General features: G+C 43.8%; 3 protein-coding genes and 1 long non-coding RNA gene across 4 annotated transcripts in view; 3 read left to right on the forward strand and 1 right to left on the reverse strand.

The window, feature by feature from the left end:
* The window catches only part of VASH1 (vasohibin 1), a 14,952-nt gene extending 13,357 nt beyond the window's left edge, over nt 1–1,595 (forward strand). The window contains exon 8 of the mRNA XM_029964134.1: nt 1–1,595. This exon is cut by the window's left edge and continues 3,512 nt beyond it. The gene's annotated coding sequence lies outside the window, so the exon portion shown is untranslated.
* Nucleotides 1,596–7,404: 5,809 nt separating this feature from the next.
* Nucleotides 7,405–15,622, reverse strand: ANGEL1 (angel homolog 1). Its single transcript, XM_029964225.1, has 9 exons — nt 15,019–15,622; nt 14,273–14,499; nt 13,634–13,703; nt 12,783–13,216; nt 11,982–12,108; nt 11,040–11,150; nt 9,822–9,891; nt 9,231–9,388; nt 7,405–8,430 (listed from the first exon to the last, which is right to left on the reverse strand). The coding sequence occupies exons 1-9, from the start codon at nt 15,620–15,622 to the stop codon at nt 8,261–8,263; spliced, it is 1,971 nt and encodes a 656-aa protein (XP_029820085.1). The 3' UTR covers nt 7,405–8,260.
* A 6,376-nt stretch (nt 15,623–21,998) lies between these two features.
* On the forward strand, nt 21,999–35,403 carry LRRC74A (leucine rich repeat containing 74A). The gene is given in 7 exon segments (XM_018082134.1): nt 21,999–22,041; nt 23,463–23,611; nt 31,976–32,084; nt 32,087–32,118; nt 33,271–33,378; nt 33,968–34,053; nt 35,328–35,403. Coding segments are annotated over 7 exon segments (603 nt in total).
* Nucleotides 35,404–63,463: 28,060 nt separating this feature from the next.
* On the forward strand, nt 63,464–64,922 carry LOC108641351. Its single transcript, XR_001921922.1, has 3 exons — nt 63,464–63,540; nt 64,168–64,266; nt 64,803–64,922. It is a non-coding gene; the product is annotated as an uncharacterized LOC108641351 (long non-coding RNA).
* The last annotated feature ends 6,997 nt before the right edge of the window (nt 64,923–71,919 follow it).

Genomic DNA, 71,919 nt, shown 5'->3' on the forward strand with positions numbered 1-71,919 from the left:
TACAAGTCCTTTGAATTCTGTGGAAGGGAACTGTGTCCGTACACTATGGAATGGATAGACACTGCCTACATTGTATGTAAAGTCTAGGTGAGCTTTGAAAGACTTCAACAAATGCTGAATTACTTACTAATTACCTATTATTTGCAAAACTATTTTAAATGTAATGCACACTTTGAAATAGGAATTCCTCTTTTTACTTTCATGGACACAAGTCCCTGGTACCTTGGTACCTTGGCCAACTGCAATTTTTTTAATGGATGGATGGATTAGTGAGCAAAACTTTCTGCTACAGTGTCACTGATATAAACTTTGTATATTAAAGAGCGGGGTTGGGTGTCTATCAATCTGTGACACACTAGCCTTTTTTTTAATTCTGATATAAGCTAAAGGAGTCTTTAGGAACTTAAGGTATGTTAGCACGTGTTTTAGCTGGGAGTGGAGTGGTTTTTTTCAGTTGACTATTTTACCTGTGTGCCACCCTATGGCTCAGTACATAGAATAAATTACTCCAGAACTGTGGTTGAAACATAATTTCTGTTCATATAGTATTGCTGTTATCAGATCTGTTTAACATGATGAATTCTTTTTAAGTATTTCAGGTGAAAGCCTTAATCAGGTGCCTGCCCCTTAAGGTAGGCTCATATGTGGTGTTGTATAGACTGAAATATGACTGTCCTTAAAATTTCAGAGTTTAGAAACCATAATGAACAGAAGAATGCTCCTGTTGCCAAAGGGCAAGAGTCTGGATTAGATTGATTTGACCTTACTCTAGTGGCTGTGGCTAATCACTTCAGGTGGTTGCTTTAGCCACTTGCTTCTTCTAAGTGAAGTATTTCAAATGGTCTGATGATCAGACACTGGATATAAGCCGGAGGTGTCCTGTGTCCCACGTGTACTACGTGTGCGAGACCGGCTGAAATAACACCACATATTCTGGTGGCCTTGCGCTGTTGTCCTGACAACATTAAGACCTGCATTACGGATTTATAATCTTACCTAACAAAGCAAGTGCTATTCTGGCTTGATGTTTGCTCTACCCCAGAGCAAGGTGGAGATGGCCCCTCTACAGCCAAGCTGAACTCCTTAGGGAATTTAATATTTTTGTCTGTTTTCTGAGCAAGTGTTTACTTGTATCATAACCACTCTCCTTCAGTGGTGCCTGGCCCTGCCTGCTCAAGAGCAACTCAGCCTAGGCCCAGAAAGCTACTGAATCCCCCACAATCTCTGCAAAGCAGAGTTCCCTCCAGGTCAGGGTTGAGATGGTGCTAGTGGGACCAGAGTGGTCCCCTTCCATGCACATCAGTATTCTACTCTAGCATTGATAGGGTGCTCCAAAACCATTTACATCTTTATCACTGGTACAGCTCAGAACTAAGAAATGGAAATTTTCTTTCTTTAAGAACAGTATCACGTGTGTCTTTTTGTAATTAATCAGTGTGGTTCTGTGTTCTTATGTAGCCAACGCAGAATTTTTATTTAGGTTTAGTTCTTACTGCACTCCCATGGCCCTCATGTTGATACTTCTTCCTGCTTCCTTTGACACTTAGACAATAAAATTCCTTCTGTACTGCTCTCAGTTTGTGCAGAGAAAACAAGTTGTCTGTACTGTCCTTCTTTCTGATTTAAATTTTCCCATTATAAGTCATCTAAGAAGTCAAAGGGACAGCCTTGAGTGATGGTATCAGGCAGATTATGTAGAGATGCCCTGTACTTGCTACAGTGTGGACATGGAAGAACTCACACTCTTCTTTAATCATCTGAACAGGTGAGTATGTCTGTGCACACAGAGGCAACTGCCAGACATTAAGTATATATGTGGCTGTTTGGCAAAGGCTAGAACTCATGTTTTCCCCCTGAACTGCCATCAGTCCAGCTGGATGGAAAAAAAAAATCAGTGCAGGCAGCAACAGAAATTTCAGTCTTACAATACTGTAAGGGTTAATACAAACCTCTGCTTGCACTGCTCAGCTCTTCAATACACAATTCAGTTTCCCTTCCTGGCCTGAAAAGCGATTCTGCTCAAGGTCTGTGTTTAGTGACCGTCCAGACTGATGACCTTAGCAGGACTTCCCAAGACAAATGCTGGGTTAATAAAGGGCAGTCAGCTGCAAGATTCAGTGCAAGGGGGTCCAACTTTATTCAGGCTATCATCTTTCAGGCATAACATACCCCTTCTCTCTTGGGAAATGAGTAATAGCTGGGATCAGGGCCAGGATGTAGGCAAGCCTACAGTGTGTAGAGGAAGGGAAAAAACATTTCCTAACCTGCTACTCCAAAGAGAAAGGCACATGCAATAGTCCCTTTTAGCCATGTTAATGATATGAACAGCTTCTGCCCTGAGGGAAAGTAATTGCACAGTACTAAACCTCTGCTTCAGATGCTTGCTTGAAAACACCCTCTGCCCCATGTCTTACAGATATTGCTAAAAATCAGGTAACTCCTATACCACCTATAGGGGGCAATTGTTAGACAGTGGAGTGAGAACACCAAAACAGTGATGTGGCCACAGACTTTCTGTTCCCTTTTAGATCAGGCTTTCCCCCTGCTTAGTGATTTTTCCTGCAGTTCTAGGTTTTTAAGTCAGAGCTTATGCTATTGGACCTTAGGTGGAAAATCTTTATTTTGCAAAGGATAAACAATTGGTCAAAGCAGAAATTTAAAAAATTAAGAAAAACGAACCTAGTCAGTTTTACACTGAGGCCCAAAACTGCAAAACTTAATGCTTTCACATGTAAAAAGCACATAGAAATTCATTTATGAGAGAGTGAGACTGAGCCTTAAGAGTGCCATTCATGCAGAGACTGCAGGATTATGGTAGACAAAGGTGTATAACATACTAGGGATAGTAGGCCATGACAATTCAGTTAACTCAGCTGAATTGGCTTTCCTAGATTATCTTTTTATTTTGGCAAAGAGTAAGTCTCATCCTATCTCTGACTTCATTCTAGGGGAGGGAGGAGAGGAATAGCTGTAGAATAACTACTGCATTCATTTACCCCCAGTTCAAGAGCAGCTCCTGAAACTGACCAAAAACTGAATAAATAGAAGTAGAATAAATATAAGTAGAAGGCTTTACATCCAGAAAGAAAAGAATAAAAAAATAAATAACATTGCTACAGCTTGAAGCCAAGTCTTTTTTGTGTGTACAAATGAAAGATTAGATGGAACAAATACATCTTTTGTTGTAGCACATGCCAGTGTCTAGCCTAGTCCTTTTCCCATTTGCCAAATGAGCACCTTGAAAGCCACTGTGATTGTCTAACCAAAGTTACAAAGCATTTCCCAGCTCTACTATACAGCATTCCTATTCCCTTAGAGCACAAGAATATACAGTCTAAATCTGAAAGAAAATAAATAAATTCTAAAATAAATAAAAGCAAAAAAGGAGCTTCAAGACTAGAATGAAATTTTCAGTGGAAGTTGGAGGACAACTTGCCTTGACAGGAGAAGCCAAACTTGTTCAGCTGACAAAAGGAAGGAGCTTGAGGCAAGCCAGCTGTTAAATCTGTCATCTTGGTTATCATTATAGCAGGTGTCTTCTCTACAGAAACTCAGTATCACACTTTGAAACGCAGTGCAGTACATCCAGTGCAGCTTGTGCATTGCAGCAGGACAGCGCTGTGGGAAGCCCTACAGGCCAGGCAGCTACAGTCTGGTAAGGAGCAGGTCACAGCCAGCAATTCAATTAACCTGCACAACAGGAAGCCTCCTGAAAGGACGTGGTATCTCACTGATGCTGGTGTGCCCATCCCTATAGGTAAGCAACAAACGGCTTCCTCTGCATTTGGATGAACCGTGGATATGTCTGCAAATTTCTGACCACTACATCCGATACACATTCATTACTGAGGTGGTGGTGATGGGAGGAGATTTTGCACTGTAGAAACAGCCCACTTTACAGACTGTTTGCCAATGCCACTCAAACATCATTAGGAGCAGGACACATACCTTGATCCACTCTTAAAAGAGATTCTTTCTGAGATGCTGAACTTGTTCTTAGAGCCTCTAAGAGACTCCTCAGAGAAGAGGAACTAAGGTCAAGTGTACTTCAGAGCTCTGTCTTCACAAAGCAGGTGGCATGCAGAGCACTAACAGTAAGTCTGAAACTCAATTTTTTGTTTTATATAACAAGAGTTATTCCCATCTAAGTGTTCGTTTCAGAGCTCCCTCCCCTCCCACTTAACTCGTCAGGAGTGAGGGAACCCACTATCTTATGTCTTGACCCTATGTAAATGTTGAGTTTATAGTAAGACTTAGCTCTAAAGAATTCCACCCATAGCTTTTAACTGAAGAAATACAGCTGCAGAAAAAAATAAACATCAGTAAGTCAGAAAGATAACTGGATATGGTAGTCATGGGAAAACAGCTGCTGGAGAGATATCTCATAAGGAAAAGGCATGGAGAAGACAACCTCAAACAGCAGCCAAGTTTCATTTATTAAGAAAAGGAAAGAAGCTAGAGCAATTATATTGTTTACCACTCTTCCCATTCCATGTAATTGGGAAAACGGAATATAAAGGGCAACCTCCTGAAGTGATGAACTTAAAACTCTGAGAAAACAAAGGAAGTCCAATTTCTATCTAAATAGCATAACTAAATACAGCCTAGCAGCTGCGGTGCAAACTAAGCTGTTTTTTAGCAAAGGTATTTTGTCAAATGTGTTGCCTGTACAGCTGCATGCTCCTGCAGCTTAGGAGACTGCCAACAGAGGATGTACACATACTCCAGTGGTCTCTGGCATCACTTCACCTAAGTACCAGTCTCCCTGAGCTCTACATCACTACTAACATGAGGTAGTTGGTGACTACCTCTATGATACTTCCCTTTCTGAGCATTGCAGGTATTCCTGCTGTTCCACTTCCATAATAATTTACAGATCCCTTCGTAATTCATCAGAAACCTGTGTTAATGGCAACTAGTCATGCATTTAGGTCCAGAAACAGTGTTAGGAACCACATCTGGAATCTCAGTTATACATGCCATGATGCTCATTACTGCAGGCTCTGATTAAATACTCGATGCTATTCTTAAAGCATCACAAAACATCTTATTTTCTCCCAACAACTATACATACACTAGCTGCTATTTTAGAGTTAGGGACCTTCTACCTGCCCCACGTTCAAACTTCTCCAGTCCCCCACAGTCAGAGGCATTCACAGGTCTCCAGATCCATTTGATATAAACTCCAAATTGCTCTAGAACACAGGGGTTTTGCTTCCTGAACAGGCCAATTCTATAGGGGTCTATACTAGAGCTTCAGGGGCAGTGGTCAAAATAAACACAGTGATTAAGACTTCACCTCTGCCTTTGTGTCTGTATGCAGTCACTGCAATGGTTCTGCACTTCTGCAATAGTTTCACCTATAAGTGCCCAAGGGAGCATATGTAAGCCAGGGCTTTGGGAGCTGCAAGTCCCTGTGGGAGCTTTATAACCTTCAGAGAGACAAATAAGGGGACTTGCAGGCATTGTTCTGCAATTTCTCAGCACATGACTCCAATATCCAGTGTTCAGCAACTTAATCATTCATTCCAAGTACATACCAATTACTTCATGCATGGAAAGAGGAAGCATTAGCTTGACCTGCGCAACACTGGATTTTCCAACAAAATACAGCTGGAAGCTTACAACCTCCCTGAGATGCCTTCATGCAGGTTGCCCAAAAGTCAAGTCTTTGATTTAAATAAAACGGGAAAAGCACTTGTGATGTTGGAATTACATCACAGGATTGGCAGGCTGCTTCAGCCAGTGCAGGGGCAACCAGTTCAAGTGATGGTGCATTGTGCACACCTTATGGGTCTTAATAGGTGGGGCAGGCAGCTTTCACATCCCCCCCCATCAACTGACCATCAGACCTGCCAGCAATTAAAATGGAAGCAGATAGCTAAATTTTTAAGTGCCAACACCATGTGTCACAGCATTTTTTGTTTTGCTTTTGGTTGGTTGTTTTTAAACTCTTAGTGTCTTCCAAGCTTCCTATTACAATGTTAACAGCAGGTGGGAGTCATCTGCAACCAGGCTGCCTTCTGGCAGCCTTTTTTGGAGCCTGGCAGAAAATAAAGCTCTCAGTTCACCCTTTCCCACCCTCCCTTTACAAATACAACCACTGACAAAATCAGAATAAGAGTACTTGCAGAAGTTAATGAAACTGTCAGATAAACATAGCGATAGAAATGCACAGCTTTGCATCCCTCCCCATATACCAATGCCATGCCAGAACCATTACTTGTCAAAGTAAGGGCAAACAAAGCTGCAAAATTATTCACCCTCAAGATTGCTGCCCACTTAGAGAAAGTCCCAGTTGGGTAGCAAAAGCCATTGACACATCACCAGACAAATACCACACCATCTGGCAGGGGCACGAAGGGAATATGCAGTCTTAGGTACTCGTAAGGGCACAGAACACAATCCTCACACCCTGCCCTTGTTTTTGTACAGTTTACAGAAGAGATCTGTGAACGATCAGCAGTACTTTCTTTCTCTGGGGGAGAGCGAGGGTTCCTTTTTTTTTTTTTTCCCAAGACAAGCCTCATGCCAGAAAAACCAGCTCTTCTCCAACTCTGGGATTTTGGGATATGCTGGGAGACAACAGCTAAGCTCACTTCTTCTCTCTCTTCAACCCTCATTACTACTATCTTGTGTAGCTAATTTTTCCTCTTCTCTTTCACATCTCAGCCAGCTAAACCTTGTTGAGCAAGTCTTCAGAGGGTTCAGCTGCCAGAAGTACAAGGTGCTGTCATTAGTTTGCGGTTTTTTTCTTATTTTATTTTTCAATAAAGGAAGTAACATTTAAAATATGAAAGTCTTCAATACAGACCAGGGAGAAAGAACAAAATTTCAAGTCTCCTTGTACCTTCCCACAAAAACCTGAGGTGGGACCACATTTCCTGCCTCGTTTGTGAATGACTGATTGATAATATTTCTGCCAATATTGGTCTCATCTCTTAGGGAAAAACTGAGGACCAAATGTCAGGCTGAACTGGGGAATTTACTCTAGAAACAAGTACAGTTCTACTGCTTTTGTACTGGCCAAGCCACTGCTGAGAAAAGCACACTGATAGGACACCAAAGGTACACTGGGATCCAAACGACTGAGAATCTGGCTCCAAGTTACACAGCCTTACCCTTTCTCCCAATGCCTGTCAAGAGACAGGAGTCAGTCCTACGAGTTCTACCTAACAAAACATGGCTGGGGCCAGAGGAAGGAAGGAGCAATAACTTCAGTCTGGCACAGGTGGATGCTACAGGTTGGCTATGGACCCCTGGCTGAATGGGAGTGCACAGAGAAAGAGTAGGGCAAATGACGAGTATCAGCTCTTCCATCTGAGGTCTCTGCTGCCTCTCACATACCTTCCATTTTCATCTCTCTTTTGGGACCTCCAGAGTTAGCCTTCTGGGCTTGTCATGCCTTACAGGGTGATTTTTTTCCAATGGATATTCACTGGGAGGATCCTAAATATTTTTCCTACAACTGCCAAACTAGGTACAATTCTGAGACTGCTATAGAAAGGAATGGAGTCTTCCCCAAGGCCTCTAGCCTTTTGCTGCCATTCTAGAGCTGCTGTGGGTGGCTCTGTAGAACCCCTGGCTCCCTTCCTGGCAATCCCATTCCCTGGTCCATTAGTCACAGCAAGCAGTTTCTTGTAGAAACTGTTATACCACACAAACCCTTCTGTCAGCAAGGCAGCCTTTACACATTATTAAGTAAAAGACATTTCTAAGCAGTTAGCAGATCCAACATTCTAAAAGGCAACAAAACAACTAGCCCTGAAACGACCATACTTCATAAACTACCACTGAGAAATTAAAAGAACTATTGTTTTGGTGTAAAAGAATATTGGTGTATACATCCCATGCTCCTTGGTAGCAATTAACGAACTAGAAGTGGATAGCACTGCCCTTCTCTTTTCCAGCTCCTTGAAGATCTCACACAGGGACAAATAAACATGAGAGTTATGTTGGTTCCCGCAGCACAAAAACACCTGCTAAACAAAGCAGTGGAACAAGGATCCCTTTAAGAGATGGTAATGCCTGAATACAACTGGAAGCCCACTGGGAAGACAGCTCAGGGTCGCAGAGATCCAGAAAACACCAATGCAAAAAGCACTCCAACTCTCCCATCCCTGCTTTTAGTGAGGGTGTGAGGGGAGGAAGAGACTTTTAGGGCATGATAAGGAAGAGTTTTCTTGCAAGCAGGTTCTGCAATCCAGAGTGTCAACTGCTGTATTCAGAACAGCCTTTCTTTAGGGAAAGGGAACCAACACTAACTCTCTCTCAGGCTGGAAATCTCCAAGCCAAAGCTAGCCAGCAGGCAGAGATGATCAGATGAACAAAAAGGATTTGGTAAGCCATTTGCCATCAACAGGACATCTTCAGAGAGCAGGGAAAGGCGGCCAAGCAGCTTCAGGGCTCCATCCTTGTATAGCCTGCGACCTGACAAAGAAAATGGAAGGAAACATCAGCCAGAGACTCATGCTGTAGATTAACTCTATACACTCCCAGAGGGATGCTTGTCAATTCATTCCTATTCTTTCCCCGATGAATGAAGACAGCCTGCACAAACACTGCATGCACCTTTGAGCCTAGATGTGAAAGCAGTGAGCATCCTACAATAATAGCTGTTCATGGTTTCATATATTTGCAGGCATAGGAAGCAAGAATATACTAAATTCACCAGGTAGTTGCTTACAGGAGAAGTTCCTTACTGTGTCCTAGCAATAGCTTCAGATGCCCAAGGAGGAATTCATCTCTTCATTCCTAGCCTGTTCCCCAAACTCGATTCTGACATGACCCAAACCAGCTCAGAGACAGTTCTTGGATGCATTTACATGCAGGCTTTCATCAACGTAACTCCTGTTTCAGGTAGCAGAGAAGAGGTGCCATTGTAAGGTAACCAGAGTCACCACCTTCCAAGGCCAGTGTGTGGTCTCAGACAGACCAGAAGTCCAAGTCTTGAACTTAGGAGCCAGCACTGCCTGTTATCAGGAGCACAAGTGAGATACTTACACAGAAGAAAAGAACCCATTCTGTTTGAGCTTCCTCCAAAGTCTACATGAACCTAAGCAGCTTTGTTTTTTTCACAGCAAAGATAAACATTGTCTTCTCAAGATACACAAGCAAATATTGCTTCCACCTTGTGCATCATTTCAGTCAAAGACACTCTGTAGATCTACCCCAGCTTAATGAAATGCACTGGCCTGTCACAGGGATAAGCCCTGCACTGCCACACTCACCTGCCCTGTTTTCCACAGGCTCTGCTGAGTAGAAAATGTAATCAACAGTGGCTCCAAGCCCCATGGGCATTGTTGTGACCTCTGGGCGTCCCCTCTGTGGCAGGAAGTGGCTGTAGACAGAGGTCAGGTTGAGGCCATGCTGGATAACACCTGAACACCTGCACACAAACAGACCATTTACCAAGGAAGGAAAGACAATTATGCCTTTTTGGTACTGCAGTCACAGCTGAATGTTCCCTTGCTGATGCAACTGTCCAAACTATTTCTACTTTTTGAACACATAGAAGAAAGTATTTCAGAACTATTCACTTCACTTACAGCAAAGCAAGGCAGACTATGAACTTCCTTTGTCTTCAACACCCAGTCCTGTCTATGCCCTTCATTCTCGACCTCACCAACACAATGCTGACAGAGCAGCACCCAGCTGTTGGGACATGGGACATCCTGGAAGGATCTAGCTCTTCCAGATAGCCCTCCTTACTTTCTTCCACTCTCACATTTATTTCAGTCTTTACTTCAGCCAGATTTTCAGTACTCAGGAAAACAAGACCGAGTTTGAAGAGAGGGGCCATTGAAGGTGCACCAAATTACCTTGGGATGAATGGCTGGGGATCAGGGTCTTTCACCATGGCAGCAGGCTTGGGCCAGTGTGCAGGGCGGTCTGCAAAGGAATAAAGAGATTCCAGCCAGACCTACACAGATCCCAGAAAAAGCTCCCCATCCCAAGTCTGAGAAGCTTCTCCTGAGACCAAATGAATCTTTTTGCCCAAGAAGAGCAGATAGCTACCAGTCACAACCATCTTAAAGAAAAATATCCAGAGGAAACACCAGCTCTAAGACTAAAAGAAAGGTCCTTAGAGCAGATCAGTGCAAATAACAGAGAAGTCATATTCTGTCCTAAGGACACGTTCTTAAAGCATTTAATATTATTGAAGCTCAGGGTACTTTGACCTTTGCTCTCAAAGAAAGTTTGCTTGTCTTAGCCTACAGCTTACTCAAACAGTGTCTAGAAAGGCTGAACAGAAAATGGAGAATGCAGAACCAGCCATGCCACAAGGCCCATAGGTGAGGCAGTGTTTACTGGGTACCAACATCCAGAGACATCTATGTTGTGCCCATTGTGTGACATTAATCTTCAGGTTTGTTCTCCACCACCAAAAATCTTGAAGCAGAAAAAGTGAAATATGTATACATATGTGTGTTTCACTTCATAAGAAACAGCCTCAAAAAGAGGCTGAGTCTCAGTGCATCTCAAGGAACGCAGTCAGTGTGTATAAGGGAGGTAAGATTGTACTCCTCTGAGCTCTCATTCAATCTAATCACACAGTCACAGAAGGTACCCTTCTGCCTTCCCCTTTCCTCACCAGGCATTACCTCCACCTCACGTTTTCCTTGGCATTATAGAATCATATAACTGGGTTAGAAGAGACCTTAAAGAATGTCTAGTTCCATCCCCCCATCCCACAGGCAAGGATGCCAACCACTATATCAGGTTGCCCAAGGCCCCATCTAACATGGCCTTGAACACTTTCCACAACTTCTCTGGGCAACCTGCTGTAGCGCCTTACTACCCTCTTAGAATTTTAAGAAGTTTAAAACAATTTCCCCTTGTCCTATCACTATATGGCTGTGTAAATAGTCACTCTCCCTCTTTTTTAATAAGCTCCCTTTAAGTACTGAAAGGTAACAATAAGGCCTCAGTTGAGTCTTCTCCAGCCTGAACAACCCCTACTCTCTCAGTTTCTCCTCACAGGAGAGGTGCTCCATTGAGCTAGGAGAGTCACAAGCTGAAAAGTCTCTCATTAATACCTGGTTTAACATCTGTCACACCTTCCAAGAGCACCAGGTGCGGGGGTCGTTCACAGGCAACATCACAAAAACGAAACTGTAGCAGGAAGTCACGGCTGTATTCACGTCTCCCTGCAGAGAAAAGTACAAGTTAAAAAAAATAACTGCAGCAAAGTCACATCTACCAGGAACACCTATATACATTTCAGACCTTTGGGCCTCTTAGACCTCTTTTGTTTGAGAGAGGCTTTTGTGCCCAAATATTTTAATACCATGAGAATAAAAATCACTCAATAAGTTAAATGCAGAACAGAACAGATGTGTAAATGTAGAAGAACAGAGCACAGATATTGCTATCCCTTTAGCTAATGCAACAGTCAAAGTCAGCACAAATTAAGAATGTCCCCTCTGAAACACCACAAGTTCAAGGGACTTTCAAGCAGATCAGTCAGTGTGCAAGTCAAGGAAATGTCTGTCAAAAAAGAAAAAACTATTCTGGAGATCAGATTGACTATAAGTTCTACATGCAAGATTTTAACAAAAGCTATTTTGTGGGGACTCCTCTTTTTAATCCGCTCTAAGGATGGTAGAGAACAGACATGATAGAGAACATGAAAATTAGGCTCTTAGGAATGATTTCTTAACAGTGCAGATGAAAGCCGTGGTTGCTGAACACAGTTTACAACTGCACAAAAGCATAAGTCTGGGAATAGGAAAGAGATACTGGTTACTGGTATGGGAACATCCAGCTCCTGACTAGAGAAAGAAAGTGGCAGAAATGGGGCTACAGCAATAGATTCTGGAAAAATTATATTTAATTCATATACCAAGGAAATGGATAGAAGAAGAGAATCTTTGCTGAGTGCCTCATGCAACACATGCCCAAGCTATTCAGAGAGACAGCAAGGCCCACAAACCGCCCATCCTCACAAACTCATGTTCTCAGTGCATACTGGAGCTTACCCGGTTTCTTTGGCTGGCACTGGGTGACATACTGGCAGTTGTCTGTCACACCCAGTGAGCTTGGCCACAGCGGGGCCAGCAGTTTACGTGAATACAACTGTTGGGAAAAGTCTTCCTGACCAGACACCTGCAAAGAGGCCAGAAAAGGAGAGGAACCATCAGCAACACAGGGCAGAACTTTTGCAAGCTATAGTCAATGTATGTATATACACCTGCAAAGGGTAAGACAGGAGAATGCCCTCATAGAAAGGCACAAACTAAGCTATTCAGAATATGGTGCAGCAATAATAAACCTTCAGCTGTGGGGGGAGGATACAATTAACTAAAAGTCATCTGACGATACTTCGCAAGCATCTTGTTGAACTGATGATTTAGCTTGAAAGCCAATGATGTATTTGATCCCAGACACCGTAAGAGGCAATCGCAAGAGACTTTAGCACAGGTGCCCATTTCAAACTGTTTTCAGCAAACATCCACATAAAATTTCAGTAAGTCTTGGTGGAGTTGCACTCCAGTCACTCAGGCACAAAAATTCCATAGCAAAGGAAAACAAAGACTTGAAATTAAGTGGTCTATTATCATAGGTCTGCCTCAAGAGAAACCAAAAGAGCAGTGGTGGAAACAACAGGGACACACTCATCCACTTCTTTCCCCTGCAGTGCTGGAGATATTAGGGAAGACTGCTGAGTAACTGAATTCAGAATTCAGATTATTTCCTCACAAGAGAAAGAATGTAGCCATGCATTTTTCTGGCAACATGCAATAAAGAGCTACCCAATCCCACTTCTGGTTGGCAACTACCTTCCAGGCTGGCATTCCATGGTAGGAAAGTTCACCATTCCGGATGAATTTGTAGAGTGGAGAATCAGGTACGGAGTTCAGGTCTCCACACAAGATGACAGGATAGTAGCTGCCTTCAGTAGTTCTTGCAATTTTGTCAATCTCTGCTAGGAGCAAGGCCACCTGGGCTAGTTTGATATCTCCTCGGCGTGGATTGAACAACACATGAGTGTTGGCCACACACAAAGGACTGATGGCCTTCAGATCTAGGCCCTCTGGGAGCACAGGCTGTAGCAGCAGCACCAAGCCCACATTATCCCGATTGAGGATGTCCAGGCCAGGACGGAAATATTCTACAGGGCTGAGGCTGATCAGCTGAAACCTGCTGTGCTTATAGCACACTGCACATCCATCTGTCTTCGTCCCAGTTCTCCGTTTGTAGAAGCATGCAAAGCCTGAAAAGAAACCATCACCTATTAAAAGGTTTATCCAGTCACTACCTCAGACTCCCCCTATAAGCTGGGAGTTCAGCAAGACTGTGTAGAAAAGGTTCCTACTACATTTGGGTATAGTATTATATCCAATTCTGTTCCAATAATCAGCATTTATTATTAATCACAGGGGGTATTTTCTCTCTCTTTGTCCTTCTAGGACCCTCTCAGTTTTGTTACTCTGATCTTTCAACCCTGAGAAACATCAATTACAAAAGAAAGCTTAAAGATCTAGGCGGACAGTTCAGAAGTAGGGTCAGCAGCCACCTGGCAAACAGGAAGAGGTCTCTTGAAACTGAGTGCTTTGAAGACAGTAAGCAAGAAGAACTTCTTGGCCAGTCCCACGAGCTAGATGTACAAACCAACAAAAGCAGGACATACCCATCTCCTTGAATGTTGGTTCCAGTTGCTCCCAGTAATGGTTCTCTTGTACCTCCTGGAGACAAAGAACCTGGAAGGAAGGCAGAGACCTCACTCACTCCACAAGTATTTGCTAGTTACCTTGTTCTGGGGAAGGAAGAAAATGGAAAAGTACACTCACATACCAACCCTGCAACCAGAAATGTCATCATCGCAACTCTGTCCTGTACTTTCCAGATGAAGAGCAATAACTTTCTGGGCCACATTAGCTTATCATTCAGTTTTCCAGTGATGAGGCAAAAGATCCTTCATCCCACAAAGAGGACTCAAAGAAGAGAGAAATTCATGAAGTCCTCTTCTATGCAGGCTTCCCCTCCTGTGCTGCCTTAGAAACCTGGTCCTTCTTCCTCTATTTCTGCTGTTTACAGAAGTTAAGCCCTGCCATCAAAGTATGACTAGTTTCCACAATCAAAGCAAGATAGACACCAAAAAAAAGGTCTGTGCAAGTCCTCAAACACTCTCAGAGCAATCAGTGTTCAGTTACCAAGCAGGTAGTATCTTCCTAGGACCTCCCCCCATCTCTTTCTTTAATACTGCTAGATCAAACAAGGAATTCAAATTCTGGTGACACTGACGTAGGAAGGGCTCAGTCATACTCACATCAGGATTCCAGTGCTGGATCTCTTGCAAAAGGTTTGGAAGGCGGTAGTTCCAGTTCAGGATATCTGGATGACAGTGTACATAGAGATCAAGGCCCTGTTCCACCAGGTCCTGGGCAAGGATGTTGTAAGACATGACTCGAAATTCAAAGAGAGGAGTGTTTTTTGAGACCTGTCCTAGGACACAGGGCTGGACAGAAAGATCCTCCCAGTCTCTCCATAAAATCTCTACATGCAAGAGACAAAAAGCAAAGTTACTGACACGCTGGGCACCTTTCTGATACTTTTGTTCCCCTGGGACCCAGAAAACAGCCATTCTCATTCCCTAAGCTAGGGTATTAGCCCCTGAGCAAACCCTTACCCACTCTGGTTTTCAGGTGCTCTTTCTGGATGCCTTTGAAAATAGTTGTCAATGGGGATGGCATAAGACATGACCAGAGTCAAGTACACTGAAACACTCAACCAACCTTTCAGTGCATTTTAGATTATAAAGCCAGCACTTGGGAACAGTTCTTGGGAAGGGAACATATAGTGATATTCATACCAGACAGTCTAACAGCACAGAGACCAGTAGCTGTGAGCCCCTCCTCAGCAAACACTCACTTTACAGTTTTCACGAGCAAATCCTGTCAATTCTGCTGGGAAGATCAGTGTCTTGCTGACAGCAAGTCCAGACACAATAACCTGACCACATTCACTACAAATGCCAATCCCAAACTGAACATTAGATTCAGAGCCATTACTGACCATGGTAGGGCACCTCTGTCAGGACAGGACAAAATGGTACTGCATCCTGAATGGGCTGGGCTGGGAGCTCTGCTGGCACAGTCTCTGCATCACACGCTAAACTCCAGGCCAGCACAGCTGGGTCATCATTCAGCACTTCTGCGTTGATACCAGCACAGCCAGCTATCTGCTGATCTGTCTGTGGCACCACAGCTGCCCAAGGGGCACTGTCTGCTACAGTCACTGTTTCCTCTGCTGATAATCTTGCCTGTTCAGCCACTGCATGATCTTGCAGTTCTGAAGAAGCCAAGGCTGCTTCTGAGAGCTGCTGATCAGCACACGGTGTGGCTTCTGGAGACGAATTCAGTTCTCTGAGGCTAGTCATCAATAGCTCTGAACCTTCTAACCAGCCACTAGTGATTGTAACTGATACTTTCCCCACTGCTGGAACACTCTCACTGGCTGGCAAATTCCCTGCTCCTTCCTCCAACCACTGCTGGAGAAGGGCTTCTTGCTCTTCTGAGACCAATCTTCCTCTGGACGCAGCAAAGACGCCTTCTATCTGGGTGGACGGGCTCTTCGCCAGAAGCACATTCTTTCGACAGGTAAAGAAACCATCTGTCATTTAAAAACAAAATCAATATAAGACAGCCAGAAATCCTTTCCAACTCACTCTTTTCTTTTTCCAATGCATTTGCTGTAACTCTGTGCAATACAACCATTCAGTATATCAACCCAAACAAATTACTTCTCTGAAGAAAAATAGTTTCAATCTGAAAAACTTCCCCTGCCTGCTCTGGAATGCTAAGCCACAGTCCAAATCTCGTTATGTTCGTCAGCCAGTGAAACTGCATATGATAGTAATGGCTTTACCAAATCCAGGGAATGCAATTCTAACTTATGCAGCACCACAGACAGTCATCCAAGCTAAAGGGCTTTGTAGAAACTATCAGCTCTCAGCAGCACCTATAAAGGCACAATCTGTTGAAGTTAGCTGAAGTTAGCTGATCAGGTGTGTGGGCTAAGAAGCCAAGGTCTTGTAGATCATAACTTGGAGCAAGTTTCTTTCCAGGGATTGAGTAAGAAATAGCAGTCAGCTAAGAGAATGAAATATTCTCTCCTATGAGGAGAGGCTGAGGGAGCTGGGGTTGTTTAGCCTGGAGAAGAAGAGGCTCAGGGGAGACCTCATCACTCCCAACAACTACCTGAAAGGAGATTGTAGCCAGGTGGGCGCCAGTTCTTCTCCCAGCAGTAGGACAAGAGGGCACAATCTTAAGATCTGCCAGGGGAGGTTCAGGTTGGATATTAGGAAGAAATTTTTTACAGACAGACTAATCAGACATTGGAATGGGCTGCCCAGGGAGGTGATGGATTCACTGTCCCTGAAGGTTTTTAAGATGAGACTGGATATGGCACTCAGTGCCATGGTCTAGTAACCACAGCGGTAGTGGATCAAGGGTTGGACTTGATGATCTCGGAGGTCTTTCCCAACCCTGTTGATTCTGTGATTCTATGATATCAGAAGAACAGGAGAATGTGTTGTAGAAGAAAAACTGTTCTGTTATTAAGAGATGAAAAATGAAAACACAGAGGGACCAACATGTGCCTTATTAGAGAGAATATACGCACAGAGGAAGTCCTGATAAGAATTACAGATCACCTGATGACTGACACATGAAGCAAAAAAATAAAAACATTTTAAACTGCTTTTAATGTAACAACTGAACATACTAATATTCATGGAGTAAAGCAGAAAAAGACAGACTCTTTTCACTTATATCTATATAAGAGTTGTCATTTACATTTTGCTATGAATTCTGCACAGACAGTAGTCCCTACTGTTGACTAGCAATTTCTGTTGACTACAAATCACTTTTTTCTCTGTATCCCTGTGACAGTCAGTCAGCCAGAGCAGTAACATACTGTCAGCAACATCTGTGTATGCTTTCACTATATCTTTTGTGTCAAAGTTTTCTGTATGTGTCAGAAATGGAGCTTTAAGAACCATATGCCTCTCTGAAGTATTGTAATTAAATTCATGAATGTCAGAAACACCAATGCACCAAGGTAATGCTTCCATGCACCACTAGCCAGGCACGGTTGTTACTAGAGCCTGTTACTACACCACAGAAGCTGAATTTGAGAGGAGTCAGCTAGCTGCTCACTATGACCAAAAACAGCGTGCCCGTCATTGCTACAGGCCCAGAGACAGGTTCAGGAGAGAGGGTGGCTTTACATCAGTAACCAGGGACTGTGAAGCAGCAGCAGGATCTAGGAAACTATGTGAAATAGCAATGCACGCAAAGCAAGAGTTACCCGCAGATCCCTGGGGAGTCCCAGATCTCTGAGCAGTCCATCTCTAAAGATGTTCCCAAGCCTGCAGCGCAGGCCCGGGGCAGGAGTTGGAGCCCCCGCACAGTCCGCAATCTGCCTCTGCAGTACAACAGCGGGCAGCTGTTCCCTGCGAACACCCAGTTCCTCGCGGTGCCCCGGGGCCAGCAGCTCCGGCCGGGCACAGCTGCCCCAGCCCGCCTGCTCAGGCGGGGCTCGGGGAGCTCCGGGAACCGCCGGGCCGCACCCGTCCTCCCCTCCCCCTTCTCCGCCGGCCGCCGCCCGCGGCTGGGTTCCTTGCAGGGCCCGGAGGAGCCTCGCCGCGGCGTAGCACATAGAGAGCACAGGTGCCGATCATACGCCCGGCACGGCAAGGCCTCACCGCCCTCGGCCCGGCCCGGCGCCGCACGCCCCCGCCTCAGCTAACACCTTCGGCGCGGGCTCCGCGGAACGGCTCGCCCGAGCACTCACCGCGTCGACCGCGGGCTGGCGGGCGCCTCGGGCCTGGCGCTCCTCCAGCGCCTTCTAGGACCGCCCGCTCCGGGAGACCGCAGCGCCGGGGTGGGACGGCCGCGGAGCGACTCCGCCGGGGGGGGCCCCGCCCCGCCCGCTGTGAGACGGGAGCGCGGCCGGGGCCCCAGGCGCTGGCCGCTGTGCCGTACCCGAGGGGTCCCGACCTGTGACCCTGGGCTGAGTGACGGCAGTCTTCTGGCCTCGCCACCCTGAAATTTGTGATTTCAAACAAAATTTTTCACCCCCAGTTCTCCAGAATTTCAAACAGGACAATTTCCCTCGGCAAAGCCACCATTTGCTCCAGATGAGTTAATAATTACACCGACTTTTCAAACACTGATGCAGTGGGTGAGATGGCAGAGTGGGAGCGTGCCCTCCCTCAAGTGCTGCTGACAGGTCACCACAGGTCTGCAAAATCACTCCTCTCCTGGAGGTGAGCATTCTGGCCTCTGCAAGTTGAGATCCATCACATGTTGCAACCAGACAGTTGCATATGAAAAGCAAAGTCCTCATTGAAGTCCAGGACTTTCATGTTTACTTCATGCCACAATTAAATGTTTTCAAAATCTAAAGGCAAACAGATCAAGCTGAGCACACTACAGCTTTTTACATGAAATACACCTTTCTAATGTGCAATCTCAGTATTCTTCCAAACTCTTCAAGATGGGCACCTGCAATGAAGTCCAGATTCATGTCATCCCTGCCTTTTGCATTGATGATAGCTGCCAAACTGTTCCCTTGATGGTGACCAGCTGCTGTGTCACAGCACAGTCAGGCCAGGGCGTCAATGTTAGACAAAACACTTGGTGATTAGCACAATGAGTGTCCACAGCTAGGACCTGAGATGATGTTATAACATATATAAATAATAATCCTACCAGTCTCCTTTTCAAATCCTCAGTTATAAAATACCACAGACCATAAATGCAGTGACTTGTCTCAAATCCCACAAATGTCTCTGGCAAAGCACAGAACTGGACTGTGGTCTCCCATCTGTTGCAGTAACCAAACCATCATTGGTTTTCATTTCTAGTCAGAAAACAGAGGGTGTTCTCCAGAGGAAGTATCTGCAACATTAGGGGCTGATGACTGGGTCATTGAAAACTAGGCTGTTCTTTAAAAGCAAAGATCTAAGAAACCCACATCAGAATAATCAGACTGAAATCAGAGAAGAATGTTAGCTGGTGCTATAAACAAGCAAGCAACTGTGGCCAAACAGCCATAGTTGTTTGTCCTACACTAGAAAAAATATTTACAAACTTTGGCAATAAAATCAAAGCTGACAATGGTCATCTGCTTCAGGGTCAAACCTTCCACTGGGTTTTGTGGCATTTTGTTCTATATCAAAATATAACTCTACCACAGTTTCTAATGATTGGACTACTTGAGAGGTCTATGTAGAACCTAAGAGAATAAAGCCACTAAAATTATCTTTTTGGGGGGGAAACAGACTTTTTCTTCTTCTCTGTTTTACATATTACACTGTGTAGGCTACATAAATTTCAACCTCTGTACCAGAGGTTATGTTCACTGAGCATTGCCCATAATGGAAATATTTCTCAGTGTATGAATTAGTTCTGCCCAACCTTTATCAGAAAGCCTCTTCTGTTACAGTTTTGGTTTTAGCCCCTTAGGAAAAGTTACAAAGTCCTCAGTATAAAAGATGTAAAATAATAAGCATTGAACCAATTTTGGCACCAGCAATAGTTGGTGGGACGAATGAGCACTTGATTCAAGGCCCCAATAAGTGCTGATATGTTTACAAACCACACTTTATTAGTTAACTTACTGGGAATTTGGCAGTAGGGAAGTCTGAATCTGTTCAAGACTAAAAAAGTGAATACATTTCTATCCTCATCTCCTTTAAGACTGTAACTGCCACAGTCTGATTTTCCCATGAAATTGTACACACTGGAATATGAACTTAAAGGAGACAAGAACTCTTATCAGCACCGTGGCACAACTCTTTGATACATCTGTGGGGGTTTCCACAGCCAAAACCACAGCTGTTCTCAGTTATTGGGAGCTGACTGGATCCCAGAGCGATGGGGTTTCCAACACTGAATGTCACCCTTAGGAGTCAGAAGGTGCAAGTGGAACAGAAGAGTGGTGGTGGCAGGACAGGGCAATCACAGGCTCTGCAGAGCTTTCTCATAACTCCAGGACAGCCCATGCAAGCCAGGAATGGGATTCTCCTATTTAAAAGCAGTAGAAATCAAGAATATAGATCTTACAAGTGGTATCATTCCTCCTGGAGAGGTTTTAATTGAAGCCAAGCAGCTGTGCTTTTTGTGTGTAGGTGTGAGAAACTTACAGGGTCTAGGAAGTCGCTGTGAACTTCTCATTTACGGAAGAGAAAAAGCAAATGAACCTGCACACCTGCACACCTCTGTGTCACCTGGTGACACAGAGAATGAGTCTAAGAAGGATGCAGTCGCTGTGTTTACTTACTGACAAACTCACTTCAGAAATTGTCAGAAATGGCCAAAGAAAAATCACCAGCACCCAAGACAGACTGTTGTTGCAGCAGGTTGATCACCAGGTGGGAAGGCTTCTCTTCTCTAGGCCAGGCAGCAATGAGGAGAACGGTAGTGATCAGGGATCCAGGGTACCAGTGCCCAGAGATGGGAGCTGCCATCTGGGAACAGTTTGGAAAAAAGCAAAATTAATCATAAGAGGGCTTGCCAGTACCAGCTTCCAAGACACTCCACCCAGCTGCCCCTAATGCCCACAACAGATGTCAGAGCTCAGCATCTTGTGAGACCAGATCCTGTTTGAGCTCTCTATCGTCCAGAAGGACAGGCAGGGCGTGAGGGGCAGGAGAGTTTTCTGAACCTGCTGCTCTCAGGCTGTGCTTGTACACAGTTGAGTCAGGCCCCAGGACTGCTCACAGCACTTTGGCCTGAATTCCTAGGTGAGCATAACAATCCTCTTAAAATTAAAAAACTCCTTTGGTCTGTCAGTCATTACAAGTTAATTTCTTGTTTTCCTTTGTTGTTATATATATAATTACTTGTAAAATAATGCAATTATTGTAAGGTAGGGACATATGTGGGACAACTTCTCTCTTTGGCTCGTTTTTCTTTATTTAAATAGAGTATGAAGTGCAGAGATCACTTCTGAATCTACTTCAGAAGACTCAGTCCACAGACTGGGACTGGCTAACGTACTGAGCATATGACTTGTCTCATGAGTTCTTTCATGGGATTTAGACCTATTTTTACCCTTTCTTTTGTCTTTTTCACACTAAAATAATGCAAGTAAACCCATCATTTGAAAAATAAAGTCTGGCAGAAGGAAAAGGTCTTAATAAAGAAGCTGCAGCTGCAGGGCTGGTTGAAATGTGGTGATGTGGATGCCAGCTGGCCGGTATTCCCCTCACATAGGTCTGAATGAACAGCCAAACTGCAAGCTCCACATCATACATCAATACTAGGTGACACCCAGGAAGGGTACAAAATTTCAGGTCAACAGCCTGGAGCTCTAAATGGAAATAGACAGTAAGGAAAGAAGGCAGTAAAAGCACTGACAAGGAATGAAAAGGAAGATTTAGAGAAGAAAAAAAAATATGTATTACGCTATTAGCCAGAAATTATTTTGGCAAAATCACACTTCATTATTTTTTATGCATTTATTCCTCTTAAAAAGGATTTTTTTCAAATTCTCCTTCTCTCTAACTGTGAAATAAATTATGAATTGTGGGCAAGAGAAGCTGTATCACTCCCAGTGATTCTAGTTACATTCAGTCCCAATGGACAGTACCATTCAAATGCTTTCTCTTCTGCCATTCAGGAAGAATACTGCAAAGCATTCCCAGACTGATCAGAAAGTCAGCCAACAGTGCCTGGGAAGTGTGAGTCACTTCAAGAGCGGCAGGAGAAGCTGGCATGGGTTTGGCTTGTACACTTGTGGAGAAATGGGATGAAGATGAAAAATTTGCTTTGGCTGGTGGGCTCAGAAATTGAGAAAGGGGAGAAAGGCAGCTTGTGAGGGAACAAAGACCTAATGTGGGAGAACTGTGAGTTCCTTGCACATGGGCTGAAGAATTTGAGAAGACCTTTTTCAAACACTTCCAAGCACTAGAGTGAGCCTATCCCCACACTGGGGCCAGCACCACATGCATACAATGTGCAGGGAGTGGTGGGCACTAAGCAGAGATGCAGCAGGAGTACATCTGCAACGTGCTGAAGAGGGGCTTCAGTGAGAGGAGTGGAAGATCTATCACACCCCAGGAGTCACATCTCTGCTGGGCTTGCATTGACAAACTGAATCTTTTTCATGGCAGACTAGAATGAAGAGATGTCAAAATCAGTGAGTCTCAGGAGTCTGTGTCTCTGGCTGATGCCTCAGCAGAGAAGGCCACAGAAGCCCCTGACACTGACCATGAGGTTGAAGCTGAACGTTTTCTGACCATCTGCCCTCACTATCCTTTCCCTTACAGCCAGAGCTGTACCTACTAACTGGTATGTATTCAAAATGGAGACCAAGGACACAATCCTGCCAGAATTCTGACAACCACATGTAGTCTGGCAATTGATAAAGACAGAGGCAGGAATGAATTTCCCCTTAAGAGTTCTCCCTTTGATGTCCAGTATCTTCCCTCAACTGCTCTCTACACACCACAGCTATTTCTTTGTTCCTTTTTCTTTCCTCTAGTCATTAATAGCCAATATTGCCAGCCCAGACCACTGTCTGGGCATCAGGAGCAGCTATCTGAAACCAGGGATGGGACTGCAGCCCTGTTTGTGCACTCCTGATGAAACACTGCATAGCACTTAGGGTCTGCACACCATGGTTTTGCCACAACCATCCTAAACTTTTCTGGTGGCTCTCCTTTTATTTTCTGCCTCATGAAGTCAGTCCTCTGGCTAAGCAAGTCATTTTTGTAACAGTAAGATTTATCCATAATTTAGGATAAGAACTTTCTAACCTGTTATAAGTGGAAGGGAAATCCAAAAACATAAGAATGCAAGAACAAGGACTGTTTTGTTAGAGGCTTCAAACTGAACTGAAAATGGCTTTGATGAGAGGGGAATTTTTCTTGAGGTCAGACCATTGAATGCATATAACAACATGGAGAAATATGAGCTCTAAGTATGGGGTTTGATGAAGGAAATCCAAATGACAGGTTTTTGTGGAAATGCAGCCTCCAGCTGCACTGATACGTCTCGCTGCAGCTGTGTCAACAACACCCAGTGGCCAAGATGAGAATGCTGGGATCCTTCCTGCTGGTTGTAAGCCAAAATGTTCTGAGCTGCCCTACTTCTGCTGTCAATATCAGCTGCGTGCTTCAATTAAGATTAAAAAAAAAAAAAAAGATGAAAATGTTTTTCCCCGATGTCAAGAATTCTCAGTTACACCAAAAAAAGTTCAGTCACATTGCAGACTGGTGAAAAGCTGCAGCAAGTCACTGGACGCCAAATGGAGAAGCAAGGAGGGCACATTAATGCCTGGAGGTCTGGGATAAAGGGATGGGGAGAACCAGGGGATGATAACTCCTAAAATGTAAAACTGTACTGGTTTTGCATAGTGTTCCTTAATTTTATTAAGTTTCTTAATTTATTTAAAAGAGAAGGGACAACACTTAATGCACCACTCATCAGTATACTTTTTCTCTGTAGAACCTGGGAAGGCCTTTGCAGATGCATGCAGGCTGATGAAGGTGGTGCCTGTCTTACACTTGATTCAAAGTTTGGCCAAGCCTTTTGTATATCTGAACCACCATGGTCTAGGACTCAAAGGTGTCAAAGTCACTGTTAGTGTTATGGTGGTGAGTAGCCAGTAACAGTGGAGCCACTGTTCTCAAGAACAGTAGGAATTTTAGGCCTCTCTCAGGCCTGGAAGTCATCACTGAGTACACAGTGTGGGAGAAAAAGTCCTGTATCTTCCCCGTTGGAACTCTGAGTATCCCTAATGTTTCTAATCCTCTGCACAGGAAATGTTCCGTGTGGCAACTGATGGCCTTTCATGGAGTAACTCCAAGAGCAACTGATGCTCTTCCATGGGTCACAAGTCCTCAGTTCTCCTAACCCATACAGGGCCTCAGATAGGGGTAGAGGGACTGGTATCCCACTCTGGGTTCTGCATAGGTATGTGCTACACCCAACAATGGACAGGCCCAAGATGCCCGAATTGAAGCTGGGACCTGAACCTGGGTCTCCAGGCTGGCACAAAGCAACAGAAAGTCCTACTCTCCAAGAAAACAGCTCTTTTATGTGCAATTGCCACAGCCATGGCTCTGTCACATCCCCTGATCACAGTCTTGCTCAAGACCTGAAATGCTTCCTAAGGTTTGGAGGAAATGCCCAGCATCTGTTGAACTAAGAAAACTATCCTCTTTGTTAACTTTGCAGTAATGTTTTTGCATGTCTCTGTTTATCTTTTTGTCCTCCTAGTCCAACACAACCATCATCCATTTAGAGTTAGAAAAGTGCATTTTGTTAGGAGCCATATGCACAGCAGAGATGCTATGAGAGAATTCCTCCCTTCAAGAACTGGTACCCCATCTGACATAGTTTGTGAGTCAAAATTATTGCTCATCAAGTTCAATCATCTGAAAGAAAACAAATTCATTCCATTAAGATTTTAACTAAATAGTGGCTGTTCCCATGCAAAAACATTCACATTCTGAAAATCATGGTATTTTGTGCTGTGCTACTTTTAAAAAGTACAAGCTTCTGAAAAGCAGAAGTGTGTATGTAATGGCAGTCTGGTGAGTCTGGAAGTGCTATCTTCATTAGCAGATGTAACAATAATTTCCATAACTAAGTCTTTCCACTTTATGCTTAGCCAACGGAAAAAAAATTTTGGTCAGGAACTTTCATTCTCCAATATGACATGGGGAAACTTTTCTAAATAAATTAAGGGAATAATGCAAGACTTTCAGATATTAACTGGTAGGAATGTTCCTTTGATCTGAAACTGAGGTATCATGGCTAGGCTTCACGAACGAAGATTTGGGAAGGGCTCTACCCACATTTGTTACAAGCACGCTGGTGGCTAAAAAGGCCAATACAAGATAGACGCGTCCGGTTGCAAAAGGCACAGCAGAAAGACTCCTTAGGTGGTATATTCTGCAAGACACGATTCTTTCTGCATTGTCTTGTCTCCTCGAGAGTGATCCTGTGTGCTTTCTCAAAAGCATCAGCAGGGTTAAAGATAGTGTGTCTCCAGACCTCCCAATTGGAGGCCAGAGTAGACCAGTTCTGTTGATCAATATGGCCAAGGCTGAGATGTTGTTTCAGGGAGTCCTTGTATCTTCTCTCCAGGGCTCCTCTCTTGCAGCAGCCAGTGGCAAGTTCACCATAAAGCAAGATCTTAGGGAGGAAGTGATCTTTCATCCTTGAGACTTTCATCCTTGTGTCCTGCCCAATGCAGCTGTGTTCTCAGCAACATGGCCTCAATACTTGTGATTGGTGCTTGTTCTAGAACAGATGTTCTAGTCACATAATCTGACCAACATCTCTCCAACATCCCCCCTCACCATTAGGCTGAGGGTGGGCAAGATCTTGGAAGGGTACATAGCCAGGACAGCTGATCCAACCTGACCAAAGGGATATTCCATACCATATGGCATCTCCTCAGCACTAAAAGCTAAGAGAAAGGCGTGGGAGGGAGGAGTGGGGACAGTAAGTGGCAGCACATTTATTATTACATTTGTCTTCCAGAGCAACCACTATGTATATTGAAGCCTGACTTCACAGGAAGTGACTGGACATCACCTGCTGATGGGAAATAGACAATAAATCCTTTCCTTTGCTTCAGTGTATGGTCTTTTACTTTATTAAACTGCCTTTATCTTGACCTACAAGATAGGTTTTTTCTATGTTATTTTCTCCCTCCTGTCCTGCTTAGGAGGGGAGTGACAAAGTGTCTTGGTGAGCACCTGGTGTCCAACTAAAGTCAACCCATCGCAACTTCTTACAGCCAGATATGGACCGTGATGAACTGGGGATTCTACCTAAAAGCACAACTTTCTGCAGACCCCAACACAGCACCAAGGGATAGATCAGCGCATTGTTAACATACTTTTTTTACTCCAGGAAACAACTTTGGAGAGGAGACTGCACCATACTTTGCTTGGGCATTAATGGTGAGTTACCTGAAATCCAAGGTCATTTGCAGCCCTGGCTGTGTAACAGACCCTTCTCATCTTGAAGCTGCTACTCACTTGGCATGATTTCACTTGGCAATGCCCACATGATTTCCTGGCATAATTCCGCTAAGTGCCTCTCGCTTGGAGACGGAGACATGCCTCCAGGGTCTGCCCCCTCACAGCTACTGTGGAAAAATTGACTCTGTCCTGGCCAAAAACCAGGACACAGGAGTACAGGCACTGGGGGACTTGATGGAACATGTATTTCCTTCCCTAGCAAAAATGCCCCATGACCTGGTTCGTACTACAAAAGCCAGGGCACCCAGATTCAGAGCTTCCTGGATGGCCCACAGACTCACCCTCATCACCACAGGTGACTCTAGCAACAATAACTAATGTATGAGAACACACATGCAGGATGAGAAAACACAGTAACAGAGCAGTCTGTCAGAGAGAAAGGAGATGAAAAACAAGTCCCTCAGGGTGTATAAAGCATAAAATTGCACTCTACTAAAATCTCATAGAATCAGAACTGTTGTTCATTGTAAGCTTCTGATTACAAAGTTCAGGAGCTATTTCAGTTTTTCTTAAGTAGCCCAAACCCTAATGGTTTTAGTCATTGCACAGTAAACAGCGAGAGAAACAGATTAGGAAGGAATAAAATTAAAATGCCTAATCTGTCTGTTCAGACAAAGTGAGATACAGAGTGTGCTAGTAGCCCTTGAAAGGGAAAGCAAACAAAGCAGTATTTCAGTAATCTCAGGTGCTATTACTACACTGTAAAAGACTTGCATGAATATCTGAGGGCTCTTCTTTCCCCAGTATGTTCAACACACCTGCTACCATAAAGGCCACAAGCATGTGCTGTGAGCATCCAGTGTTCCTTGAGCATTGCAGTAACACAATGCCTTTAGTTTAATTAATGCTTTCCTTCTCCTGGTTCAGTATTTCTATTGATGTGTATCTCTTTCTAATAAAAGTCCATGTCTTTGAAATATGGATCAATTAAAACTAAAGTGGGGACAAGGCACTGTGCCCCTGCTTGAACAAGCTTGCAGGCAACACAGAGATCAGTACTGAAACTTGTGACCTTCCTAGTCTAGAAAAATGCCTCTCCAAAATTCAAGGTTTTACAGTTCTTCTCTCCTTCCAGCCCACTTGAAGCAGGAGCAGCAGATATTACTGCAGAATCAGTTTCTTTTCTGTTTTGTTTCTTGGAGGAATATTTTTAAGTCAGCTAAATTCACCATCTGTCCCCATCCAACCTCCCATACATGGAAAATTTGGATGAGAAATTCTCTCTGAGAATGAGAAGCAAGTGTTGGCAGCAAGTCCTCTCCCTCCCAGTGTCACAGTAGACACAAATGAATTCACACATACCCTGCTCTAAGTAGAACTTACACTGTGAGGTGTGCAATGCATGTGAATTGGCATTGGCACTGGCACATATCCAGGTGGGCACAGTTACTATATGAAACTGAATTCTTCTCCTCTGCTAATCAAACATAAGCAGAGTGAGTCTTGATATTTTAGATGTGGCAAGGAGAATCCAGCCATTTTTCACAGTGAGAAAAACAGGCAGTGTCTATTAATATAAGAAATCCTCCCTCTCTCTGTTTTCCTCCTTCACAATGTAAATCATTTGCTAAGAATTTATTCAAGCACAGGATAAACTGTCATTTCCACAACAGGGCAATGCCACAGCACTACCTAAAGTAGAAGAGTATTATCAAGTCCTGGAAAAAGAATGGCAAAAACTGCCTTCTAGGAATCAAGGAATCAATAATCCTGGAAAGGGCAAAACTAAACAACTAGCCAAGATGGCTTCAGAGGTTAGGGTTGAGAGCTAACATGTCTTCTCAATCCAAGATCAGACTCTGGGAATTCAGCTCAGTAAAGTCAGCTTGCGTATGAGCTGCATCCTCAGCTAGATCTAATATCACCATCCTGAGAGTCTGCAAATGGCTTGAGAGTAATCTTTAAATCTGTTAATGTAAGCCTGTCTCTGGACACCCCTGTCCTTGTGAATCACTGCAACTCCATCAGTCATTTGCACTGATGTTTTAGATTATATAAATAAACATGCCTGTCTGCCTGGCTCTTAACCTTGCTTGAGGTAAGGTCACTAGTTCACACCAAGGCATTCCTCTCTCTCCATAGTCATACAGATTGTCTTAGGAGCTGATAGCACAAAGGACTTAAAGGAGGACATGTCTTCTGCTGGCCAACAGTAACAAAGAAAGTTTTCTTTATAATAGTGGGAACGGGGACTGCACATGAAGTCCAAGGTGGGGGAGAGATGATGTTCACACGCTAAGAGATGCACTTGGCAATGCCAACCCTGTAATGCCAGATAGCCAGACCTCGTAGGCCAGAGGTTGACAAGCAGCCTGAGCTCTGATCCTCTGCACTGCCAATAGGAACCAACAGTATGGGAAATCTCCCGAGGCATACACCTCCATCCAGAGGGATCCTCTTAGAAAGCACACATTCAAACGTAGCCCATTGCCTCAGCCTCTCCCCATCACATGACTGAACATGATCCACATCACATCCTCCGGCACGACAGATGTAAGGGACCTGATATGTGGAATTTCACACAAAGAGATAGAGAAACTGAGAAGGTAACCCCACTTGGAAACTGCATTGCAGACTTTTGTGGAACAGAGACAAGAGGTGGTGAGACAACAGATACACCCCTTGAAAGGGACCACAGTTTTTCTACAGCCCTGCTGAAGAATGGGAAGAAAAGGTGCTTACAGATTCACCACATTTCACTCCCATTCATTTTGTAATAGCAGAACAAGAACAAGAAGTGAATTCCCACTGGAGGATGAATTCTCTCCATCCCCAGAGCTGTCTTCCTCCAGAGTAGCCTAAGATGCTAGATACTGTGAAGTGCTTTGATACTCTGTCAGTCTGTGTGAGGAATAGAAGAAGATGGATGCTTCAAGGCATTGAAAGCAAAGCAGTTCTATTAAAAAAAAAAAAAAAAAAGAAAAGAAAAAAAAAGCAAGCACCAACAAAAAAACCCTAAAACAAATCAAATATTAAAAGGCTGGTGAGGAAGGAAAAAGAGATCAAAGAGGACAAATCTTAGTATGCTACTCTGTAGCAACACTGGAGCATAACACATGCTGTTGTAACCTCATGTGCTGCTTCTAAGAAATGCTCCTGAGTGAGGGCAGGGATTGCATTGCAGACCAACACAGGGGAAAGACCCGAGCACATATCAGTCCAGTCCTGGCACTTCCATCTATGCACTGATTCCTCATGGGAGCAGTTACAGAAGGTGTCAGGGGCCTCAGGGCCCTCCACCCACCTTTGGGAGCAGCATGATTAAAGGAAAGAGCATTTTCACAAAAATTACATTTGGGACATAAATAATATGTTCATGCTTGAAACAAGGTAAAAGTAAAGTTCACAGGCAGTTTTGGACACTCATGTAATGGGTTGTATCTAAGTTACATCTGCATGTGTTCTTTGTCCTGTGGTTAGTATATTAAAGAAAGAAACTAAAAATAAGCAGAATAACTAATATTCACCTATAGTCTTTCCTGAGAGTATTGAGTGCTTTCAAAAGAGATCATCTGAAGAACAGGCGTTCCTCTAGGGTAAAAATTTTTTCCTGCATAAATTAAGATCAAAGAGAATTATTTTCCAAGTCTGCAAGGAGTCAGGCCTCACTCTGCAAAGGAAAACTAAAACAGGCTGTATGGGGGTAGAGGACTGCATTACAGTAGATGTGGTTCCTCTAGTTTTATTACGAATAACCTAAACAATTAAAAAATTGGAAACAGTAATAAATTTTAGCTAAAATCTGATAAATTAAAAGGAATTATTAAAATGCATTTCTTCAAGAGGAAGCACTCAAGAAATCTCACTACGAATTTCTGCTTTTTAAGGTTAAAGAGTTGTTCTCTTCACCTCACCATTGAAAAAGTCTAAATTACCTGGCATTTCACAAGATAAATGGTCAATGGCATAAATTTACAATGACATTTCAGTATCCCAATCAAATGGTTGCAGGCAAACATCTAATCTGTCTGCCAGACTTCATTCCACATGTGATGTAGGGAGTCTTGCATTTCAATTCAGAATAATTGTAAATATACAGGGCCAACAACCTTCCATTGTCTTAAACCTTTGAGAAATTAGTAAAGGTTTTAATCTTTTACAGGAAACTTAAGGGAAAATATAAACAAAAGCCTCTTCTGCCCCTTTTCTCAGGGATAAATGCTTATCTTGACTTTTAAAGAATGAATAATTATTGTGTCTATAAGAGGTACATGGAATAAGGATCATATCTAGAAACCTTTCCATGGGTTTGACAGCACCAGCAATGCCAAAGTAATAGAAAGGCACATCTTAACAAGTTTATTCCTTCTAACAACATTTCTAAGCATGACTGTTCCCCACATTCTTTTCATAATCTCCTCTTTATAGGGTTCCAACTTGCAGATACTGACAACCAAACATTTTCTAAAAGTTGTGAATCGAAGTAGCCAGCAAATGCTCATCTTCTGCATCGCAGTACAAAAGAAATTACTGTTGCTTTTCAGCTGTCTGGGTGTTGTTTTTCTGAACTGGACTGACTGTGTCAAACATGCAGGAACACCCAGGCTGGCTCCCTCCAGGTGTCACCCAATCCCAGCATGGTTTGTTAGGCCAGACACGTGCTTTGGCTACGCTGTTTCTGAGGTGGCACTGGCAGTCCACCAGCTTTGCCATGGGCTCAAGCCAAGCTGGCAACCCTGGAGAGAGCAGAGCCAGCTTGGGCTTTCCTGTGTTTCATTCCCAGGACTAGGTCACTCTCCTAGTGTGCATGGTGCAAGGATGTCTGAATGGCTTCTTCAGAGAGCCACTCTGCATCCATAAAACCCTTGGTGCTGAATGAAAGGTAGTAAACCCAGCTGAACCCAGACTGGTTCAAGACTGTTATTGAGTAATAACAGTCAAGAGCTGTTACTCTACACAGTAAATGGATCTTAAGAAAAATGGATTTTAAGTTTCTAAAAAGAAGATGTAAGAATGCATTGGGAAACTTTGTAAATTAACTTTCGGGGAAAAAATACAGTGCTTGATGCATGTGGAAACCTTCCACAATGACAGAAACAGAAGCTTTCATGAATTTCCCAAACTGACTTGAAATTTCCAACAAATAAGTATATAACTAACATAATACATGAAACAATTCCCCTGTCATCATGGGCATGAACAAAATCATAGTCATGTCTTTAAAAGATCAATCAAGGCAAATGCACATTTGTCATAACTTAAATTTAGAAGAATAATTTACAGTGACATCAATACTATTTGCATTGATAGCTTACTTTCTAATATTCCAAACCTCTAAACTGGGACACTGTGCTGCTCCCCATTCAGTAAATGTTAAAACAGAAAACTTACAATGTGAGCTCTGAAATGCTGAGCTGTCACTACCCTGTTTGAAATTCTTAGGAAAAAACAAATATCAGGTCTTCTACTGCTCACTGGAGCTTCCTCTTACAGTTACACACTGAAAGAGAGCTTTGAGAAAAGTTCTTTTCATCTGGAGACACCTGGATCCTCCCCAGATAGGATCATCTTTCTTGTCTGGGCTATAAAGCTATATTGCTGGAGATACTAATCCTTTAAGGTCTTGAGTGATTTGTTTTTCATTTTTGCAGAGCTCTATGGCACATTTAGGCCATTAACTGTTCAACTTGCAGTCTGCATCTTAACAGAATGGAGAGAACTGTCTCAGAGATGAACATGAATTACTTGAATCACCAAAAATAAGAGATCTTCAGTGATGACCTTGCATTAAGCTAATTTCTGCATAAATTAGTAGATCTTTCTCTCTCAGACATGGAAAAAGAGAAAGATGAACACTTATTTAGGGTCAAACCTCCACGGTATTCCTGCAAGTGAAGAGCAGAGATAGCAGAAGGCAGCATCTGTAGGAGAGAATGATTAATGTATTTGTGAATACAAGAAAATCTTTGTTGTCCTCTGGGTGTCCATGCTGAGTGCACTTTCCTTGACCCTGTGTGCCAGAATGAGTTGGTGAATGAAACTTTCAACAAGTTGAAGGATTTGGTGTGTCAAATGCGTCCTGAACTAGATGTCATCTACAGTGAGGTTGAAGGCTGTATCATCAAGATCCCCAACAGTATCCAAATCCCATGGAAATTATGCACGTGAGCTATTGAATTTGGGTCCTTACTGCCTGTACACAGTACACATGCCCCAGATACTTGGAGGGATGGAGGATGAAAGGCAAGCTTTCTTTCAAGTCAGAAATTCAGCCAAGTTCCTTCAGAAAAGTAAATTTACAAAGACAGTCACGATGTTCACATATCTCAGTTCACGCAGACTGACTAAGCAAATCCTCTGCTTTTCAGGAGAAGCTATTGCCTTGGGATCTGAGAGCACTGGGAGGGTGAAAAAAGGAATGGGAATAGATGTTTGCTTCCTGTGTAAAACACATTAATTGATTAATTAATGTTTATTCCTCATCACAAGCCCACCACAACAGCTGACTTTCATAGAACACTTCACTGACAGTTGTGCTTTAGCATCAAAATTAATGTCCTGCAGAAAAATAGGATATGATATTACAAGCAAATACTGCCCTAAATAGACATTACGTAGCTTTTCAAGGTCTGCAGTATCCATGGATAGCAGCAGATGGTGCTGTCCTCCTTGCGGAAGCCAACGCAAGCACTTGAGCATTGCTGAGCTAAATAACACCTTTGTACTACCAGCTTTACTGTGTTTCTTAACTGCTGTGCAGATTTTCAACTAATTGGATGAGGTCTTGCTGTAGATAAGGGTTGGGATGAACTTAAGCAAAAGCTTGGGCTGTTAGTTCACATCAAACAGTGCTGCTGTGCTTCACAGCTAGTGACACTCGCACTATCATACTTTGCAGTTTTTAATAGCCATTATGGTATTCAGCATGTCCCCATTCAAACAGAGGTGGAATGCAGAGAAGAGTAACTAAAGTGATTAGAGACCTGGGGGAGAGAACCGTCTCGATTAGACAGCCTAACCAAGCAGTGACTACTGGGATGAAGACCAAATAACCATATGTAATTATCAGGAAAAAAACAGGTTTACTACTGAGTCTCATTTCAAGGTAGCAGGAGAAGAAGGTATAACTGAGAAGAATGGGATTAACCTGAACAAAAGGACTTTGTTCTGGCAATGTGGTGACTGTGTAAGGAATAAAGAACTCATATCTCTCAGTGGTGGGGTGAGTAAAGGCAGGGTGACGGAAGAATAAGGGGAGAGCAGGTATCAGTGGCTGTTTCATGGTTATGCTCATGTTTTATCTCTGCTTCTATTAGAACTATTTGAAAGAGCACAACCTACAACTCTGAGACTTTTTTAGGATTATTGATGAGAATGGAAACATGAAGATTCCTGTGGCAGCCTTCTGGAAAGCCATGATACAGGTGTGCCTCTGAAAGCATGGCCAGAATCCTCTTCTGTCAGGGTACTGCTCTAGAACCCTTCTGATGCAGCACAGCTGCCAGCCAGCCTTTCTGGTGACGTTGTTCAGGCTAAAAGGCAAAATTCACTCATCACAAAGTTAAGCCTTGAAGGAGACCAACGGAAGTGTTGTGACACCCAATAAGTATTGCAGATGGCATCAGTGACAATGGACAGACATCCACTGTTTGTATGGGGTATACAGGATATTGATAGATACTTATGTCTTACTGCTATGTGAAAGTGGGGGGGAAAAGCACCTAAACCCTCACCTGTACAATGGAAAGGACAGTTCTCTTCCTGACAAAAACAGCATGGTGCTTGGGATCAGTAGCAACAGTCAGCCAGCCATGATATTCTTTTACAAAAAAACACAAAAATTAAAAAGAGTGAAACTGCCTCCTCACCACCACTCTGGATTTTTTGCATCCTTTCCACCATGCATAGGGCCATCTGCTCACCCACTAAAAGATAGCCAGGCCCCAGACTGATATGGAGGATTTTTCTGCTTAAAATTACCCAGGTTTCCTAGCACTTCTCTTCTTCTCTTAGCAACAAATCATCCCACTGGATTGAGTCCAAATTGGGGAACTAGTGCACAATCTAGACCGGAATCAGACAGCAGTTGTGGACTATAGGTATGTGAATGACTCCATTTACTGTCCTGGCTTGTCTTTCTTATTTTAATTTGGCTCAACACTAAATAAATATAACCTTTTTCACCTTGGGATGTGAAGGGACATATGGTTTTGGCCAGTCGATTACTTACCTAAGTAAAAGGTAGATGAAAAAACACCTTGTATGCTTAGAAGTTCTGTTGAATCAAACTAGAAGTTAGTCTTATTTTCCTATTTGATAAACTTGCTGTGAGAGTGCAGAGACCTCAGAGCTGAATGGCATTTTCATTCATTCTCGTTAGCCTGCGTGAGAAGCATCAGCTCAACACCGTCCTCCCCCTGAAGCCAGGGTAAGATTTGCAACAACAGCATATCTGTGCCTTCAGAACTTTTTCTCTATCCTCAGGGACTCTTGTTTTTTTTACTGCTCTCTGATCCCTCTTCTTAGGAGACCTAGTTTTCCCTGGAAACTTGCCTTCAAACTACAGAACTTTTCATTCTCTTGAAAGTGCCTCTTCTTAGTGCCTGTAGCAATCGTGTCCAAGTTCTGAGAGCCTGAGCATTCAGCAGCAAACTCCTCAGAGGCTGTCAGTCGCTGCAGGCTAAACTGCTTGTCATTGGACCCAAAATTCCCCCTAGATTTTCAGTCAATTCTGACATATGACTCATCAGCTGAAAGCCCTGTTAATCATGCCCAAATATTCCCATCATCAGCACATACTAATGGGTTTAAGTATATGCTGTAGTCTAGTTTTAAGGCTAGAAGCAATGGGTCAGTTTTGCTCTTAGCCTCCTAATGTTTTCAGAGACAAGCAAATTATTCTGTTGCATTTGGTCTTTATTCCTTTGCATATATCAGTGCCATACCAAAAGCACCCATGCTCAGGTGCTAGTTGTGCCATAGACTGGTTAATCTTCAATCAGAGATTACATGGAGTTCCCAAGTACTTCAGGCTCAACTTACACAACTGTGGTTAAGCAGTAAGCAGATGAAACTGTTGAAATCCAGTGGCTGGCAAAGACTTCATCTGGTGCCATTTAATGTGGCTGAGTTGATATATGGAGAAAAGCAGATATAGCTTATCTAGCTTCTTGATGCATTTTAGCACTGTAGTATGTGTGAAGTGGTAATATTCACCTTGCAGAAAAGAGTCAGAAGATTTGTGACCTTTGCTGTCCTTACTGTTCCCACCTCAGGCTGTTTCTTCAAGATCCTCTCAGCAGCTTTAAGATACCTGACAGAGAAGGTTCACTTTACTAGATTAATACTGGTTTATCTCCTTCTTTTCCATCAGTCACATAGAAAAGCAGAAGCCAGCACAGAAACTTGTTGAAGGGGAAATCAAGGAGGAAAAGAAGGAAAAGCCATAAAAATGAAGCAAGGAGGGAGGTCAGACAATGCAAGATTGTGTGAGAACCACTGAAAGAAAGCTCAGAGTAGCTCTGGCCCTGGGGAGGCCCAACACTGGAGAGTCTAGGTTATTGCATGTAGAAATAAAGTTAATGTTCCACTACACTTCAGGTCCCTGTAGAGTCTGGTCCTTTTCTGTTAAAGAAAGACTGGTTCTTTGGACCTGGTTACCAAATCTGTCTTGCTCTGTATGCTGACAGTGGTGAAATTACTTGCAAAGATGAAGGCAAAAAATGGGAAATGGGAAACTACAACACACACATATTATCTCCTTTTGAGGTAATGCACACAGACGAAGACTGAAGCAAGGGCCCTGCAGTCATCTCCTACCAGCTTAGGATATCTGACACAGGGACCTTTGTAAGAGAAGAAAAAAAACAAACTTCATGAGAAACTATAGCTCATATTGCTTAAAAAGTTATGGGTGATTGAAATTTTATTTAATATCCCCATGGGAAAAAATATGCTAGAAAGATGGAAGACATAACAGATTTTTAAATGGCTTAGATAGTGATCGTTTTTTAAATCCACATTAAAAGATATATTTCAATAGCTCTTAAGAAGGAATTAAAGCCTTGCATATATTAATATTTATTTAAAAATATAATTTTTAAAATGTAAATATGTACAGGAAGTACATTTTGCCACATGAGCAACAGCCAACATAGAGTATAAACCAAGGACCTTGGAAAACTGGGGAATATTGGCCACTTTGGGAAGATCAGCCTTCTGTGAAAAAGAAAAGAAGCTAGTTGCAACCTGGTAAGTCTCTGTTTCCCAGTGGAATTCCTATGTGGAAAAAAAACTTTGAAATATCTTGAAAATCTTTGGTAAGAGTTCACATGGCTCCAGTGCCTAATCAGAGGTCAAGATGACTGTTGACATGATGGTATTGGTATGTCTGCTCAGTAGTCACCTTCAGAAGGCTTCAGCTCATTACCCCAGGAAGTCTGTGTTCTCTGATGCCTGTGACTTCCAGAATTTACTTGTGATTGCAGTCAGTGCCCCCACATATGGAATATGGGGGGTGTTGAGATGAAGAATCAGAGAAGCATTAGAGATGCTGGGCAGTTTGCACATGCAGGGATAGCACTGTGGGGTTTTCTGTTCTTTTCCTAATCATGCCTGAAATGTAATTAATGTTTCTTGACTATTCCTAAGCACTCATGTATATTTTCATAGAAGCTGTTGTGCTTTCATCCCAGCCAGCAGCCAAGCCCCACATAGCCACTCATTCACTCACCCACCAGCGGGACTGGGGAGAGAATTGGAAGGGTAAAAGCTGGAAAACTCATGGGAAAGCAAAAGTCACACACACAAACAAACTAAAACAAAGAATTAATTCAGTGCTTCCCATGGGCAGGGAGGTGTTCAGCCATCTCCATCACACGTAACGGTTACTTGGGAAAACAAACAGCATCCCTCCAAACTTCTCCACTCCTTCTTCCCCCCCAAAACTGATATGCTGAACATTATGTCATATGGTATGGAATATCCCTTTAGTCAGTTTGGGTCACCTGTCTCAGCTGTGTCCTCTCCCTCGCCAGTGTGGCAGTACAAGAAGAAGAAAAGGCCTTGACTATAAGCAAGTCCTGCTCAGCAATAACAAAAACATATCAATATTATCAACCCTGTGTTCAGCACAAATCCAAAACACAGCCCCGTACTAGCCACTGTAAAGAAAATTAACTCTACCCCAGCCCAAGCCAGCATAGAAGCGTACACCAAACCCGCAGGACCTTACTGCTGATCAGTGGGGCTCGGAGAGGGCAGGAGAGCGACCTGTGCCCATTACTGTACAATTCGAGCTCACTCCCTGCTAAGAACACCCACTGACCCCGCGCTCAGCGGGAGCAGTCCCGGGCTCGGCCGTGCCCGCGTCGCCGCCAGGTGTCAGCGCAGCCCCGGCGGTGCGGCGCCGGCCCCGCTTCGCCCCGGGCCCGCACACCGCGGCACGGCGGCCTCGGGAGCCGCTGGGCGTGGAGTCAGCCAATGGCCTGGGTTGGAAGCGACCTTAAACATCATCATCTAGTTTCTGTCCAGTGCCTCATCACCCTCAGAGTAAAGAATTTTTTACTAATATCTAATCTAAACTTATTCTCTCGTGGTTTGAAACCATTCCCCCCTTGTCCATGTCACTTATAAAAAGTCCCTCTCCAGCTTTCCTGTAGGCTCACTTCAGGGTACTGGAAGGCCACAATTAAGTCATCCCGAAGCCTTCTCTTCTCCAGACTGAACAAACACAATTCTCTAAGCCTTTCCTCATAGGAGAGGTGCTCCATCCCTCTAATCAACTTGATGGCTTCCTCTGGACTTGCGCCAACAGGTCCATGTCCTTCCTGTGCTGTGGACCCCAGAGCTGGATGCAGTTCTCCAGGTGAGGTCTCACAAGAGCTGCTCGTTCCATAACTACTCCATTGCTGCTTTCCTGTGAAGAACCGCCAGCGGGGGCATAATTTAACTGTTGTACAACGTTCCTCCAGCATCCTGCTCCTGAGACTGGTGGATCCGTAAGCAGTGGCTGCAACACGTTTTATGCTGGACTCACTGGTGGTTGAGGGACTGGAGATACCTGAAAACTGGTACATACAACTGTGTGTACCAACTCTGACATGGCTTGTTGGTCCACATGTGCCATATGTACAGAGAGGTGTCACTGCTGCAGGACAGTACTAAGACTCTTGGACCCACTGAACTTACTATACCTGATCCACAGACCTGAGTGTAGATACTCAGCATTTCTGGAGGGGACTGTTGTTCAAAACACATAATCTTCTAGGATGTTCTTCAGTGGCTCCAAGTCTGTTGACACAACATCCACCATTCCCTGGCTGTGCCAATGTAAAATACCTATGCCTCTCTCTCCCCCTCAGCCCCAAGAAATCCTTTTTGAGTCCCTTTTTTTTTTAGCTTAGGAGGCATAAAATGAAATAACAACATATGCAGGCTCAGAATTAAGGCCAGGGAGTTGGGAACACCTAATGATTTTATATTTTGCACCAAAAAAAAGGGGTTTTTTCATGATCTGCAACTATTGTTACGTAACAGAGAACAAGAATTACAGTATTCCAGATTTTCATTTAAAGTGAGGCCCTTGGCTTATCAGCAGGCACATACTCTATGGTCAGTTAAGCTCGATCAGAGGTGAGAAGTTTCCAGACTGGAACAAGAAGGAACAGAGAACAATGGGATCTTGGGGTACCTGATGGCAGAGAGTGAAGGTCCTGCTTCACTGTCCCTATGGCACTTTTGTTCTGCAGAAAAGGGTGCACTTTGGAGTAGAGGAGTAGCACATGTATATACTGTTCCATATCTTTGTCTTTTCTTCCCACAGTGTCTTGGGTTTGTGCTGCATATGTTACACATGCATCTTTATCTCCTGCAGAGTGCTGTTGTGTATTAGTCATGCATTATTGTTCAACTTTGGTTTGCACAGAATCAGATGCCCAACTAAACTAATTTGTCCAATTATCGCCCTTAAGTTTCTAGATTAGCTACAGCCATCAAAAATCTTCTGCAAGAAAACAACATAATCAAATAGAGATGGGAACTGGCCTGCAGCAGGTGTGGCTTTTATTTATTTGAGTGTCCACTTCAACTCCAGACTCTACAAAGATGTGGCAGCTAGGTGGTACCTTTACATCAGGAAAAACTTGCAGGGAGATTCGATGGTTTCTTTCAGCTAAAGAGTTGGGGCCCAAATTTCTATTCCAGAAAGACTTGATAAATATAAAATATTTATTTTCTGAAAACAAAATCAAAAGGTAATGGATCTCTGGGAAGGTACTAGATGCAACCTTCTGGCTTACTATGTGACCTGATGCAACTAAAATACTAGTAAAAAATTGAGAGTGTTAGTGAAAATTTTAGTCATATGCAAGCAGTGTGGTGGAGGGGTGTAGTTGCAGTTTGTATTGTGCAGAATCTCTCTGAGTATTCTCAGATCAATAAAGCTTTTTCAAGCTTGGGGGCAGCATTTGTCCCCTTGCTGAGAATTCAGGGATAAACTGTGGTAGACACTGAGCAGGGGCGGTCAGGAAGTGGAACATGAATTTCTCTGCTGATCCTGCACCTGTGAAATGGCGCAGAAGGAAATGGTTTGGGTAGCATAAATTAAGGCAGCTCTGAGACTCATCTAACATACCTCAGGAATTCAGCCTGCCAGCACAAAATTAGACAGTGCAGAAAGCTGGCTAAACACTATCTCTGTATCTTTCTTAGCTCATGAGAGTGACACAGCCAAGTGACATTGTCAGAACTCTTCAATATTAGAAAGAAAACACTGTCTAAGTAATGTGTTTCGAAAACACGGCATACACACCAGAGTATTTAATGTGTTAGCTAGTTTAGATGAACCTTTGGATCTCTTGCAAGGGAAATCATCTTTTTGTAATGGATCCCTTCCAGCAGAATGAGACAGTTCAGACTAATTTCCTAGGCACCACCACAACATTTAGGACAACATATCATTGCATTATAAAGACATCACTAATCAGACTGTGGAAATCTCAGAGCAAGTATAAAGACTAATGTTAGATGCCAAACTATCTCAGCTTGTTCACATTGAAGATCTTTGATCTGTCTAGCTGAACTGACCTACAGGTTTTTGGCTTTATTTTCAAAGGAGAAATCTCACGGGTTGCTGAAGTGGGTACAGTGATACTAGTCTTCCTCTTTTAGATCAATAGTTCTTTTTTCCAGTGGCCTCTCATCCATATAATGATATATCACAACATGTCCACTGTATATCAGTGGACATGCACCTTATGCAAAGGGGCATCTGCAGCCATGAATGAAATAATGCATCATGAGATTGGGAGCATGCCATATACAAGGTACTGGTGAGTGCAACGGGGATGCTTAAGTCTCTCACCTAAATCTGTCACGGTAATGTTAGAGAATCTGAAGAGATGATAGAGTGAAAATTTGCAAGGACAAAATTTAATTTTTTCATCATGAAGCAGCAGATTTGAGTCAATTGACTGGTGATAATGGTTTTTATAAGCCACTGGAAAAGGTCAAGATCATAATGGACACTTCAGTTCCTGCAGATTTATGTTATAGTTGTTCTTTTCTTCTTAAGTGGGTGTGTCCTTATCTATCAACAATACTGAAGCTCTTTCATAGTTTCTTAATCCAGAGAGCCCAGCCAAAGGATTGCGTTCTGAATTTGGCCTACCAGAAAATGCAATCAATCCATAGTTTGTTCCTTTCCACTCCCTTTGTTGTAGGCTGCTAAGATGGCAGTCAGACACATCACAGACTGCACAGATTGTTCTGGTAGCCTTGTCTCTTCCAAACACTTCATGAAGACCTTAGTTACTCCACTGACTTGCTATTAGCTGTGCATCTCTCAAGGGACAAATACGCCAGCTTTCACAGCCTCATGGGAAGGGGGTATCATATTACAGGGGGACGATAAAATAATGTCCTGCTGTGTAACTTTATTCACTGGATCCTCCTTTCAGGAAACTGAGTATGTGCATTCCTTTATGGTCTGTGTTTGCATTTGGGGCCATAGGATAAAGTGGTCTTATGATGGAGAAGATCTCCAGGATATGATCTTCCATAAGGGACTGAGACCATATCTAATCATGTATGATCTTCCCCTGTAAGGCAAGATCAAGCCACTTCAACTCCTCTTTGCCGGTTCTTTCTCCCCATCCCATCTTTAGGGAGCTGGAATGGGAGCCAGCTACACCGGGTCCGTGCATTGAGGACTCACGCAGGGCGGTTCGAGTTGGAGGGCGCTGCACAGCGCTGGGGTCACCGCGAGGGCACGGATGTGCCCGTGCACGGCTCCTCTGGCTACACCTTAGCAGCAGCAGGAAACTTGCTTCTCCACCCTAGAGCTGCACCTTTGCCTGCTTTTCCCTCCTTCCCACCGAGCAGAGGGCGCTCCGCCCTCAGAAGTGGGTCCTCGGCACATTCCTGGGATAAGCTAAACCACTGGAAGGAAAAAGTCCTGCGCACACCCAGGCACACATGCACACCCTAGGAGACAAAAAACCCGAGCTAAAAACAAACTTCGAGCTGGGAAGAGGGTGGTTGAAAGCCTTGGAAACCCAGGCAGGCAGCAGCCGGCGGAGGCGGGCGGGTGCGGGTGCGGGAGGCCCGGGCGGGGCGGGGGGCGGGCTGGGCTGGCTGGGCTGGCGCAGCGCCTGCGGCCGACAAGGGCACCCTGTGGCCCAGTGCCGCGCATCGCCAGAGCGGGATGCTCCCGCTCCCACCTCACTGTGCGGCGCAGTTGAGAAGCCACAATGCGACTCTCGGGGGGAGTAGGGGATGGAGACAGACACAGGCGGAGTCAGGGCTCAAATTCTTGAACCTTTCACGTCCTTTCTGTAATTTGAAACATACTTGTTCCCATGCCAGAACCTTTTTTTTTTCTTTTTTCTTTTTTTTTTGATTTCTTCCTTGAGGCTATGGAAATACGTTCAGAGAAAAAAAAATGAGGGAGAGAAAGAAAGTAAAAAAAGGAAGGAAAAAAGCAAGCCCATTACTTATCAGAGGCTCCAAAACAAAACAGAGAAACGTGAGAGCACGGCCCTCCCAGGCACAAGTGCTCGCGGGCTCAGATTTCCCTTCGGAGGGGTCATGGCTGCTGCAGTCACGGGTTTGGAACGCAGCTGGTCCTGCCTGCAACAAGGCAAAAAAATCCTGGCTCTGCTGCAAATAGCACTTGCCTCCTTTCGCTTCTCAAGATCGTGGTGTTTTGAGCAAAGGAAGCCATTTGCAAAACGCCTGGGGGACTGGTTTGTGCCCTTACAGATCCCAGTCATCTTCAATGGGTCATTCCCCCGCCACATTCCCAGCCCCTTCCACGCAGGGACATCTGCGTGTCTCTCTCCTGTGCACAGCTGGTTACACACGTAAAAGCACTCCAATTTATTTCCTTCCACAAGACTTCCAGGTAGACAGTCTCCATGATTAGTGTGGAGCGTACACATTCAAGAGAGGAAACTGGCTTTTGAACTGTCTTAAAATTTCAAATGTCCCTAATCACCCAAAAAGCACAAAGCAGCATCAGCCGGGCCATCAAGCCCACTCCTTTCCCCCTGGGTAAACCACAGCAGGTGATTGTGCTGGTGCAGGGCTATTTTTGTTTGCTTTGTGTAAGGAAGTAACAATTACCAGTGACACTAAATGCCTCCTCGGGTCAGAAGTGACTTGAAGCTCTTGAGTTGCATACAAGCAGTTGTAGTGCAGCTGCCCTGTCAGTGCTGGAGTAGGGCTGCTAAGCTGACAAAAACAGCACCTACCCCTCTCCCATTCACTCAGAGACTCACACCCTGCTCTTTCAAGCCAGAAAAACAAGGACAAGGAGAGAAGCTTTCATGTTTCATTGCCATTATCATAGGTCACAACTGTGTTAATGTGTTATCATGCTACTTACATGTATGTATATGGATGGGTGTGAACAACCCTTAAGAACAACCCTTAAGAAGGTATGAGGTTTTCCAGGAAAGAGTCAAGTGGGCACATGTACATCACCTGAAGAGTGCCCTCTGCACATGGGGGAGAAGCTATCCAGAGGAAAGGGTAGTCCATGGGCACAGTCCTTACATGCTTTACTCCTCCCCTGTCACAGCACCTGCTTTGCACAGCTGGGGCAAGTTGGGGAGTATTTCTGTTAGCTCGAGTGTATAGCTAGAGAAGAAGGAAGTGCAAGACTGTCTGGAAGACAAAGATGGGGCAGATACATTTATTTATTTTATTGGAAGGGACAGTGTGACATTTCAAAGTTTCCCCATAGCCTTTCAGCCCATGTAGGACAGCAATTAGGTTACGCCCACTGGGGAATTCCTCTCCTTCACCCAGCTCCTGACACTACAAGTCACCACACTGATACTTTGCAGATTGGCAGGAAACACCACAAAGCCCATGTGTGCTTAAACACTTCAGATCACACAGCAAATGCTGTCCCGGCTGTCTAAAACACTGCAGCATTTGGGCTCCCTCCCTCTGAGGAGATAAAGCATCCTGAAGCTTAACTGTGTTTATCCAGAAACCCTCAAGACAGTCTTTGTCTCTGAAGCTGGTCACTTGGAACTCACAGCTTCTTCTGAATGTTGTCTTCAGATGGAAGCCATCCCATACAACTGCAGCACGGTGTCTTGTTTATCACATTTATATTACTTTGCAAATAAGCCTTAGCTACAAATGCTCTGCTGTTTTTTTCTTAGGCCTCATGGATACTAAAGGGTTATTAGTGCTCTATTCAGGCCCATGTTGGCATTCCCCACCCTTCTCTAGATTGACATGCAAGCGCAGTTGGAGCTGCTATTAAATATGAGACCAGACCTCAGTTAAATATGTATTAAGTAAGTGACTTCTAGGGTGTTACCAACTTTCTAGAGATACTGCATGTGACTCACTGAACCAGATGACAGACTGTGTAATAAGTTATTTCATCTGATCATATTTATCAGAGCAGGTTTGTCCTGCCTTTTTTACAGGGAGCACTGTCTCACAGATAACAAGGTGAAATGAAATCTGTTTTAATAGACATTGCTCTCTGCAGTTTATTTTTACTGTATTCCAGTCCCATATACTTGATTCGTGCCCTGGTAAGCTGAAATGAAACAGTTCAGTCCCCTGTGATTCAAAGATTTTTGGAGGAAGACACCAAGATTTCTTGGGGTCATTGTTTAATGGACAAAGTCTGTAGACAGGACTCCCATCCTAAGCCAAATGGTGTGTTTAGAAAAGATGGAGAAAAATCATTTGTCATTTTTCCAGAAAATAAAATGTTCTGGAGCATGTTCTTCCTCCCTGGCTGCCTTCCTGTACTCATCACAACTCCTGGGCACCATCTGTGGACCTCTACCAGAGCTCCTGACCTAAAACAAATATCATGCCAAAGGTAAGTGGGCCAGAGACTTAGGCTGCAGCTTGTTACTGTTGTGGTGTTGCTACCTCTAAAGGCATAATAAGTCCTTTAAAAAGGTAGCTGAAAATACTCCTTACATAGGGAAATCTCTGTCAGACGCTAGCTAAGAGAGGTATTCTACCCATCTGGTCACCTGCAGAGACAGGTGGCATTAAGGCCACAAACCAAGAGCTCCTTAGCTTCTCAAACTGGGGACCTTCTTATCTTCAAGACTGAAGGCAAGTAAGAGAAGCTCTTACCTGTCTTTGCCCTTATATTAGATCCTAGTATTAGGGAATGTGGCTGGGATAGGCATGCCAATAGCTCCAGGCAGAAGAAACCTTCTGTTTTATAAATACCAGCTTGCACCCAACTGCCTTTTACATAGTAGGCTGTTTATTCATTGCTGAAGTGGGTTTGAAAAACAGAATAGAACAGCAAGAAAATGCAGCCCACAGAGGCAGCGAAGAAGAAAGGACTAACATGACCTCAAAGAAGAGAGCTGAGACTCTCTCTGTGGACAGAACTTTGCAGGGGCTGACAGGAGACAAGTTATAACGGGCTGGCTGGAGTCACAGTGGTGCTGGGAGATGGGAGGGTGCAAACTTGGAAACATATGCTCTCCAGTGACTTCAATCTCTGTGCAAAGGAGTATGTGCTGCTTCATGAGGGGCTAATGCAGGGGTTAATGCTTCAGTAGACTTGTTTTCTCTGCTAACCTCTAGGAATTAGTTCCTTTAGAAGAGATAAGAGCATGTAGGCAGACTTGAAATGAGGACAAGAATTCTGAACTCAGCGTGACTTCTAACCGCTTGTCCAGATGCAGGCTGGAACTCCATTCCAGGCTCTGGGAAGTCCAAAGGACATTTTAGCTACACAGGAGGGATCCTCCCACATCCCTGCACAACACAGAAACAAGGTGGTCTCCAGGTGACAGTAAGGTTCAGGATTGCAGGGATTCCTGAACATCAGTTTCCCCTTTAACACTGATTTGCAGTGAAGCATTTTGCCTCATAACTCTCTTTCTCCATCTGATTTTATCTTCCCTTTTAGAAAATGGTGCAAATAAACATGAGCTGCCTCATAACTTGTGGATGTCTGTACTATACTAAACAGCCCTCCAAGGAGTGGAGTAAAAAAAGGTAAAGAACTGATATGAATCTTTGCAAGGACCTCTGCCAGACCATGCCAGAAAAGAGTCCTGCTCCAGATCCACAGTCCTGCTCCAGATCCACAGCCTGCTCCAGTCGGCTGTGACTTTTGTTAATGCCTGTCCTGGGGCTACAAGTAAGCAAGACCAACTGTTCAGTTTGCTTTGACAGGACTGAGCCCTGGTTGAAAACACTAGGAAACCTCCTGAGTCAGCAGCTCACTTGCTCCTACTCTTGGAATAGCTGAGATTCCCGGACACAGTAACTTGACTCTACTCCTGGCTCAGGGCAGCCACTAGCTGAAAGGCAAAATAAAATCCCCTCCTGGACCATTAACGAGGCCTATTCTGGGTTCAGGAGAAACCAGTCTGACCGATGAACTCCCCTGGCTCAGGGGCTCTGACTGGGGCTGGGAGAGTTATTCTTTCCTTATTCAGCAGACAGGAGGATGTTAATGGAGAGCATATGGGAGGGGAGGGAGTACTGTGGATATTGCTGGAGGACAGCCAGACTGAATCAAAACCCCAAGAAGCCTATTCTCCATCCGAGCAATGCTAATACAGGCTGTGGAGAGACGAGAAGTCCAGCTGTGATACGGAGGGGCTGGGAAAAAAAGCCCTCTGCCTTCCCCAGCTTTTTTACTCCCACTCCTAATAGGACAATGGGGCAGTATTGTCACATAGTCCTGTAGGCATGGTATTCACAGTGGAAGCCTTTCTGTGGAAGATCATGTCTCAGCCAGGCACCCTGTACAGAGGGTCGTGCTATAGACTTCAGGGAAGCAGGAACTGCCTCTGCGCTTGCAAAGTACCATCTAATTTATGGTGCTATAGAAATGATGAAGTACAACAGTCCTACAGTCTGGAGATGGAAAAGCCCTGTTAACTCCTCCAGCCCACTCCCAGAGCTGATAAAGTACTGTTGCCTCTCACACATTTCCTGTGTCTGTCTGGACATGTTTTGAACAAGCGAGCAACTGAGGTTCATGTATTTTTCACTTCTTAATTCTACTTTAAAAATAAACCCCAATGTGATTAACATAGCGTGGATTACCTGGCCGCTTGGATATGTCAAGCAGGGTGGAACAGAGTGCATCAAAGGCAGCCCACATCTGCCTTACCTTAAAGATAAAATGGAGGACTGGCTAGTGAAGACTTGATCACAGCTTTAACTAAGAAACTTCCCATTAAGTAGGAGGGCAGCTAGAAGCAGCTCTGGTAAAAATTAGGTGTGTCCTTTTTGGCTCCTGACAATCTTAATGTAGCCCTGACTAAGGCAGATTTTGGGCATCCACGATGCTTGGCCTTGCATCATTCACCAGAGCTTAATTAACTATGGAGCCTGGCTTGTTTAGCCTAGCAAAGGGGTATATAATTGCAATCTATAAATAAATACTTCAGGGGGTGAACACATGGGGAGGAGGAAAAAGCTATTTAAAGATAAAGGACAATGCTGGCAGGAGAACAAATGAGTATAAACTAGCCATGCATACATTTAGGCTAGGGTTTGTCAGGTTTCTAATGATGAACACATTGATGCTCTGTGAAGGCCTATCAATGGATTTAGTGAGGCCAAAAGTCAAGCTGGCTTTAAGAGGCTGCTGGACACAGTTACTCAGCTGATTATATGAAATGGATGGCTATGCAAGGCAAGGACCTGGACTTGGGAATCCCAGAAGGAGAGTCCTGGGGTTCTGTGGGCTGCAGAAAGTGGCAGTAAGCCACAGGGCCCAGTAGGAGCAGAGTGGGAAAAAATAGAAGACTAATAAAACCTGAGATATTTAAACTGCACCTTCACTGTTTATCACAGTCTTCCAGTACCTGAAGGGGGCCTCTAAGAAGAATGAAGAAGGACTTAAGGCATGTAGTGACAGGACAAGGGGCAGCAGTTTTAAAGTGAAAGAGGGTAGGTTTTATATGCAATAAGGAAAAAACTTTTTACAGTAAGAGTAGTGAGGTGCTGGCACAGGTTGATCAGAAAATCTGTGGATGCCCTATCCCTGGAAGTGTTCAAGGCCAGGTTGGATGGGGCTTGGAGCAACCTGGTCTAGTGGAAGGTGTCACTTCCCATGGCTGGGGGGTTGGAACTAGATGATCTTTAAGGTCCCTTCCAACCCAAACCATTCTATGATTTCATGATGATTTTATGATGCATAGCAGGCAGATTGTCAATCCAGGTAAAGCTGAAACCTGAAACTAGCCCCTCTCCAATGGACTAGGCTGGCTGGCTTGTTTTAGAGAGGTTTGTGGGGGCAGGAGGAGATTATCAACAACAAGCAGTAAAAAGAGTCTGTGATTAGTTTGTGTGAAAACCTAGGCAAAAGAAAAAAAAAGAAAAAAAAAATGATTGGTTTTCCTGTAAGTAGGTTGAGGTTTGGAAGCCCCTAATTTTTGTTTTGCCATCCTCAGACCCAAAAAAATCTCATGAGCCAGAAAACCTTCATCCATGAGAACATCTTGTCATATTCTCCAGTGGAGTAACAGCTCAGCCTGACCTCAACATGGTGCTCCTTCACGCAGTAATCCTTCTCTGTGAAGTCATTTGCCAAACCAACAGTGGGTGTCTTTCCCTGTGGCTTTTCTGCAAAACAGAATATGAGAGACCTTGACCCTTGACTAAGGCATGCTGGAGAGGCAGATGTCCAAATCTTAGCTGTTTTATCCAACTGGAAGCTATAACAATAAATCACATACTCCAGTTTACACCACCAGTGCAAACAAGATAATGGACCTTATACCAGAGAAAGATCTCTGTTGTAATATAGCATTTTGTTTCATCCTGTTCCTGCTGAGAGTAGAGGGAGAGCCAGCAGAGAAGAGTCAGCTATACAACTGGTACAGACCTCTTGTATTGATGGAATTTTCCTGTGGGAATCTCCTGCCTGTTCAAGTTCTCTCTATGCTCCATAACCAGTGCAAAGCAAATTTAGCAGAGAGCAGAGAATCCATCTTAAAATGCCTTAGGGGGGACAGAGAATATGGTATAAATGGAACTGCAGCAATGTCTGTTCTAATTCTTGTAATCTGTCACCTAGCTGCGGCAGTGATAGGTGCTTTAGAAACCCACAGACAGTCTAAGTGTGATTTGATCACATTAGTGGTGGCCTATGCATCAAGAGATTCAGAGGTTTTATTCTGAAAGGCATTAAAATAAAGGTGGTTGTGCTTTCAAATCTCTTTTTCTGGGAAGTGGGTATCTCCTGAGGCTGGCTTTACTCCTGACATTTCTCATTCTTTGCTTTTCTTTACAGATCAGAAGTATAACACGAAATGCCTTGTCTTGCTATTTTCATCATTCTGCAGTCATTCTCAGCAGGAATCTGAGGCTATGAGGGTGGGAGGTGACGAGCTGAGTCAAGTCTGAAATATGGTTCCTTGCACTAGAAGGATATAGATGTGGTTTCTGTGTAAGTCACCAGTTAGGTCTTGGTACTGAAAGGTAACAACTGTTATACGCTCTCTTGAAATGAGGTAGAAGGTGCCCATCCATTTGCTAGCTAACCTTATGCAGTAGTCTAGGAAGCTGAGAACTGCATGAATGAAAACACCAACACATTGGTTGGGGAACAAGCACACATGGGAATCTTGTCCTGTCACTACTTGCATTTTCTTGGCTGTATGAAGCTTGGAGATTTTTCATCCTTCATATTTAAAGTTCTTGGCCTGGTAACTTTCATCAAGTTGAATCAACTCTAAAGATAGGGGAGAAGATGAGGTAAAAAAATTATTTTCTTTTGAGAGGGGGCTTTTATTTGAGATGCAAACCAACAGATTCTTTCCTTTGACCTCCAAAAACCAAAGGGAATTTATTGGTCATTTTCACATTTTTAACTGACATTCAAAAAACACTTCACAAAAACACTTCAAACATTGAGAACCTCAATAAATCTCTAAAACACAGGGTGAAAAGTGTTCACACAGGCCATAAAATTGTAACTCTGGATTTGTACAATTCATTCTTATGGTCAGTCATGTCAAGCTTTAAAGAATCTACCACTTCAGCCATCACGAAAAGGCAGTAAATCTGGATTATGCATTGAAAGTGCTTAGGGAGTCTGGGTATTTATACCAATGAAATGCCAAAATATTTTACTGACACGCTCCATTTTTTACATTCTTTTACTAACAGTTAATTTTTTTATGTGTAGATATATATTTTAATGCTGACGGTTATATTTTGGCTATTCTTAGTTTGCAACTGGCTAGGCCTCCTCTAGTCAAAACAGGAGCCTGAACAATTTCCCACATACAGCACCTTGGGCAGAAGACAGTGGAAACATCACATGAGATACATTCATGACTTGGGCTGAGTATAGTTAGAGCTACATCTTTGGAAGCTCTGCAAATGTCATATGCAGAGTTTCTGGCTATTTCCATAGCAGTGATTCATTGGGGTGCTGGTGCTAAAGAATCTCTTGTCAGTCCTGCCGTGTCCATGTGGCACTATGGAAGAGAGAGGGGTGACTCAGTAGGGAATATTTTTTCCTTGTCAGAAGCACTTTAAACCACCTAAGGGATGTTTGCAGCTAGAAATGTAAACTGAAGCCTCTATGGGATGTCCATCATATAGTGCAGTTAAGAGACGTCCAAGTTAACCCTAGTACCCCAAGCAATGCAGTCATGTTAATGTAGTGCTTTCACTGGACTCCTTAGCCTCTCTTTTACATGTATGCACCAAACACAGCTACACTTATTTCCTGACCCAACGCAGCTCTCCTATCCAATTTTGAGCACCTTTGTATGATACTACTTGGTGCTACACAGGCTCTCTCTACTGGAAGAGTGTTAGGAGCACATTTTATTTACAAAAGGAAATCACTTAGAAGAGGCCAGATTCCTTCTGGATTGAAAATGAAGTCACATAAAACTGGTGCATAAAACATTTAAGTATAGTTAACTAACTCAGACCAAGCTTATTCAGGCTAAAGAAAAGGCAGGAGCATGCTCAGGGAATCCAGATCCAGCCTCAGCCACTTGGTGACCCCACACCAGGAAAATAGCATGAAGTTTCTGACGCTGTTTTTAAACTGTTAAGAGTGTTTTAATCCTAACTGCCAGGGCCCCAATATCCTCACCTGGGGCTGTCCCCACCCTGCCCACAGCCCAGGACCCCATTTCAGTCCCCTCAAGGCCACCAGTCCTCATCAGTGATATCATAGGATGCTGGCCTCCAACTTCCCATGGAGAAGCTGATACAACAGCCCAACCTAGGCCTGTCCTCATCTCCAAGGAAGTGCCCAATGCCCAGGGCTGGGGCTGCCCCAGTGCCCTTGGCTGGGGTAGTGGGGTGAGTCCGGGCTGGCAGGCCCTGTCCTGCTGCCCTGTGGCTTTCCCTGCAGCTCCCCATACCCTATCCCCAGAGAGACAGCAGCCCTTGCTGTCCCCTAGTGCTGACTCCTCTATACTCAGTAGGTGCTGCCTGGCTCTTTCCTACAGGCCAGGATGTTAAGAAGAAAGGACAAACTCCAAAGATGACCAGTTAGTGCCACTGCTACTACACTGCAAAGCAAAACCAAACTAATGATCATAACCACGGTCTCCCTCCTCCTCCTCAGAGCCCAAACTATGTACTCATAAGCAGAATTGAATATGAAACAGATACTTAATTCCTGGCAGAAACAGAAACTACTTTTGGATTTGAAAGCCCAACTAGCCCCTCACCCCTTGAGGAAGGTTTGGTTTTATCATGTTGTCCATTCTCTCCTCTGAATGGCTCTCACTTCCTGCTTTGTGTCCTTCGTGCAAGTATCAACGTGCTTCTTTCTTGCTATGAAGAGGATACCATGAACCTGTCATCCTTCAAACTGTTTCTCAGCTCAGCTTTTGCTGCAGTGTCTCTGTGAATTAGGTATCAAGTCTAATCATTTAAAGATAGTGAATCCACTACAGTTTGGCTTACTTGTATTTACTATTTACTATTTACTATTTACTTGTATTTACTATGTATTTACAAGTACTTGACATAGCAAGTAAGACAAACTCATTCCTAGATTTGTGTCTCTCTCCAAGTATGATATAGTAGCTATGGATGACTTTATTACATACCCCTGGGAACAGTTTAGGTATCAAACAGTTGGGGAAAAATACAACAGAAGTTCAGAGATTAGAAACCATTAGAAAAGCCCACTTCTGCCAGATTATGGCACTAGAGGTCATGCAGTCCTCTCCCTTGCTCTTCCTCCTTACCTGCTCCCTTAAATCCAAGATACTGAAATGAATTAGCAGATCAAATGGCAGATCATGACTGAGATGCTTTTTCCAGGCAAAGGAGGCCCAGGCCAAGCCAGACGCTATACTGGCCAGGTTTAAGGGGAGGCTTCAGATTTGCCCTGAAGATCTTTCCATACAATGCTGGGCTGTAGAAGATTATTTTATCCTTGTCGTTCAAAAGCCAGAGGACATTATGTTTACCTAATGTTATATTTCAAAGCAGAGACATGGATAGAAGACAACCCTGTCCAAGACCTACAGTATTACACAAATACATGTAGCAGCATCATGCGCTACATCAGTAACATCAACAGCAATAGACTTATCCTGTGAGGAGTCAGCCTTGTGGGCTGTCTCATGGCACTCTGGGGGGCATTAAAAATAAATTCATACTGTAGGAACGGTATGGAACACAAGGGTGCTTGTAAGGTATCTGTCTTTATTTTTCGGCCATAACCATACAATCTGGGCCAATAGAGATGGCACATATAGCCATGTGGAAGATTTCATTCTTTCCAGCTGCTCCTCATTACGATTTGCTTTCAGTAATTTCAAGGAATACTGTTAGCTGCCTTTTCCAAGTCTCTGTCAGACTTTCTTCCAGACAGAGGGATTCAAGTGGCTTTAGTTGTTCCATTTTTTTTACCAAAGAAATCAGACTTCTTCTCATATAGTGTAATAAGGGCACTGTGTCCCCAGGAGGGACTAATTCTCATTTCCTGGTTCAACACTGGAGGTAGGTAAGTTACAGAAATAATTCTGCAATCTGTGACTACTGTTGCATACCGGAGCTGGCACTCTTAGGAGAAGGTTTAGAAATGAATTGCATATTTACAAAGGAAGCCCAGTGCAGTCAGGACTGGCCTGTTCCATAAGGACTACAGGATTCCCACAACACTACTAAAATAATAGGAAGAGTAACAGGGACTGCTACAGGAATGAGTCGTAGGCGTTCAGAAAACCCAAAGGAGACACTGATTTTGTCAGCTGCACAAAGGCAGCTGCCACCTCCTCCCGACGGCCATTCGGGGAGCGGATGGCAAGCAATGCATAGACAGCCATCTTGATCCTAGTCAGACTCAAAAGTCCTTGTTTGCCAAGTAAGAAGGAACAAAAAAGTGTTGAGCAAAAGATTTAATTTCTCAATGTCTATGGGGAAATCAACAGACAATGGGAAGCAACATAAAAAACATATACATGAAAGACTGTTATTTAAAACCAGTTGACATAGTCATTTTCAGTGGAATCTGGCTGGCTGTAGCCAGTATTTAATTCAAAAATTCCTCAGGAATGAAGGTCTTTTGCTGGCTAGCTTTATTTGGCTGGGGTTGGGTTTTGCTTTTTCCCACATCCCGCCTGCTGAAGTTAGAGGTTGATGGCAAGGAGCCTGATTCCTCTGCCTCTTCCTGTGCCGGACACAAGCAGCCAGCATCACCTCTCTGTTAAATTGTCTGCTAGAACTGCTGTATACAACAGAAGCTGGAGTGGGGCAGAGAAGGAATGGGATCATCTGCTCTCCCTTCTGAGAACAGAGCAAAAAATTGTCTGAAGGATGACCCATAAGGAGTCAAAGAAGTTAAAGAAACCATGTACAGTCCAGAATGGGCTATGTGTGGTCCCATGGCAGTAACAGCTTTCCTGTCTGATACTCCATAAGCCATTAAGGGCTGTAAGAAGAGCCTTGCTCATGCAGCAGACAACAGCAGCAACACCTGCAGTCAGAACTAGACATAGAAAATGAAAATAAAAACAATTCTAAAGAACCTTTTTAAAGCACTGACCAAAAAAACATCAGATAATAATTTTCTACCGCCTAAGACAAGACCAGCTGAACTTGGGGCACTTAGAAACTTTGCCTTTAAAAATAAGGAATACAAAAATTAGTCCTGCTTACATGTTCAGCACCACGTAGCAGATAGAGAATACACAGCAGGCTGGTGTGGTTGAGCTATTCCCATGTAAAGCTCCTTATATGACAACAGTACGGTAACCAAATCAAACCCATCCTTAAATCAATAATACACTCCACTAGACTTCTCTCTCTTGTACACCTCACTCACTCATATTCTGTCTCCTGGGATGTTCAGCCCAGGTCTGTTAAAACCAAGGTATTGTCTCTTGTTGACTCTGGCAGGCAGGGGGGCGGGGAGCAGCTGATATGGCAACTCCAGATGTGCTTTTTCTATTCTTTGAAACTGTTCATCAGAAAAACAAAAAGCTCTCTGTTGCCATGGAGACAGTATCTCTGTCACTAATGTACTCAGTGGGCGGCAGCAGCTTCCTGGCTGCAGAGACGCCCAAGGCCTGGTACTTCAGTGATCTCCTCACTGCTGGGCGTGCTGTGAAGCAGAAGGTTTAGGCTTGGATGACAGGCAGGTCTTCCTCGAGGTAGCCAAGAAAATGAGGAAGCGGTGGATCCAAGGATCTGGGGATTTTGCACCTGAAAAGAAATGCCAAAGTGATGCTAAGGTGAATTTGGAGGCAGGCAAAAGCTGTACAAACACCTGAGAGGCAGTGCACAGAAAAAGCTGGTAGCCTCTTTTGAGATAAAACATTTTCAGATATTTGAATTATTGTATTTATAGAGATAATACTAGGAACAGTGGAAAAACTAACCGAGATCTTTTTGCAGAAGAAGATTTAAATTTTTTTCAGGAAAGCAGTGAAAACTCCATCTTTTGAATCATGCAGAACTTATATCTGCTCTTAGTAAAGGAAATGATCCTCTGTTGGTCCCCAGGAGACACATGAAATGAGACCAATTCAGATTTCTCCAGCTCTAAATACAAGGACTGTGCAAAGACATACTTTATCCTTATTATGTTTGAAAGTGAAAATTAATAGTGTGCACCCCAGCTGAATTAAAATCAGGACTTGCATTATGTAAAAAGCAAGAGAAGATGATCTGTTCTGTCCTTAAAATCTCTGAAAACATGACCACAGGGTTATCAGATCCACTCGGAATCCCTGTTATGAAGGCCAGTCTTAACAGTGTCCACTTGATGAAGCCTCAGAGGACAGTGAGAATAGCAGAAAATCTATCTGGCCATGAGTATGTTGCATTATATAGGGAAAGAAATTTCCTTGAACCAGGGATGTGATCTCTAAAATATGAAACTTCTACCTCTTTTAAGTGTATACTGTATTTACCATATCTGATTACCACTACTTTCCTAGGCAGATACTGCTGGTAGTCCAGACCATTTTACAGCCCAGATCTAATAAGCGAGCCACTTTCATGGCTGGTGTGAAATGGTATATCCTAATTGAACTCACAGAAATCACTTGAATTGTAACAACATTACTCTGACTGTTTGGCTCTGAAGTGGGCAGTAGGACAGGGATCCACATAACGCACAGAGTAACCCCACTAATAAAGATTAGGCCATGGGATTGCTAGAAAAATTGAGTTAGGGATTGTCCCATGGCATATGCTCATAAGAACACTGGGAAAGGTCTGGAGTTCTGCCCACTCTCATCTACATTTTTCTCCCCAAACCAGTTTTGCTTCATTACTGTTCAAGAAACTGAGAACAGCTGCTGATAGGAAGAAGCCCTATTAGCAGAGACACCCTCCTGGAGGTGGTAAGGAATAGACATTAGGCTGCTGTCTAAATCATGCAGCAGTCTAGCTGGCCAGGGCTTATTCCTCCTGACATCTGCTTTCTGAGGTACTGCCATCCATATTAGATTCCGTCAAAAGCCGTTTTGCCACCAAGCTGAGTAGCTTCCTGGGACATGTGTCGCTGCAGGGGGCCCACTATGCCCCATCCTTTGTCCTGGAGAGATGACATTCACCCCAACAGCAGAGACTGGGAGGGTTACAATGCCTCTATTCAGAAGAACTGGAGATCATCACCCCATACAGATACTCTGGCTAAAATGGAACAAATCAATAATTTGCCACTGCAGAATTAGAAATGCCGGCACTCGTGACATTTGCTCTGAAGCCTTCTAACTCAGGAGAGTGTTCCCATTAGGGCTCAGATGCAGAGGTGTCTGACTGGATGGCATCTTCTCAGACAAGTCCAAGGTCCATACGTGCTACAGGATGTGGTGTGGAAAGTTCAGCAGGTAGTGAGGAGTGACCCCACAAGCCAGTACTAATTTGGGCACATGGTATAGCCAGAAGAGTCATCTGGTTTTCAAATTTGAAATTCTTTTCCTGGCCCTGAAATAATACAGGGTGTTAATTGGTATTCCCATTTGACCAATTTAGTTTTGTTCCTAAATTTTCCATATCATAGATGGTTAGATGCAGCATCCTGCTACTTCAAATGTTGCATAGCATTGCTATGCTTTGTTAAATAACTTCCTTCTTCCTCGCCAGAAATAGCTATGTTTCAATAGTGAGTGAAGAGATCCTAGCATTTATAGTTTCTAGAGCTTCTAGTTGGGATTGCTGAAATGTATAAACATAAATCTGTTTTGATTTTGCTGTCTGGAGAAGAAGCAGGTAATAGTGAGGAGCATCCAGTATGGTCAGTTTAGCCACTCCACTAGAACCTGTCAGGTAAAGGACATTTCAGCCTAGCCACTCTCTCCTCAACCCTTTCTGCTGATCTTTGTGTTCAGATGCTCTGAAAGACACTACTCTGGAGCCTGAAGAAGACAGGACACTTCACTACTGCTGTTGTAAGCTCTATTTTAGGCTCTGTGACAAAATATCGAGTTGGTTTAGACCTTCAGCAAGCTGTTGGCGTTCCCCTTCCTTAGGAGCCCACTAATAATGGAGGCTGAGGGACCAGTCAGAATCACTGTCAGGGTGACTGGGAGGGTATTGCTGGAGTATCTGGGGTGGTGAATGTGCACAGCAAGCCAGTGAGCTGTGTTCACTCACCAGGGGGCTGATTTAGCTCAGAGATGGTTCATGAGATCCTGGCCCCTCTCCAGCCCTAGCCTTTCCCCTTCTCCCAGGAATAGTAGCATGGGTTAAAAGCAGAATAACTGAAGAAAGCAGAGCCTTACTTAACCACACACGGAAATAGAGGAATGTCGACAGCAATATGGGGAATCACGGGAAAGGAGGTGAAAGGAAGGAGGGAGATAGGAGAAGAGGGAGGGAAGGAGAGGATGGCAGGGGATCCTTTCCAGCCCTGCTTACAAGGTGCAGGATAATTCATGGCTCTTGTTTACACTGCTCCAGACCACATCACAGACATTCCTGGCTAATGGCTTCCATCTGGAGCAGCCATGTGCTGCCCAGCCTCCTCCACACAAATTGCCAGCAGAGGAGTGTCTCCCTCCAGACCTTCCCACCCTCCTGCCTCTCACAGACTGCTGTCACCGAGAGGATTGGTACATGCACCATCTCTCCTCAAGACATTACTCTCAAGTTTCCATGACCCAAAATAAGGGGGCTGGGATATACCTCAGACAGCAGAAAGCTCTGTTAATGTGAGGCCCACAGGATGTGCTGGAAAGGCAATGCAGGGACACCCAGTCATTGTGCACAAACTCAGCCTGAGTCCAGCAGGGATTATTAGCTCTGGCTCAGCATCAACCCTTCTGGACCTGGGCTGCTTCCCAAAAGGACCACTCAAGTATCTTCACATTGCACCTCCCAGTACTCTGTGTTTGGGAGGGTTTATTAGTTTGGGCACAATGCCAGACATGAGCTGCCTTTCTGCATCTATATAGTCCTTGAACTAAGTGAGCTTTACCATGCTCAGAGCACAGTGGAAAGACACCTGCTTGGCTCTAAGGGAGTCCAGGGCTGTCCAGGTTGGTACTAAGCCAGGTTTAACAGGCCCTGCTGAATCCAGCAGGATTTGTGTGAAATCTCTGGTATGTCTTTCCACCGTAGTTCCTTCCCAGCCTTCATATCCCCTGCAGCAGGGTCCAGAAACAACCCCACTGGGTGCTGCCTGGGCCAGGTTTATCAGGATGGGCTTTACATTTTGCAAAAGTGGCAAAGCTGCTCAAAGATCTGAACCCATTCTGGAAGCAGCAAGGCCACGATCGCACAGTGCAGCACAAAGCCTCAGTTTCTGAGTCCTGCCAGACCTGGCCCAGCCCAGCTTTCTCTGCATCTGCAGCAAAGATTGAAGTGCAGAGGCAGAGCTGTGTGTGGGCTCCCAGACCAGACCAGAGAGGATGCTGGAAGTCAAAGGTGCACAGTAGAACTGGAATGGCCAAAGGAGACAGTAGCAAGGATGGACCGTCACAGATCTGAGTGAGCTGCATCCAGAAGATCCAGGCCCAGAGGATAGCTAATGGGGCCTGAAAACTGAATTTAGACTGTTAATGACATGCAGAAAATTTAGCAAAGTTGGAATCAAACCCAGGCTGCCAGAGCAGTTAATTTATTTATTGAGTGTCCTACAAGGTCTTGGAGGTGTGGTCATGGGTTAAAGGGAGAGACACTGGGAGATCAACTCCTCACTTTGCTCTGTTTCTGTCATGGTCTCTCTCACACTCTTTCTCTCGGTTAGGCAATACGTTCCCAGTATCTGTCGAGTCTGATCTGCTCTAAGCTCCAATGAGAGGCAAAAGAGGAGCTGAGATGGGAATGAAACAGAATCCCAGTCCGTGACGAGGCACTGAGACTCCTCACTGCGCCCCATGTGGGTTGCCCTGTTATAAATCATCATTTGTCAAATTCAATAAGCATCCTCAACACAAAAATGATGCTGTCTCCTGGGAGGCTCAAGTGCCTGAAATTCTGCACAGATGTGGAGATACAAAAATATAAGGGAGGAGGGGAGGACAGGGAGGGAGGAGGGAGGAGAAAGGACAGATTTTGCATGGCAGAAAGGGTGTTCTTCTCTATTCTCTGCTCCGTTCCAACCCCCTTGCCCCCCACCCCACTACCACACACACAGTCATGTACACCGTATTCCTGGGAATGCTGCAGATCCAGCTCCTGGCACACATTTTACATCCTCTAAAAGGAGGAAGAACGCTCTGTATGCAACATGGAAAACCCACCCACTTTGGGGGTCACAAGCCTACCACAAAAAACTTCCCTGCTAGCCCAGGGACATGCGAATGGCAGGAGGCCCCTGGGGAATGGCTTCCTGCTTTGGACAGAAGAGGTCATGGGGTACATTTCATTAGAAATCGTGCTGCTGCCGTTTCCACTCCCTGCCAGCAACATGAGAGCTGCAGTCTCGGTTAGACACCCCATCCCTTATTGTGCAACAACAGGAGGCTGGAGAACGAGGCCACCTCAGGGGGTTCAGCTGTGAAATCTCACTCCTCGCTGGAATGCACCACACTCTGACCAGAGCCGGGGACCAGCACTATTGTAAGGAAAGGCTCAGTGCGTGCTGCTGTGCAGGCTGAAGCTGAAAGCAGGCTCCATTTATGCTTGTAGAGGTTGCATTGCACTGTACACTATGTCTAAAACGCCACGTATAAATAGGGATATATGTAAATACCCATAACATCCATTTTGTCTCCCCCTCTGAAGCTGCTTGAGCTGAAGTAACAGATAGAGGAGACAGAGCAGCATCCTCTGCAGATAAGGCACCCATGAGACACAGATCATGACATACCATCACAACAGCTGAAGCTTAGCCCAGCTGCTCGGGATGTATCCCAGACAGGGTCCTGCTTATGTGACACCCACCAGCCTGGCTGACATCTGGGCCAAGGGGGATAAAGCCAAGCTCTGGGGCTTTTGCAAGTGGGGTTTGTGCACAGGGAGACAGCATGGTGCTCCTTGGTCAATGGCAGGCTCACAGACAGGCTGAGCTGCACAACTTTCTCTGCACTCACTCACACATACACCACTGTTGTCAATGAATCATTCAGGTCACTGCAGACAAATCTCAAAGCACCTATCACCATTTATCCTTCTAAGATACATGTGCTACAGAGCAGCCATTTTAGAAGGAGTGTGAAGCTTTCTGAAACCTTTTACAGAGGCTATTTTGAATGCCTCTACTTGCTAAGCCACCCAGATACCTTGGTACCACAAGCGAATTGCTGAAGTGGCAGAGGGGTAGTATAAAACCACATTAAAATTCCAAATAAGTATTAAAAATATATTCAGTAGATAAATATGCCTTGACTTTGAAGGTCAGAGTATTGATCCATCTGAAGGCTAGAAGCAAGAACTTTGTGCTGCTCTTGTGATCCTCCCCTTGCAGTTATTATCATTATTGGCATTATTGTTGCAGTAGCAGCACCTCAAGGACCTATTCAGGATCCAGATGCCATTACAATGGGGACACTGAATTCAAATGAAGAGATGTGTGATGAACAGAATGATTCAAAACAAAACCAAACCCTACATGACAAAGCAAGCACAGCAAATGTTTGTGAATCGAGCTCAGTGCCACTGCAGCCAGACTGCTCCCAGCACCCAAACCAGGATGTTAGAGGGGCTGTAGGGTCTCTGTACTGTACCACAGTCCCTTCTGGAACTGGGCTGTTGATATACCCAGCAACTAAGTCCATTCTATAAACAGCCCATGCATCATAGATTGTGCTTGTACTGCCTTTGGGGCTGCTCCTCAACATGTTCATCTTTTTACCAAAAAATTTTGCACAAGGAAAAAGAGAAGAGCAAGGATACTTGTCCAGGACCAGCCTCCTGATCCCACCACAGCTCTGACAATGTGCTTGATGCCAGGTGGTCCCCAGCAAGCAGCCATTTCACCCACAGGCAGGTGGAAGGCACGTGCCTGTGCACTCACTGCAGGCACGCACAGATGGAGGGTATGTGCCCTGGGCCATCGCTCTGTGCACACACAGATGAGAGTGTGGGCCCTGAGCAGCCACTCCACACATGGAAGATGGCACGTGCCCGGCTGGGCCACTGACCTCCGCACGCCCCGGGCGTCCCACACGCTCACCCTGCCACGGCACCCTGCCTTCTGCCCTGGCAGCTGCAGAACAGGAGCTACAGCTGAAGGCAAACACGTTTCTGCCCAAGAGAAATGCAAGAGGACTAATTTTAACCTAGCACACATGAGGAGGAGGACAAGGGAAGTGCAGAGGGATGGGTTGCTGCAGATGCAGCAGGAATTCCTGGGAATAGGTAATTGTTGAGGCAGCTACCTATGCTGATCATGTTTCTCCAGCAGCAGTGGGTTAACCTGAGTCAACCCAAGGAAAGCTAGCTCAGGTTTGCCTCTGTGTTCTGCAAATGCACTCCACAAATCCAGTTAGGAGAGTATGCCTAGAGAAAACTGCTGAAAGACAGACTACAGTATTATATAGGTCAGTTATTTCAGACATGGAAATGATTATCTGAAACTGGAGTGGGGGGAGGTAATCTTAAAGAAATAAATCAACTCTTCCCCCCAAAAAAATTCCTTGGAAATAGCTTTCCAACAGGATAAAGCTGTCTTTTTTTTATACCTGCAGGGAGATATCAGACTCAAAGACTGCTGGTGTCACAGGTCTGAATCTTGCCTAACTTCAGTCTTAAGTCAAGTAAATTCTGCTTGGTGAGACAAGTAAATATTCTTCTTTAGACTACCTTCCAAGGAAAGAAAGCTTATGTGAGTTTGCTGCCTACACACCTCTCTCCTTGTTACCCTTTTAACACTGTGATTAGTTGCAGTCCAATTCGCAGAACCCTCAGGCAATTAAATCCCAGGAAAAACCTCATGCAATAAGTTTCATGAAAATGAATGGCTGGATCAAGTACTACAACCCAAATTAGTGTCTCCACAGAGGGGGAGCGGGGCAGAATCTAACAGCAGTACGCTCTGTGCTCTGGTAGCAGCCAGCTGACCAGTCAGCTTGCCTGTACTGGTGCCCAGTCAGCACACAGGCAACTTGCATATGTGCAGTCTCCTACCCACATGGGGTGTTGTAAAGATGCAGAGATGACATGGGCTGCTGTACAATTTAGGGAGAAAGGCATGAGTCCACAGGAGATGAAGCATCACTTGTTTGCAGAAGATTCTGTCAGTGGCACCTGTTCAAAGCTGCCTGAGGGTCTGCACTGCCAGAGACAATCTCAATAAAGACTAATTGCTAAGTTACTGAGTGTCTGTAACTCTGATATTAATGCAGGAGGTGAAAGGAAAAGATGTATGTAAATATTTTTCACACATGGCTCCACAATTAATGAACAAGATAGTCATATCGTAAATGAACCCATATATCTGTTCATATCCTTCATTTCTCCTAAACCCCTAGGGTGCCAACAGCAGAAGTTCACAAACACAAAACAAAGGTCATGATGCTGACAAGATATCTTTATTGCTAGACAACTCCCGAACCGACCCACAATAAATTAAGGCCCTTATTCCTGCTTAACCCATAACCTTTGTAGTAGACCCTGAAGGTCAGTCATTGCAAGTTTTCCAACCTGGGAATTGGGGCAGGTATAAGATTCATATTCAAAGGTCCCTTCTCTTCCTATCCAATGCACAAATCAGTTCACATAGCCTCAGCAGTACACCCATACCCCCACACACACCACAGACATGCAGAATACTTGCACAAACGCACTGCAGTGGAGATAAAGCTAATAGTTTACATGCAAACACACGCCCAGACATGTGTTCCTTCCTGGAGATGCCCCCTCCCCCTTTGTGCTTTACACATTATATAAGAATTTTATTCTGTAGTATGCTCTGAGGAAGGCGGCATTTTGCCAGATTTCAAAATGGCCTCATTTATCACCTAAATCCCCTATGAAAGCTAGGGAATAAGGTTTGTAAAACAGCCCAGATTAATGAGGCTGCATCTACATCTTAATAGCTTTTGTGTGTGCACAGTACTTCAATCTGTGCTTGTGAGCAGTGTGTATTTCTGTGGTTTATGGACTCTCTTTCTTCATCTGATCTGATACATCTACGTGTGCTGGTGTTTCTGTCTAATGCTGTGTGCGTGCACTGCCTGTGTCCAGCACATAAAACCTCCTTCCGTGACTGTAGCTGGTTATGCCACATGCAGGTGGAATTCTCCCTGTGAGCACCTCCCAATTTGCAGATGTGATCTGTATAGGGAACCTATTTATGCCTGGGCTTTAATATCTGTTGGTATACTTTCGTGCATGTTAAACTCACCACTTCAGTGCTGGCTCCTTAGGCAACAGAGGCCTATATTTCTTCACCGTGTTGGGGGAATTTCATTTTGCTGCTATATATAAGAATTCTGGTGAAGTAATTAACAGAAGCCTCCAGAGGCTTGGTTATGAAAACAAGGCTCCACGTGCCAGCTTCAGAGGAACCTTGTACTCCTTGCAAATTCCTCCAGGCAAGGAAGATATTGCAGATGCAAAGGGAACATAACCCAGGGCAGGGAACAGCAAGCACTGACGAGGTCTGATTCTCAGTCCCAGAAAACAGCCTTAGCAGAAAGCTGAAAAATGCAGCAAATTGAAAAAGGAGGTTGCAGGTGGGATCACAAAAGAAAAGGGCATCAGCTCCATTGACAGTGAAGATTAATTTTTAAATTACATACCAAAAAACTCTTCCAAGAGCATTCAACCTGTGTCAGTCTAGTGGCTGCGATTCTATGTGGGACACAGGGAATACTTGGAAATTCCCCTTACAGAGTTTACCCTATGGCTCTTTCTTAGCTCCTTCTCCCTCTGTTCTTTTCATCCTTTCCTTATCCATTTCTCCTTCCGTGTCTGTGATAAGGAACTACTGCTGCTCCTTTCCCCCCCTTCCTCCCCCTGTCTGCTGTCAGCCATTTCACTTGGCTTTTTCTGCTCTTGCATTCACCAGAGCCGATTTCAGTGACAGCCCCTTGGCAATTTCCCTTTGCTGGTGACTCAGGTAATTGGATCTGGTGCCTTGGGGAGCTGCCAGGCATGATGTCACAGCTCTGCAGAAAAAAATACCCTATGTAATTGCTTGATACACTAGCTAATGTCTCATCCTGGTGGAGGGAGGAACTCTGAGTCTGGGGGTTGCCAAGATTTCAGAGACTTGGGACTCTGTAGTCGAGGTGAATAAAGAATTATCTTTATTTTTTGTTTACACAAGCTCTTACTTGTTTACTATGTGCTCATTAACTATCCCCTGAACAGGCAGTCTGAATGTTCATAATGCATTCCGCAGTCCCTTTATGAAAAGGGAAGGACTGTGAACTTTTCATTAAACAAAAGAAAATGAGAATGAAACATCAATACAGCACAAGAATGGACAGCTCTACACACAATGGTGTAACCCTGCATCAGGGTTTATTCTGACCTTTAATAACATTTGCTTACCAGCATTTAAATGCACTTGAATCCTTTATTTCTACCAAGACTGCAAGAAGACATCTCTCTTTTCCTAGCAGCAAGGAATGGATCTGGAGGACAGGCTAGGGATCAAAAGGGGTCAGTGTTAGTCTCAGAGTAGACATGAGAATGTATCTGAAATCCATTAAGGGAAGCAGAAAGATGAGAATGAGCTAATGGGTGACTCTTGCTAACACACTAATAAAATGGAACTGAAAGTTTCTGGCTCTTCCCTGAACTGCCCCGTCTTGTTTGGAAAAGAAACTCTTGGGATTTTAGTATTCAGAAGAAGCTGACTGTTCCAAGTTCTGCTTTTCAGATGTTTTATGTTGGTCTTCCTTCTTTTGTAGACTTAAGGAGTACAGCCAGCAAGGATCTGGCAGAGTGAGATGCTTGGGCCTCAGCTCTCTTCCCACAGTTCATCTGCAAGGCTGAATCCATTGCTAGAGGTATTGATTGCTTTGCCAAGAGGAGAGGATAGGAGTATGAGAATTCAGAAAGGAAATATTTGATTGTCTTCACTGCAGGAAACATTTTCCCCAAGCAAAATAGGACCTGGATTTAACAAGGTGCTTGCAAATGCCTCAAAAGACCTCACAAGAAAATTGAAGCCTTGTGTCAGATATAGCCTGCTCTGGAACTCCAAAGTGAACAGACAATTTTGTTGCAAGAATGTTTTTGTCCTCTCCACTACTGCAGCTGGAGTGCTGTTGAATAACCTGGAAAATTTAGCAAGTCCTGAGAAACAATCAATCATTTTTGATAGGTCATACTCTCCAGCTAGAAAAGATCTGTCCTGACTTTCCACCATGCTCTGGCCAATTCAGCAGATGATAATGACTATTCCACCCGGCTGGTTCTCACACAAGCACAAATATTGTATTTCTCAGCTCTCCGTCATAGGTGTTTGTTCAGGCAGGTCTCCAAATCTGGGTTAGGTCTCCTGCCATGTTCTCTAACACCCTTGTATTTCTAATCCTGCCAGTCCAGGCCATTCTGTGGACTCCTGTGGCTTTGATGAAGAGATGAAGTTTCCAAACTTTGCTGCCTCAGTCCAGCCCTCCTGGAGTGACTCACTAGTTTAGTTTCCTCTTTAATGTTAGACCTGTGCAGTATTGCAGCTGCTCTGTGTGGCTTGGAAATTATTTTGACAGAGTCTGGAATAAAGGCAAGAAGGTTTCAGTTCCCATTTTTCCAGATTCTTACCTCCTCACACTCTGTCTTCTGATGGCACAGATGTATATGGAGATCTAAATGGTATCACACCTGCAGAAACATTCCAAGCAGATGGCACCACTCCACTTCTGGAAAAAGTGTTAAGAGTTCTTGCTGGGGAGAACAGGCCACATCTATCTATCATCTCTTTAGGACCTCAGATATCCACAATATTTTTTGCTGGCTTGTCCCAGTGACACCACTCAGTCAGACCTTAGCAGCACGGCTGATATCAGCAGGATACAGTTCAGCTACCTAGCAGCATAGTTAGATGGGAGCCCCTTCAGTTGTTGAGGAACTAGCAATGGCCTTAAAATTAAATTTTTAAGTCATAAAAAAGGATGAGGGAAACACAAATTTTTATCACTTCTGTAGAGGAATTTAAGTACTAAGTGGTAAAGCAAGTTGCTCTGGAGAAGCCATTTGCTCGGCAGCGAAGAAGTCTCCCTCTATCCACCAAGGTACAAGCCTCCCTCAAGGCTGCAGAGGGATCTCCACTGACATTTCCAGGACTGCACATACAACTTTCCCTGGTAATACATCCCCCCCCAAAAAAAATGTACAAGCATGTACGGTTTGAGACATGAAACACAAATCCACACCATTTTATCCTCTCAGATTTCCTTCTTGGATCACCTGAGATGTTCAGGATAGTCATTCAGAGATATTTATTGCTTCTGATTTCTCCACTTGAAATCCCCAGTCAGCCCAGAAGTTGTGTATGGATATAAAGACTTGGAAGGAACAAGTGACCTATGAATAATCCACATATTTATCAGTGTAAAAAACAGTGCCATATCATGACAAGGCAGCAGTACAATAAGGAAATGTGAACACCTTATTTGGGAGCTGGTGTGAGCATGGAGAAAGTTAACACTAGCAGTAGAACATACAAGGAAATACAAACTATTCCCAGTGGAAGGAGTGGATCCAAAGGTGGCCTGGCCAACTGCCCTCAAAACCATTTTAGGAGACTCCAGTCCGCCAGTCTGAAGACAGGGTGAACATATTGGAGGGGGCACTGAGATCAAACCAACAGATATACCAAAAGAGCAAAGAGACTACACACTCAGCCCCAGGGCAGAGAACAATTACAGCAGCTGACTGCCTCAGCAAGCCCAGAGATCAAAGAACAAAACATTATTAACTACTGCCATTATAATCATTAGCATAGTGCCCAGTAGTCCTGGTCATGGACCAGTACCCCACTGTGTTAGCCAGTGTGCAAACAGAGACGAAAAGAATGGGCCCTGCCCAAGGAATGCCGAGTTTAAATATTAAATGTGAGATGACTACAATGAGATTGGAGGGGACAAAGAAGCAATAGTGTCACAGACAGAGGAAAGGTGCTTGAAATCCAGACCAAAAACTCCTGGCTAACACCAAGACAGCCTCTCAATTACCTGGAAACAAGCAGGTTGCTTAAAGGTCTTTATGATGCACTCTGGTTCCTTTAATTCAGTGAGACAGTTTATACAGGTGCCAGATACTCATGGTTTGTGTCTTGAAACGGCAGCTGAAGGCATGTTTCAGTTATTCAGAATAAGGAGAGGAGAATGAATCTCGACCTGCCTGATTGAAGTCTGGACACTGCAGGTGCTCTGCAATGTCCTCTCCATGCTTACCAGCACATGTTGCCTGTTCCAACACTGCCCACGAGGCAGAAACCATGGGCAATGTCTCCCTACAGAACAGGGGAATTGCACTGTCTGTTCTCAGTCTAGTTTCCATGGTTCCCACCTTCCAAAAGCCACATCACACCTGGCACTTGTTCCTCTCAAACGAGGAAGACTGAAAAGGCTGTTCATCCTCAGGTGGTCCAGGACTGGTCTGAGGCACAGCTGGATCTGGCAACTGATTCTTATGAAAGAGGATAGCAGATACCTCTCGCTTGCACTGCAGGGATCAGCTGGGTGATGTGCCCCTGCACCAGAACAACTGCCCCTGAGTCACTTCTCTGTCTTTCGTTAAGGATAATATCCATTCTATTTTTAAAATAAAAACAGAGTCCATGTTCTTCCAAATGTTTCTAGTCAATGTTATGACTAACAAATGGTGGTATTTTTGATCTTCCTCTAGTATATCCCCATGAAGAGCTTACAATGTTTTAGGCATCAGTTCATGTAATCTCCCCATCTGTAATCTCATATCTCCCTGTCATGGTCCATTACCCCTGTGCCACCAGTGGAGAGGATGGTGCCTCATACATGGAATGACTTACTCAGAGCCACACGCCCAGTAAATGTTGACATTGGAATTTGAAAGCAGAAAAGACATGTCTGTCCACACTGGGTCTTCCAGCTCTAGGCAGAATTCTCCCACTCCCATGTGATTCCCTTATAACCACATCTGTGAAAAAATGTCCTGCTTAAACCTTCCTTTTAATCTTTCTTCTGATGTCTCCACATTCTTATTTTGTAATGGTCATGCTCACATTTTGCTCATTTTCCCAGTGCTCTTATAACCTCCTCAGATGGAATTTTTTTCCCCTTTAAAAAGAGATTCCAGCCACTTCTTGGAAATCTCTGTATTTTATATATTTCTAGATCAGATAGTGGGATAGAGCCTATTCCTCAGTATCTGAACATCTCATAATCTTTAATATATTCATAATGACAATTTTCCAAGAAGGAGGGAGATATTACTTTCTGTATTTTAAAATCAGGAAGCAGAGGCACAGAGGGACTAACCAAAACCACTAGCCAGTGCTAAGCATTCATACAACAAAAGTCAAGGGCTAAAACAATGAGACAATTTCAAATTCTAACACTGCTCTTAATTTTCTGATTTCTGAAATTGTTAAGGGGTCAATTCTTCCATCTGTTATCTGCTGTCATGAGGATGTGTCCACGTAACAAATCTTGAAAGCACACAGTCCCACGACTCCAGGAACAACAGCTTGAAGAACAATAAGGGACTGTCCCTGTGCTTCCAAAATGTCCAAAAGGAGACATCTCAATAGCAAGTAGGACAAATGCCTTAGCAGAATCCTTCCCATGGTGGCCCATAAGAAACCAGATTTGGTTAATAACGGCAACACTGATTTTTATAATACCTGTTTTGATCAAATAGTCATGTACTTTCCCCAAATACAGTCTCCAGCTAGCACTGCTGGAATCAGAAAACTAAGCTTGGTGGACCACTGATATGACTCAGTAGGACATTTTTTACACTGATATAGAGGTCTGGAAAATCATAAACCCCCTTTATTTTATTAAATGAATTGTTACTGAATTTGGTTAACATAGAGAAATATAAATGAAGATAAAAGGACGTCTTTTTTCCTGGTTTGTTTGGGTTTTTTAATAGCAATACATAGAATCTCAATTTCTTTTGTAACCATTCTTTATACTGGAATTTTTGGTTTATACTGGAATAATATTACTATGTCTCCTTTAACTTCTTGATGTCACCACTGGTAACAATTTAGGAACTGCACATTGGACTATGCCATACAATGTGTCTGCAGTTTTTCTTTGCATGAACAGTCCCAAATGAAGGGCCATATAATCTCCTTCTTCAGTCAAAGACTGCAGGTACTGTCCCTAAGTAATCAATTGCCTTGCCTGGACACCAAAATATCTCAACAGAGGTATGTAATTAAGACATATCAGTGTGTCTGTATTGGTTTATGGGATAAAAATGAGAAGCCAGATGTCTAGCTAAGGAAGTATTTAGAGCCCACATATTCTGGTCAGATGAATAAAAATTATTATGCATGTCTGGGAACAAGACTATTAAAAGGAGGAACGAGGAACTCTGTGAGGCTGGCAAGCATCTAAACAGACCAGCTACCCAAAAGATCAGTTAACTGCTCACCTCATGCACTTCACAAAGAAACAAAACAGCACACCAAAGTACATTTCATCCTCTGGCATTTCATCTCACATACTCAGAAATATATCTTACAAAAAGGCAAACTGCCCTCTTAGCAGACTATGGAAGACACCTAAGTGGCTAATTTACACAGGGTCCTAAGGTTTAGAAAGCTCATGTTAGGCAAGGTGTATGCCACCCTGAATCTTTCATTTTGGTTTCTGTTCAATAAGCTTCAGAATACCAAGACAATTCTAGCACGCTGGAGAATATAATATGATGTGTGCAAATATTTACACAGCTAAATAGCATTGTTGTTTGGTTCTGAACTGCTTAGCCTGGCATTCGTTCTGTGAAACTGGGAAACAGTTGGTGAAGTATAAAAAGAGGGTAACGTGACTGATACCAAACAAAGGGACAATATGGAATATCTTGTCCCACTAAAACCATCAGCATTGTTTTTGATGCATTTACAAATCTGAGTGATAAAGTAAATGTTACTGATACAGGTTTCTGTAAGGCAGCTGACTTTGTCTTTCTTGGCATTTGATAAAAAAGTATCACTACATAAATCAATGTCACCCTTACTAAACAAATTCAATTCCCCCTCAACTCATAAAAAAGTAATTGTAAACCGAGGATTATCATTATATGTGAATTATTCTACCAAGCACCTAAGAAATCTGTTTTGAGTGCAAAACTACTCAATATCTCTATTAATTAACTAAAAGAAAAATAGAGAATCCATTTCTGTGACAGAAGAATTGGCAGAGAAATAAATAATGATGGGACATGGTAGTTATAAAGATCATCTTTGTAAGGTAGGCTTATCCAAACAACAAGTCTGACTACAGTCAAGTGCAAAGTCATATAACTAGCACAAGAACTTCCCAAATGGGAGTGTATCCAGAACCACAGGGACCTGGAAAAATATTTCAAGATGATAAGAGAAAACCAAAGACATACATCTGAAGAAAGGACATTGATCAGCTGGAAAGGGTTCTGAAGCAAGTTACAGAAATAATATGGGAGTCATAAAACACATCCCTCTATGACAGACTGGGATGCTTAATATGTTTATTTAAGGCAGTTTATTTACAATCTCTAAGTGGATATAGAGGAAAGAGTTCTGACTGTACTTGACTGTATTGTTTTTAAGAAAAAACACCTATCAACATTTGGTGGTTTGAATCAGACACAAGGCAGATTTAAATAAACACACCAAAAAAAGCTTAACAGTAAGGTGAATTATCTTGTCTAGTATGCAGGAGAAATTCTGCTCTTGGTGTTCTTTAATTCAAGAGAGAGCTTAAAAATATGCTCCCACTCAGCCCTGGCTCATCCCTTACATGACTGAAAACCTGACAGAAACACCTGCTGAAGATCTATTGTTTGTGACACACCCAGCACAAAATGAACTGTTCTTCAGCTGGTCACTTGTGGAACAGTTAGTGTTAAAGGATGTGGAGAGAGGGGTAGGACCTGGATATCGTCATGCCACTGGTTCACTAAGTTGAACAAGGATTTGGAATAGAAGGGTACTAAACTCAGGAGAACACAATGCTGTCAGAGAACAGACTGATCCCCTCTCTCTCCTTGGACTTGACTTCACAACTTTTCTCTAGCTTGATTAAACCCAGCCTGTCCTAAACCACTGTCACAAGCCAACTACCATGGATGTGATGGAGGTAAAAAGCATAGCAACACCCAGTTCACTCCCCTACCTATACTAGTTTACCAGAGTATGCAATCATGTTCATCAGTAAGGTCATTCAGCACAATTCTGTATTGAGTAGTGAGAAAGAAATTTTACAAAGTAATTTTTTCTCAATCTTTTCATAGAGTAAGTGAATAATGACTCTTATTATAGGGCAGGCCTTGCATACCTACAACTGTGCACAATTTGGGTGGAGAAGTAGGTGGCAGAACTGCAAAGCCTCTGACTTGTGGCTTTTCCACAGCCAGGACTTGTGCCCTTATTCACTGGGAGGATGACGTGGTGAGAGCTGCAGCCATGGAGTCACAGGGAAGCTATCAAGGAGGGAAAATAATAAAATTGCTATATGGAAATGCATCAAACATTTGAAAGTAACACTGAGGGGATGGTAGTGCTAAGGGTATCAACAGTTTTTTACTTGTGTCCAGGGGAGAATATTTGCATGTACTCATGTAACTCTCCTCTATGAATACCTGATGAGTGTGTAACATGAAAGAGTGGTGTATGTGTGTACATGCAGGGTTTTCTTCTCCTCCTTTTGTGTTTTATAGAACCTATGACAGGTGTGACTGCTGATTTGAAATAACCCCAAGTCAGACACCACACAGCCCACTGAAATGAATTAATCTTTGCATCATTCTGATTCTGGGATTTGATATGGGCTGGGTTTTTTTCAGTTGCTACTGCTGTTGCTGTCACAAGTTCCAGCACACATATTCCAGTTTAGTCTCCACACTCTGTGGGACACATGACACTGAAAATGACAAGTGGCTACAGGTTTTGCCAACAAGAATCTGGGACACACATCAAGGGAAGAATCAGTCTTTCATCCCTAAGACTGGCTGCAGCAGAAAACTTGATTGCTGCTGGTTCATGTGTACTTAATCCCTTTACCCCTGAAAACTTTCTTGACCCATCTTCCCTTCAGCTGCTCAAACTCCTGCCTTATGCTTGTGCTACACACAAAGATAGGATTAAATATCAAGTGCCCTAGACAAAATTATATCCCTTCTTCCAGATATATTATATTTTCATACCAAAATCAGTTCACAATTTATTAAATATGATTTATTAAACATTTTCTTGGGCTAGAGACACAGAATTGGAAAGGTAAAGCTTTATGAATCAAACTCTTCCATAGCAGCTGCAGAGAAGCTCAGGAGTTTGAAAACCTATGCAGGCTGCATGCTGGTCCACATGCATATAAAAGCATAAGATATCCTCTGGTCAAACCAGGAGAAGGGCTATATCAATTTGAGAGACAAATCAACAACCTCAGCTTAACCTGTTCATGTGCCCCTACTCTGAGGTTTTAAGTAAAGTTATAAAGAGTTATTGAAATCAGCTTGCAGAA

The sequence above is a fragment of the Manacus vitellinus genome, unplaced genomic scaffold (assembly GCF_001715985.3).
Source record: "Manacus vitellinus isolate BGI_N305 unplaced genomic scaffold, ASM171598v3 scaffold_6_pilon, whole genome shotgun sequence".
NCBI lineage: Eukaryota > Metazoa > Chordata > Aves > Passeriformes > Pipridae > Manacus > Manacus vitellinus.

Bases quoted from the DNA above. Each gene is read 5' to 3' on its own strand.
- ANGEL1 (XM_029964225.1), bottom strand. From the start codon at position 15,622: ATGACAGATGGTTTCTTTACCTGTCGAAAGAATGTGCTTCTGGCGAAG. The intron at 12,109-12,782 runs GTAGTTGCCAAC...GCCTCTTTGCAG, and splicing joins ATGGAATGCCAGCCTGGAAG to GTGTCTGGTCAGGAAGACTT. The intron at 9,389-9,821 runs GTAATTTGGTGC...GTTTGTGTGCAG, and splicing joins CCCCAGCCATTCATCCCAAG to GTGTTCAGGTGTTATCCAGC.